This window comes from Haemorhous mexicanus, chromosome 3, assembly GCF_027477595.1.
Source record: "Haemorhous mexicanus isolate bHaeMex1 chromosome 3, bHaeMex1.pri, whole genome shotgun sequence".
Classification (NCBI taxonomy): domain Eukaryota; kingdom Metazoa; phylum Chordata; class Aves; order Passeriformes; family Fringillidae; genus Haemorhous; species Haemorhous mexicanus.
This window is the reverse complement of record NC_082343.1, coordinates 85,698,959-85,759,906: the sequence shown is the minus strand read 5'-3', so window position 1 is coordinate 85,759,906 and position 60,948 is coordinate 85,698,959. Positions and strand designations below refer to the sequence as shown.

At 41.0% G+C, this 60,948-nt stretch overlaps 1 protein-coding gene across 1 annotated transcript; it reads left to right on the top strand.

Moving 5' to 3' along the window:
- The first annotated feature begins 10,567 nt into the window (after nucleotides 1-10,567).
- Nucleotides 10,568-48,774, top strand: SH3BGRL2 (SH3 domain binding glutamate rich protein like 2). Its single transcript, XM_059842564.1, has 4 exons — nucleotides 10,568-10,776; nucleotides 31,285-31,470; nucleotides 43,360-43,440; nucleotides 44,524-48,774. Exons 1-4 carry the CDS (start codon nucleotides 10,732-10,734, stop codon nucleotides 44,536-44,538), a joined length of 327 nt encoding a protein of 108 aa, XP_059698547.1. The 5' UTR covers nucleotides 10,568-10,731; the 3' UTR covers nucleotides 44,539-48,774.
- The last annotated feature ends 12,174 nt before the right edge of the window (nucleotides 48,775-60,948 follow it).

Genomic DNA, 60,948 nt, shown 5'->3' with positions numbered 1-60,948 from the left:
CCTTTCTCCACAGTGGCTCCAAGTGTTCCTGGCACGGATGCATGCACTCCTTGGCTGTTCAGGGAGCTCCATCTGCAGCTCAGTGATCACAAGCTGGATTTTAACCAATAGATATAAATAGGTTTGATGGAGATGATGAATGTGATAGTCATCCCTAGACAGTCACTGCCAAGAAAACCACAGAATTATTAAAAAAAAAAAAATCCAAAATGTTTGCTTTTTTGGAGGGGCAGAATGGGGACAAACTGAGCTGGAAAGCAGCAGTTAAGGCAGATGTAGAACTTCAAAATAGTATTAACTGATATTCACGTTGACTAAATAGAATAAATACAGCACTGGCTAAAATACAGGTCTACCAATGTTGGTGGGTGACCCTGAACTAAGAACTGGTGAATACTGCTTGTGGTAGAAAAGTAGAATTGTGGTAGAAAAAGTTTCTGCTTTTTAATGTTGACATTTCTGTTCATTCTTTGCGTATTTTAAAACACAATCACAGCCCTCAGTTCATCAACTTTAAAAAAAGGCTGTTGCTCAGGTTTTTTCTCCTTATGAATTCTAAAATGACTATTTTAAGGGTATTGCATGTACTCCTTTTGGTGGAAAATTACATTTGACATTGAAGTTAAAGGTCATATGACCTCACACAAGTTGAGTGCCAGTGCTGAGAAAACTGAATAGAGTGGTACAATTTCCACAGGATTTAAAATTAACCTCATTGGATGATTGGCTTACATTTCTAATCCGATATATCAGGCTAAATATAGACTTTGAAGACAATTTCTTTCCATTCAAATAATCACTGCTGGCTAAAAATGAGTAAAAATTTAAATGAAGAGAGAAAAATACTAAATTAAATTATAGACAAACTACCATCTTGCTAGAATATTGACCTGAAACTGCACATGCAAAAGGTGCCTGCGAGGAAGAGAAGGCAAAAGGAGAAAAAAATAAAGAGCAAAATTATTATGTTTGTGTATATATATTTATAGAGGGAGAGTTTCTGATGCTGTCAGCAATTTCTGTCAAAGATCTGTCTTCAGAGGCATCACTGTTGACTTTCAAACATTTCATGTTTTATCACTGCATTTTAATAATTAACTATGAATGGTGTCCCTGAATGATCTGTAGGGGCAATGAATCATTCATTATTACTAAAACAAACGTGTTTTTTTTCCTTTTAAAAAAAATAGCCAGAGGACAGCAAAACCTTTAAAAAATAACTAATATTTTAGGAAATGCCACAAATCAATACTGCAAAAAACTCAAAGGTCACAGAAGGAAACAGAGAGCTGGGAGATGAGATTAAGACTGTATGCAGGGGTTTTTTTTTTGTTGTTGTTTTTTCCTCCTTTAGTCTTCTGAACTCCTGAAGAATATAAATATCAAAAAATATATTATCTAGGCAGATGTAACTTGAATTTGGTAAGTCCATACTAATATTCTGTAGATAAGAGAGATGCCATGTGACAGACAAAAAAATATTTGCTTCACTGACAAAGGTTCCTATCTCTGTTGGAATTCAGCAAGTTCCAGACATAGGAGAAATATTATAACCCAGTTTACTTGGTTTTATTTGTTAGTGTTACTTGTACCAAGAAATATAAATAGCCCTTAGTTCCTGGGGAAGCTCACAGCACTGTTTTTGATCAGTCTCATGAGAAATTTGTTCTGAATACGTAGAGGGTTTATTCTTAATACATGAATTCCAGCCTGTGAGAGAAACTCTGTCTTCAGCCATGATCTTCATTATAACTTGTCCCATAAAAATCATTCTCATTGGTTCATCATCTGTGTTGAACCAGATGCAATTCCAGACTAAGAGGTGATGCAGCCCACCCTTGGAAGTGGCAGCAACATGGAGACAGCATGAAGATCCCACAGATAAAGCTGAATCTGAGTAAGATGGAGATGTCTGGCTGTATGAAGACCATGTTTAGCATTTATTACTGCTTGTCATGCTTAATAGCTACATTGCAGAAAGTGACAAAATTGAAAGATCCTAAAAGAAATATTGCAAGAGAGACTATCTCTCAGAAGTTGCTTTCAAAAAGATATGCAGGATGCATATGATTCTCTGATTTTCTGCCTGCTGCACCTCGGTTGGCAGCTAAAATCAGAACCAAGCCAAATTACTCTAGGCCCGTGTCTCACCACTGGGTCATGCAATAGAAGGTTTGTAAGTCCCTTGCCAGTCACATTCTAAAAAGAAATCTGCTATTGCTTTAATGATGATTCACAGTTGTCTCCCAGCCTGAATCTGCAACCCATGTTGTGAAGTATCTGTCTTTCATGCAGATAGTCCCATTTATTTCACTGAATGCTGCTTGCGTGAGTGAGGTCTGCTCAATGGGAATAAGGACTGCAGCTGCAGACTTTAGTGATACAGTGGGCATTTGAAGTAAAAGATTTGAACTGGCTCTGTGGGTATATGAAACAATATTTTTCCCTTCTGTCAAGCCTCCCATGAGGTCTTTGCTGAACCCCTGCCAGTGTTTGAACTGCTGATGATGTGAGTAGGAACCCCTCACAGTGGCCTCCAGGGCAGCCTATTATGTAGTCCAAAAACTCTGAGAATGGGTCTGTTGCATGTCCTGTTATCTAGATTCCACTGAAAAATACTGCATCCACTTATGACACAATTGCGTTGAGTTCAATATTTCTCAGACTTTCCTAAACTTTAGTTATCATCACTAAAAAGTTAGTATTGAGTCAAAGTTATCTCCTGTTGTTTTAAACAGGACTGGTTGGGGGGTGGAGGGGGTTTACATGTTGCAAGTAGACATCACAGTAGACACTTAGGGTCTGATAGAGCTGTTATATCATATTTGTCAATTTGTGGACAAATTGTGGTCAAAAGACAACCTCCTGTATACAGAAAAAAGAAAATTTAGACAAGTAAGGTTTTTAAAATACTGTAGCTTCTTTTTCAGGATTTATCTGAGATGAGCCTATGCTGACCATGACTAAAATAGGTTATGACTGAGACAGGTATGCTGTCAAAATAGGTTTAGCAGCCTAGTTGCTTGGCCATACCTTCATTAGTTATTTTACATCTGCTATTCTGAAAGTAATTTTTGTTCAGTCTAGCTGCATTTAGAAAAAAATCAATGGCAGCTTTGACATGCTTACCCTTAGCATGCCATTAGCAGAGCAGCAGACTTGACCCTGCTGGCTGCATGATGTCTGTTGCTTAGTGAAACAGAAAGTATATCTTGAGAAGGTTCTGATGAATTGAAAAAATATTTCTTGCAGCAAGATTAATTTTGCTAGCCTCTCCTAGCTTCTCATTTTGATCAAGCCATGCTTGTTTTACAGATTTCCTATGAAGACCAGTTGTGTGTCTTTCATCATCCTCTTCTAGTTAAGTAAAAACCCCAAACAAATGGGGCTGTATTAGCTTTTTGTTCTTACCATCCAGCTCTGGCAGGTCTGGAAGCTGTCCTAGGCCGAGCCTTCACTGACAAAAGTCATACATACTTATTGTGTCAACCAGCAGTTCTCCTGGTGGAAAAACATGTATGCAAAGATCGTCATTCTTTTTCTGCAAAGAAGAGATGGTAAGATCAAATGTGGCCAGGGGTAACAGTACTGAGTTTTGTAGCTGACTTTTGGGAAGTGATAAATATTCCACTTAGCCTTTTTTACCACTTTACATTTTACAACCAAACAACAGTTGTAGGTTAATTAACCCCCTATGAAAAATACTACTTTCCAACCATTACCTCCCCAGTACCTTTATAACAAGGCAAAATAAATTTCAGGGAGCTCTGAGACAGAGTAGCAGCTGCACCAAAGATCTGACCAGGGAAAACTGTGCAGAACACAAGACATGGAAATGTAAAATGTAACCAACATTATTCTAAAAATCTAAAAGGAACAAACAAATATTAGCAATTCTTTTGGGTTACCCTACCAAAGAATACAAAATGTACATCTACCTTGACAGGCGGGTCCATGTTTAGTTCAAAACAGTTGGGTTGAGACTTGTGAGGCGATGCATGGAAGGACATGAATGATTTCTCTACCCATCACCTGACACACTGTTTGGTTTCTCATTTATTTTGCTGTCTTTTTGTTTGGCTTACATTGCCTCCTACATGTTCCTTTGTTCAGTGTATTGGTTGCACAGGCTCTATCTATGTTAACCTGATGGTGCCAGGCCAGACACCTGGTTTCCATTCTGTGTGCTCCTACTCTGAGTCCACATCTCTTTACTGCCCAGGCAGTAAAGGGTCATCTTGGTTCAAACAGCCTCTGACATTGCAATCACTTCCCATGTAGGTCAATACAGCCTGTCTGCAGCACAGGCCAAATTACTGCTGCCACTCTTTCCTTTGCTGCCTTCTCCCTCTACCAGCTTCAGCTCCCTCTTGCTAGTCCCCTCTCCAGACTGGGTCATCCCCTCTCCAGTGTGGGAAACAGAACCCCTGTGATTTCTCCACTCTCTCATTCTCCTTGGCCCCTGCCCAAGAAGACAACAATGCCCAATGTCAGGACATCACTCCCCTGGGCCAGAAGAATGCCAGCAGGTTGTCTGCAGTTGTCTGCACTGCTTCTATGGAGTTAAATTCATGATGCTTGTGCCTCCTGTCTGCGGGGAAGGGCTCTTCAGCTCTGTGTCATCTTCTGCAAAGAAATGGGCTACACCTGAGACAGGGTAGGGGCCCGCAGAGCACTACCGGCCACCCATGCTGCACATGGGAACATCCTTGGCCTCTGAGATGAAGAATAAAGGTGGACCAAAGATTTTTTTCTGATGGTTCCTAAAGATCATCTCAAAATTGTGACTGAGTACAGTTTTGTGTCCCTTCAGTGGGAGAGTGGTCTCCATCTGTGGGCTTGAAGCCATGCTTGAGCACACATAATCCTTATCCTCAAATTTACATCAGCTTTCAATGTTTGAGATGCTTTCCCATCTTTCTGTTCTGTGAAACATCTAAAAAACTCCTAAACACTATAAAAATAATAACTATTCTTATTTAATTTAGTGCATGCACTTCAGGAAAGTTGCCAAAATTCATGTAGTCAACTGCTCCTTATTCTCTTCAAGATTACTCTCTTTTTGTCCTTGCATGTGTAAATATTATTGCTGACCCACTTCTGCATCCTGCAAGAAATTAGTCTTCTAAAGTGCCCTGTCAGAGTGGAACTGAACAGATATGGGAAAACTGTTGAAAAAAAGCCAAAATGGATGTGGTCGTAGATTGTTTTTCTGAGGGCTTGGCAGAAGATCTCTCCCGGAAAGGACTGGCAGGAATGCAAGGCTCCATGGCTGCTCTTTGAGTGCACTTCACATCTTGAGCGCTTGCTAATTTAGGTTTCATTGGAATGGCAGATGGGGAAATGAGATTTGTGGGGGCTTTCATCCCTCATCCCTCTGCAGTAATGTAGATTACTAAATGTTGTTCAAATCAGCAGAAATACAAATGCAAACCTACTGGACTTGACATTGTTGGGCCTGATTTGCTTGCAGTATCTTGTGCTGAAAATGTAGACAAGGTAGAAGGCTTGACACTGACTAAAACCTGCCTGAATTCCTGTTTCTCAGTCAGAGCCATCACCTTCAGTAGCAGTGGATTGTTAGACACAAGTAGAAAATGAACTCTAGAACTTCTTACACAATGTAGCTGGAAGCTTAAGGAATGATGACTGATTTATAGAGAACATGAAAGATGTTTTAACCTCCAGATCCAGCTGACTGAGCAAGTCAGATGACTGACTTATATTAGATATGGAATTTCACAGGAAAATGTTTTTCTTTTCAAAGGTCCTTGATATTATGAATTCATGGAGAGAATCAAAGCAGCCACAGATACTAAAACTAGTAATGTTTTAACTAAAGAGCAGCAGATTGTGACTTCACCTAAAAAGCAGCCACTGAAAAGAATAGACTCATATAGGTTTTTAAGTATCTAAGTACATTTAGATTTAATGGCATGAAGGAAGGTTGACTTAAGATGTCTGGATTTTTTTAAAATTTTTTTTGTTTGTTTGGGTTTATTTTCTTCTGTCAGTTATAAAGAGATGGTACAGAAATAATTCTGAAATGAAGAACAGATGTACTTCTCTGCTCTCCTCAACATGCCTCAAATTTGTATATGCAAGAGTCAATAGCTTTCTCAAAATTGTTCCAGCTCTGTGTCTTCCCAAGAGCCTACTTTAACACATGGGCTTCATCGTAGCTTCAGAGTAATTCAGGTCAAAAGAGAAAGAGCTCCATCTTTGGATGTTATCTCTCAAATCTGACTGTGGGAAAAACTGAGAAATGCTCTGAATGTAAACTTCTGGCCACAGTGAAGGTTCTGGAAAGAACAGTCTTGGATGAAACTGAGTTTGTGATTGAGAAACATCAATGATTAATAAAACATCAAAAAAATTTTGCAAAGAATAGAATGATCTTGACTAGGAGCTGCTTGACCTGTTGTGTGTGTAGAGGAGGATTCATAAGAGTATGCACAGCCCACAGCTGCAGGCATTTAAGCACAATGGAGAAAATGTGCCCTGGAGGTTACTTCTGTGAACAAAATGATACCTTAAAAATACAGTGGCTTCTAGGATGTGTGCAGAGAGTTAGGCTCCAAGCAGCATTATCTCATGTGCTTTCAAGCTGTGTCTGGCCAAGACAGCTATCAGCCACCACACTGAGTGCCATTACTCACAAATGAAACAGTCCTGTACTTAACATTACATTATCTTGGCCATTTTATATGGTTTAGAGCCTTTCATTTACCTGGTGTTCTGCAGTGCAAGAGCAGCTGATGATACTCTGTTGAAGCTGGAGCACTGTGTCTTCTCTACCCTTTAACTTCATTTTCTACCAAAAAAGATTGATCTGAACAGTCAGAGCTTTTAATGGCATCCTAAATCTGTAATTTTCAATACGTTTTGATACTTGGAACTTTTAAAAAGTGATAAAGACCTCTTTAGAAATGTAAAGTATGCGGACTGTTGCAGAATCTATGAGACTTCACTGTTTCTTAGCAATATTTCACAGAGCCCAGAGAAATAATTGATTGGTACCAACAACTCACAGACCAGAAAACTTCTAAAATGCCTTGGACAGACTGCTTCTTTCAGGTGGAAATAAAGCCACCTTAATAATTTTTTCAGTCCCAAACATAATATTTTGTTTCTCCCGTATTTTTATTCTATGCCTGTTGCATCTTACTATACAATCACCTTTTATCATAACTAGAATGTTCTTTGTTCAAAGTTGTACTTTTATACTTCTGTTTTCACATACTCATGAGCTTTGGGTTTGTGTGTACTTCGTTACCTTAGCAGCAGTAAAGTTCTGTTTAATCTTCCATGAAGGTCTGGCATAACAATGAATCATTCTTACCACGAAATCTTTAGAAACTACCCCTGCGCCTATAAATTCTCATTGTCTACTTCAGTCTTTCTGTACCTCCTGTAAACATAGGAAACTGCTCATAAATCATTTTAGCAATGTTTTTAATTTATTACATTTCTTCTACTTAACTCAAAGTTTGTACCACTTTGTCTTCAAGTGTCCAGAACTGTACAGTAGAAATGGAGTTACGGGCGTGGCCTCAGGACATTTACCAGCAGCAGCTGCAGGACAAAGGGTGATGTCCAGTCTTACCCTGTACAACACTTGAAAATGCAAAACATCACAGGGTGATATCCAATAGATTTTACACACCACAGAGGAACAATTCTCTGCTTAGGAGCCATATAAAGTAAGATGCTGCTCTACAAGCTTTAAAATCTTCAGCTTCTCAGTGTCATATTTATTTTTCCTAACTTTCGGGATTACTTTCACAATGAACTAGCTTCATTATGTGTATGGAAAGACTGGCAAAAGAGAGACATGAGAAAGCGTCTGGATTTTCAATTCCCATGTTTCATCAAAGTTGTTACTGAAAAGTCCTAGGTGCAAAGTTTTTAGGCCAAAATATTATAAATATACTTAAAAATTGAGAAATACAAGAAAATTCATTGAAATACAGGCTGAGATTTTTCAAAATCAGTTCCAAAGAGTGTTTGAAAGGATCCTTTAATTAAGTTGTTGCATTAGTTATCAAGCTGAATGTGGGCAGGGAGCCCCCTACTCTTTGATGGTTTCTCTAAATATGTGTGGAATAAAGATGCTGAAGCTTTGGCTGAAGCTGTGCCAAGTGTGATAGAGGGAAGATCTTCATGAGCTCTGGTACTTTAGCTCCATTTGAGTTTATCAAGTCTGGCTATGAGTTTAGCTGCTCAGACTCTGTTTTGAAGTCCAAACTGTAGGAACCTACCAACCCAAGGGCTGCAGGGACAAAAGAGACACTCTAAAAACAATTAAAAAGAAATATGTGCAGTGTCTTGTCTGTCATTCTTTCCCGATAGCTTTTGAGGATTTATGCAGCTTATAAGCAGCTTCAAATGAACTGAAATGAAAGTTGTCTGTTTTCCACATGGGAGACTGTATCTGTGGCTTTTGGAGCTAACAAAACAGAAGATTCTTATATGAAGAGGAAACAATCTCAAAAAATACCTTAGTTACAGTTTTTACAGTCCCTTTAGAATTCTTAATTTTCTTATTTACAGCTCATGCTTTTTCCATATAATGTCATTGCCACATGCTTTCTCTGGGTTATTGGTCATGTGTCAAGGCTGTCTCTGAGATGTAGGAGCATTCTCTTCTATGTCCAGCACCCTTTGAATCTGTGTATCTTTTTTTTCTGCTTTGCAGAATTTATGAAATATATTAGTGAGCAGAACTTATTAATATTATAGTTTAAAGCTATGTATTAGTGCTGTGAGTGAATCATGTACAACCAACTGCAGTGAGTTGCCCTGATTTTGTTTCATAAAATGAGAGCATGGCCAAAACAGAATATTAAACCCAATATTTTCTAGTAGTGAGTAAATAGAGAAATAAGTAGGAAGTAAGTGCCTCCATCTTTTAAAGTAAAACTTTGAGAAATACAGGAAAATTTGTTGTCAGAAACAATCCTGCAGTGTGAAGGAAATTCACTAAGGTAATGGGAATTTTCCAGCAAATTCCTATAATTACTCACCTATCACAGAATTTTAACAAGTTGCTTGGTGTTGCCTTACAAACCAACATAAAAACAAGTTTGTCTCCTTTGCTGCTTTCCCTGGTCATTCAGCAGCAATTAAACAATAAACACTTGTCATTCACCAGTTTGTGGTTCCCATAGTAAAAGTTATGCTCAAGTGAAGACAGGAGCACTGAAGCCAGAAAGTCTTGAACTTTGAACCTAAGTGCACTCTAATGAAGTTTACTCTTTATTTTTTTTTTTTCAAAAAGCACTCTCATGAAAGCAAAGTAATGCATACATCTCTGCAAGACTGGTACTTGAATTCCCATTTTAGGACTTTATATTCCTGATATTAAGCTCCAGTCCAGAGGACAGTGAAATCAGTACAAAGCTTTCCAATGAATCCCACAAGATAAATCAAGCTGTAAGAGAGCACTGAGAGCTTTATGGCTCTTGCTCTTCCTTCCTCAAGAAATTCAGGATTTTAAAATAAATAATCAATATTAAAATGTTCAACAAGCTTTAAGGATATATTTAGCAGCAAGTCAAGGTCTGTGCTTTGTCTGAACAGTGGAAATTCACTGAGGGCAGTGGCAATGCAAAGGTGTGAAGGAGGATGACACAGCATACTTCATCATTGGGGTGAAACTGTATGAAGGGGAAATTTAGTCAGAGGGAATGAACAACCATCTGGCTGCAGAGAAGCAAGAGACTGGGGGTTACAACTGTAGTAACATGTATAAGGTTGTGAACTGCGTGGTTCTTGACTTTATTTAAAGGCAATCTGCATCCTCAGATGAAGACCGAGTTGCCCTTGGTCACTTGCAGATGAGCCGACTGATGAAGGGTTATTTGGGGTCATCTGCTTATCCTGATGATTAATAACATCTGTTCCACAGCTGACAATATTGGGAATTGTACATCCATACCAGGGAGTGAAAATGGGCAGCTCCTTTGGAATATATGGCATAGGACAGCCCTCTCACCCAGTGTCCTGCCTCTCCTGCGTTGTCCCTGTTGCTTGCCTTGACAGGATTGCCCATCCAGAACGGCTCATTTTCCACCCTTTTGCCGCAGTAAGCGGGGACCAAGGGGCCAGACCCGAACCCAGCGGATCAGATCTGGCGGCTCCGCATGGGGTAGGAGGAGCAGGAGCAGCCTGAGCTGGAGCGAGGAGCAGCCTACTGGCGGGGGGAGCAGTTTCAGGCGTTGTTCACCTCGACCTGCGGGCAGCGCACCTGGAGGGCGGCACAAGCCCCTCTCAGCCTCTCCCAGGCTGCAGCGAGCAGCCCCGGGCGCTGGGGCACGGCAGCTGGGCCGGGCAGGCTGCCGCATGCCTCCGTTTCCCCGGCAGCTGGGGGCGGGCAGGCTCCTTCCCGGCTCCCTCCTGGCTCCGTGCTACAGCTGTCCCCGCCGGGGGAGGACTACAGCGCCCGTCGGTCCCTGCGCGCCGCTCACACACCCCCGCCTCTCGCCGCTATCGCTGCCTCCTGCCAGCCGAGAGCCGGAGCCGGCTCGCCTGAGAGAGCGGGGCTGCGCGGGCAGGGCAGGGCAGGGCAGAGCAGGGGGCGCTGCGGGCGCTGCGGGCGGTGGCCACGCTCGGGGGCGGCGGTGAGGTGGAGCTGGGCGGCCCCGTCCCCGTCCCGTGCGGGGGAGCGGCTCATCGCATTCTCGCTGCCCCGTCCCGACCGTTGCTGTGGCCGCGGCTCATGAGGTGAAGATGGTGATCCGCGTCTTCGTCGCCTCCTCCTCGGGCTCGGTGGCGGTGAGTGGGGGCGAGCGGTGGGAGCAGGGAAAGGAGCGCGGCCGCCGCGGGCAGGGCTCAGCCTGCGGGGCCGGGGACTGCGCGGGGCTGGCGGCTCGTCCTCCCCGCGCTGCCCAGCCCGCCCTCGGCTCCGAGCCTGTCCCCGCACGCCGGCACGGAGCCGAGTCCGTCCGTGGGCTGCCCTGGGACGCGGGGCTGAATTTGCTGCGGTTGCGTGTGCGATGGGGGCGGAAAAGACAACTCTCCTCCGCCAGGCTGCCGAAGCTTAACTAGCTCGTAAATTGCCTTTGGCAAACCAAGCACCCCGAAACCTTTGTAGGAGACAAACCTTGGGTGTGTTTAACGGGTCTTAGAGGTCGTTAAGTGCGGCTAAACTTTCCCTTTTGGGAGGCGGCCAGCGCCGCGGTGCAGGGGAGAACATCCCGAGGGGAGCCGAGCCCGGGCAGGTGCGGTGCCTCAGTGCCTGCCGCCCACGGCAGGGTGGACAGATAAATAAATACAAAGAGAGCCGAGGGATAGGCTGCAGGCCACCAGCACCTCTCTGCGTTAAGAAATACTCTAGAATAGGTACAGCTCTTCTCAGACTTGCTTTTGAAGGGCATCACTGCCCTGCTCTGTTTAATTGAAGCTTATACATGATTCTCTTGTTTAATTAATTGTGCGTGTGACCTATGAATTTCCATATTTTCATATAAAGTGGCAGCTTTCTGTTAAGGAAATCTGGGCATAAATATGCTGCTGAATTTGTTCTTTAATAAGAAACATTGAAAGGATTTAGATATAATTGATATTCTTTATGCTTCAGCAGTGAGGCAGCAGCACTTTCTGTGTTGCAGAAGGATGTAGCACATTCCTGTCTGAAGGTTTATTGTGTATTCAGTTCCTTCAGCCTTTTACTATGTGGATCTAGTTTTCAGTTGAGTAATATGATGACAGGTATGTGTTCTGATATGATTTAGCATGAAGTGTTCAAAATTCTTAGTGGCTGCATTACAGCTAATAAAAACTAATTATCCGTTTCAGTAGCCAGCTGAGTAAACACAGCATCTTCAGAACTCTGTAATCCATGTCCATCAAGCATCCATAAGAGAAACATCATCTTCCCTGCATGGGCAGTTGGTACATGCTGTGGTAGTGCGCCATTGCTGGTTTTAGTTTCTGTTTCATGCCCCATGGGCTGAACAGTATACATAGTTTTTGTTTTTTAGTTTTAGTATTTTGTTTTTATTGGAGGGGTAGAAAAAGGCCACATAGGTCACTCACCCCCATCTCCAGTTTGCCAGGAGGTTACTGATAGGAGTTTTTGATTCTAGTGTCTCCTTACCCTGTCTGCTTGCAAGGTACATATGCAGTTAGCAGTGCAATATAATCCTTATAACTATCTATTAACCCAGCAAACCAAATCTGAGTTTAACAAACAATTTAAATTGCACATCAGTTCTCTTGCTGACTTTTTTTCTGGGTTGGACAACAAGAAGATGACAGAATATGGGTAGCAGTCCATGCTTGTGATAGTCAACTTTCTTCATCTAGTCAGTAGAACATCTGAGTGCAGCTTAGCCAGAGTAGAACAGGTGATTCAGTGATTGAAGGTACTGTTATAAAGGGCCAGAGCTCTGACATCTCTTTTCTCTCAGTTTTTTTTCATCTGTGTTATCACAGCATTTAAGAACCTTAATTATGGGCTAGGTTCCTGCTGTTCTCAGTGTCGCATCACAGAGGCTTTCCTTTTTTTCTGTAGGCTTTGCAGGGGGTGTCCTTAGATTCAGGCAAAGGATGGAGGAAAATGACAAAGAAAACACTATTATTAGCTAGTTATGTGGGAATCTGCATCTGGAGAAGAAGGTGGTTACTGTAGTTCATGTCTTTAACAGTTTTAAGGGAAGTTTTAAACTTATTAGCATCCTTCTAGAACTAAACATTTGTGAAAGGAAAGAAAAAGTGTTTGAGTCATACAATTGTCATCTCCTCCAGCCTTCAGCACTATATCAGCTATTTTTTGGGATCCTGTGCAATTCATGAGACAGAATTACTTCCCCATTGAGAAAAAATGAGTACCCCATATAGATCCTACTCTGTATCCTACTAAAAATGGTGTCATAATCCATGGTTTAATTTTTACCTCTAACTTGAGTCAAATTGTAGGCTAACTGCTTATAAGAGTGGGTGTTTCTCAGATTAGTATCTGACCTGCTGCAATTGACCAGAAACTTCTATATGTAATACTGACTGACAAAAAAAAGCAGTGTCATTGTGACGTAATTATTTTTCCAATCTCTCTAGAGATACTTTGTGAAATTAATCTTTATCTTAAAATGGAAAATCCATGTAGTCTCTAGAGTAAGCTTTTGTTTTGGCAAATATAAGGAGCTAAACACTTTGTGTATGACGCCTTTCGAAATCTTCAGAATACCCAGGTCAAATGATAGGCATTTGGATGAAACATTCCTGAGAAATACACTGACTGTATACTCAGAAGAGGCTTTAGTTTGCATAAATATAACTTTATCTAGAAACTACTAAAGTATTTTTTGATCTTGATATTTAGTGTAATTTGTTTTGGGCTCAAGAAGCTATATAAAAATATATAACTGTCACACATAATTCTAAGAGTCTAGTGCATGAAGTATTTTGAGGGTCATTCCAAAGAGTGAGAAAAGGAAGTCAGTGAAGTGAATGAGAAGGAGCCAAGAAAAATGTGAATTTTCCCTTCATTTGGTTTTGGAGTTCTCCCTGCAGCATCTTCCAAACACCTGAAAGTTCTTAGACCCCCAATAGGTTAATTGTAACTGCTTTTTGTTTGTTTAATAAAACTTGTGACTATAAATGCTTCACGAGCTTAAAATAACTCAGAGATCCCAAAAGGTAGTTGTTGCTGGAGTGGAAACATTGATCTTCAGTGTTTAGGGAAGCTGGACAGCAGGTTTAGCGTGTAGGGATGCTGCAGAGAAGTTTCTGAGACCTTCATGTGGGAAGGGCGCGGGAAGGCATTGTGCGTGCGGGTGCATTTCTAAATCACCTCCTGTTGTTCTAAGCATGCATTAGACAGATTCAGTCGAATCGCAATGTTAAGCCTCTGAATAGACACACAGGCATGCTTCTACAAGCCTTACTGTCTCCTGCTCTTTCTGACCTGAATTTCTACTTGTGTTAGTAAGCTGTGTCTCAAATTCCAAGCGCTTCTTTGTAGGGCTGGGGAGGCAGGCTTTGCTGCTCCTCCCTGATAAGGACAATCAATGTTCTTTTGTGCCCAAGAGAAAGGTTACTTTAAAAGTAGCCTTTGCTTTTCTCCCTCAGCAGTTCTGCTGTTTTCAGGAAATGGTTGATGGCCATGTTTTTCACCAGATCATTCCCAGATGACTGTCATTTTATCTGTTTCACTTTCTCCAGTCTGTCAATAAGAATTTACCCTTGTACTACTGTACTACGTGCAGACTCATAGTTAAATGGTTTTCAGTGTTTTAAAGTAGCTTTACCTTTGTCAGGAAGCTCGTAGTATGAGCTAAGTAACTTTAAGTTTGTAATTCCTGCAGTTATTTAGAAATGCCAAACCAGAGAAGACTTCAGTCTTGCAGTTAGAGGGCTGAAGATCAGGTAAGAGGAATATCACTGAAGAGCTGTTAAATAATAGAGAACCTTGAAACAGCGGCCTCACTTGTACCTTCTCCTTTGTGGTATCAATTTATTGAAGTTTCATCTGTTGAGCTGAACAGATAATATAGGGAAATCAGTGAAATAATGGCACAACAGGTACAATCTACTTTGACTAGTGAAATATGTGAAGTTTTCCATTGACATTTTTGTATGTTCACAAGATGAGAAAAACAGGTCACTGAAATGAATTCCTTTTAGCTCACAAAGATAAGTGCTGCTCAGCCACATTCTTCAGGAAAACGTGTTTGGGAGGACAGGAGAGTTTGGGGAGGAACAGCAACAGCCTGAAAAGAATAGACTATTTTAAATGACCAAAACTTGGACTTTGACTCTTGCAACTGAAGAGGATTATGGATTTTTTACTAGGAAGCTTGATAAGATAGGTGCAGTTACTGTTAAATTGTTTCTATAGCAAATATTGGCTTTATGAGACTAACGCTCTCTTTTTGATTAAGCGTATTATGGAGGTCAAATGAGTTGGATTTTTTGTTTCCTGGAATGACTTTAAATCACATTATAAAACTTTGGAATGTCAGAATAATTATAGTCATGTTTGTTTGGTTCACTTGTTGTTGGGTAATGTAGTGGAGACAAATACAGTGCTAGCATTCTTAAGGCTAAGTTGGTTTCTGATGGATGATGAATTTCAACTCCACCCTTGTTTGTAAAAAGTCATTGTAACTCAACATTTCTCATAGCTCTTCTCAGAAAGATTGTGCTTCTTGTTGGAGTTGTGGAATAAGTTAACTTAGAATATGTCACTTCTAGAATATCCACCATCTTAACTTTTTTTTTCTTTGCCTCTCTTCACCCCAAAAGCACAACAATCAAAACTGAAAGTGATTTTTTTTTTTGAGTGATACAAGTGCCTTTTGAGAAAACAGTATTAGTTATGGCGGTCATTTGGAGGGATTTACAACTTGTTGCAGGTGATTTATGCGAGTTCAACTAATAAATAATAAGCTTTGTAAATCTTAAATATTATAATGATTTTTTAATATTTGAATTTTGTAAAATCAGATCAGAGCAGAGGTAAGCTAGCTTTTCAGAAATGAGACAATAATCTTTACAGATGGAAGTGATCCTGCAATGTTTACATGGGAAATAGCAGTATTTTAAGTTAATCACAGTGTTGTCTACATCTGTCAGCATGCTGAGGATACACCTGTTGGATTTGATCCTCAAAGCCTGATTTATGAATCCCACATGAACATCATACTGTGTCACTTCACCTGTTCAAGGTGGTGGTGCTTTTGGCTGTGCACCTACAGAGCACTGCTGTAACCACAGCAGTGATACTGGAAGAAAAAAAGCTGGATCCTTGCTCAGTCACTGGACACATCATGTATCCACATCTTGGACATTAGCAATTATATTAGGTGCAGAGGAGAGATGTGGGGACTTTCTGGATCTAGTCCCTTGACTTCATTCTTCTTCAAGTTTCTTGTTATCAGGTCAGGTGACTGAAATTCATTTTGCTGGCTTCTGTCAGTCTTTTTTTGCAGGGTTGTGGCAGAGACAGCCTGTGAGCCTCACTGATGACTGTGAATTCTGTGGGGCAGGGAGGTATATGTTGAAGGCTTTAGCTGGTTTTCCCCTGAAGGACTCACTGTTTGCATCTAGGTTTCAGGTCTGTATTCCAAATTAGTCTAAACTCTAGTTCCGTTCTCCTGCCTTGTGATGGAGAGAACTGTGAGCCTGTGAACAGCAGTTCAGATCACTTCAGGAATGTGTTCAGGAGGGAGCTGAGTGTGAGCCCTAGTCACAAGGATGCCAGTTGAAATTTGTGTATGGTACTTAGTACCTAGCTGTTGCATCATTCCTGTATGCTCTAGTGCTTTTCAAATATTTACACTTCTTCTTGGCAGATAGATCATGTCAGAAATAATGCTACTTTAAAGAACACACTTTGGACTATACAGTGTCATGTGCAGAAAGTTTCTCACTGAACTTTGGTTACAGTCAGCTGTAATAAAACTTCAAAGGAGGTATTGTTCTGACTGAGGTTATGAAGACTTTTCTCCTTTGTTTTTCTATAGAGTACAAGTCCCCAAATGGACATACTTCACTGATGGTAACCTGTTCTCCTTAATCTTCCACCCAGATTGTTAAAGTCTAGAAATTTTTTTGCCTAATTCTGGTCATAAGGCCAGTGATTGCTGGATGTTGCATATAACTGAATTGGATTATAATAAATTAAAAAGAATATTGAAGTAAAAGTTAACTTGCATGCAATTTATTTGTACAAGTTACTTAGGAATGTTCAGAAATTGGGAGTTGTGGAAAAATAGCATTTAAGGAAATTCTTCGTTGTTCAATATCAGTATCACTTTTATGTTTATCAGTCTGAGTGCAACTTGAAGATAGAGAATTGTCACTGAGCTGGTAGCCCCGAGTGTTTCTCTTTGCTAGCAAGTACTCTAAGGACAACAGCTTCCTTACCTGCAGCCTCAAGTGTTGGCCCCCTAGGGGAGTCTGTCCAAAAGGAAATGCTGCTGTCTTTGCTTTTCCTTATAGTGTGGAAGCTTGCTAAGAAGAGTAATGAACACAGAAACACAGAACTCCATGGATTCTATTCCTAGTTGAAATCTACTGTATCCAAAAAAGCATGACCATGTTCAAGTATGTCAGTGTTTTTTAACAGCTTAATTTTTAATAAGTTTTCCAGAAGATAGTTAACATTTCACAAGTCCCTTAAGTTGGCAAATTTTCTTCCTTGGCAAGTGAGGGTAAATGTAGAGGTGGTGGTGGTAGTGTTTCTTACCTGTGACTATCAATGAAACTGGTCTGCAGATAGCTGCCAAAGCTCAGTAGAGCTTCTGAATGCCTCAGTAGCTGAGATACTGTTTCTGTTATCTTCTCGCCTGGGGTTGGTTTGTTGTTTAGTTGGCACCTGTTGGATGGGCAGATGGACTCAATTCAGAGATCTAAGTCACTGTTGCCTGTCATTTCTGAAAACATCAGATTTCAGTGGGTCTCATGTAGATGAGCAAAGGATGACCTGATCTTTCAAGGAATGACTCAAAAGTTGGTGACCTAGCAGAAGCAGTGACTGAGATACAAATATTGTATAGGCAATTCATTTAACATAGTTTGTCTTACTGCTAGAGAACACGGACACAAAATATCCTTTCTTGTCTTATGTGGGCTGTAGACGTTCATCTGTGAAGTATTTTGGGGTGAAATCTTTTAATTCTTCTGTTCAAAGCTGTGACAGTCTTTCCACTCAGGTATGCTACTTTACTGTAGGATATTTATCACCATTCTGAAGGGCCTGAGTCTAAAGCATGTGGGTATCCTCCTTTTGTGGTCATAAGAGCTACAGTGATGAGGAACCTACGCAAAACAAGTTATTTTTATCTCATTAGTGGAGAAAGGGAAAATCAATTTGATTTACATCAGTAAACAGGCTTATTTAGTCTAAATTTAATATTGTACTTCACTGTAATTGAATTTGGTAAAAGAAAAGGGAGTAACTGTCTTGCTGGCTGATTTCTGAAGAGGAGTTCTTAGGAGATGCAGGTTGTTCAGGGAGTCAAGTGAATCATCAGTGACAGCATGCCCTTCTGTTGCTGCCCATCTGCCTTGGGTAGGACAGACCTTGTCTTCACAGTTAAGAGTTCCAGGATTTGTTATTGTTGGTTTTTCTGTTCTATCCCTGGATAGCTAATACCCATCATTCCTACTAAGACAAAATGGGAAAACACAAGGTGTTTGTCATTGTACTGCAAGGAATAAACTTGCAGAAGTTAATGCCTGGGAGTGACATTTGCATATGTATCAACTTGTATTTTGTTTGAATATGCATAGGTAGATATGTACTTTTGCATGTACACATATATATGGAGAGATACAAATATCCATATATATATATGTGGATATGGATATATATGTTTATGTATACATACTTGAACCTTTGAATCACTGATGATAATTATCCCTCAGTAAAAATAAATCACTGATTTTAGCATTCCCAGAAGAGGAATAAAATCCTGATGCCTTTAGGATGCTCAAGATATGTCAGCATCTGTCAGGGCTGTGTCATAAGTGCCTGCTCCTTTATTGCAGCTGTGGATGTCTATCTTCGGTGTAAGCTAGAGAGCAGAAATTGTGGTGGTTGCTCACCTATCTCTATTATTCTCTGTTATTCCATGTGTCTGGTTTGTGCTTGAGAGCTTTATTTATGTACCTTACTTCAGCTGATGAGTTTTTTCCAGAATATCAGAATAGTTATACCAACATAAGATACACAGCAGGGTGCTGGCTAATGAGGACATACAGTGGAATAAAATAGTTCCCTTCCTGCCTAGGAAGAAGGTAACATGGGTGTAAACAGTGGTACAAAGAATTTTATCTGACTGCTCTGACAGGGATGGCAGGGGCATCGGAAGACCTTAGTGCTGATAACCTCAACGTTGCTCTTCTGCCTGTTTCAGAGCTCTTGGGCTGAACAGCTGGCTGTGTTCTGGCCAGTTGTTCTCTGCCTGTTTCAGAGCTCTTGGGCTGAACAGCTGGCTGTGTTCTGGCCAGTTGTTCTCTGCCTGTTTCAGAGCTCTTGGGCTGAACAGCTGGCTGTGTTCTGGCCTCATCCATCACAGCTGTGAGCATTTGCCTTCCTGGGTGCTGAGGTGGCCGAGTGATACATTGGCCCATGGAGCCCAGCATCTGCAGCACCAGGCCATGCCTAGTTGTGCCCCTGTCACAGGGGCAATGATAGCTTATGGCAAACTTCTGCTTCTGGCAAAGCCCAGAACAGCCACAGTTTCTGGCTTTCTGAATGTCCCATTTCATGGGATTGTTCTGTTGCAAACTCTGCCAGCAGGGTTACCCTCAGAGCTTTTGTTTGTGAGAAGAGGCCTGAAACCATGAACCTGAACTTCATATGAAATGCAAATCAAAACATGATTTGGTATGTTCCATTCACACATGCTAACATGTTTTCCCATTGGCTTTTGGATTTTTATGCTGTTACAAAAGGGCAGAATATTGTTTAGCTTCACATGTTGGGAGATAATGGCCTGTTGTGATTCTTTTCACCAGTCTATGTGGCACAGGTTCTCTGAATTCACTGGATAAGTCCCACTTGAAGCAAGAGAAAGTGACTCAGAAAAAAATTCATCAGAATTTAACAGTGGAAATTCTATTAAAACTTTCACAAGTTTGTTTTGTTTCCTGGCATTTCCATATGCTGCGGAGAATCATATTGGGTATTACCAGTGCTATTAAAACGTTTGAGTGATTATTTGGAACAATTTAGTAGTAACATTACAAATCAATTAAAGACTGGTTTCTTAATCTGTGTTTTTCAGAGAAAATCAAGTGAGTTTTTGTGTGCCTTCATTTGAAAGGAAGCTTCCTTTGATCTGATGAACAACAGATCATCAGCAACTGAAAACTGTCATTAAATTGCTGCAGGGTTAGTGAAATTATCATCCCTGTCCAATCTAAAGAAATGCAATTCAAGTATGCTTTAAACCTTTGATCTGGATCTGCATCTCCTAAGGTCAGATAGTCTTTCTGAAACATCTTTAATTGAGTGATCTGATAGGTGTATGTAGAAACAGAGACAGGAGTGGCATTTGAAGGGTGTAGATACCATCACATTCTTTAGTAGGAACCAGCTAGGAAGCTAAAATTAGTTAGAAAAGAGATACAAAATTAGTCTTTGATCAAAGAAGACAGCTGCTATGATGGCCCTGATGTGCAAGCAGTCCCTTCCTGCTCAGTCTAACTGGCTTGCCTGCAGCAAGGTCTGTTTTCTAATAAAGGTTCCCAGCATCAGGCCCCAGGGAAGCCTGGAAGTCAGTGGGTTTATGCAGTGTGGTGTTCAGCAATACCTTTGGCTATGTGGAGGTGGCTCCTCTTGACCATACAGGAGATGTGTCTGCAGTTTATGGGATAATAATCAGATGGCTGCTGTGTTTGGGGATGCACCTTGTCACTAAGAAATGGGTCTGCAGGAGTATGAAAAAAAAGAGAATTTACAGATACAGAGCTATGAAACCGCACAAGCAACACAGATAATAGTTGCATTTGTTGAAAGAGGAATAATGTTGACATTTATTAATAAGGTTAGAAACCTTGTTCTGCTCAGTTGAGTCAAAGATAATTCTGTTACTGATCTGAATAATAGCAGTGGCAGTCAGCTCTGGTTTAGAAAAATCCCTCCTCCTAGCCTTACAAAAACATGAGAAAATGTTGCAGTAATACAGTCCAGTTTTATCTGAAATATGACATTTGTCTCAAGCCACAATGCATTCTTCTGTTGCCGCTTCATATAGTGCTGAGAACACCTGTAAATATCTGCAAAAACGTAGCACAACTAAATCTGGATGGCTTGCACTGCTGTTGCTGCTGGTTTTTTAAAGTGCATTGTCAGGGGTGTGTGTATCTGTAGCTGGCAGAATGACACATCTGTGCTGTGTGGATAGTAACTGTCAGGGGAAAATAGCAGAAGCATTGACAACGTTATTTTACAAACTTATGTTTGAAATTCTTGGGAGCGTGTTGAAATCATAGTGTCTCTGCTCCTTTAAGGGGAGAGAACAAATAAATGCCAGCATAATCCTCAAGGAAAGGCTAGATGTTTTTTCCAAGTGGTCAAGTGCACTTATCATTTCCCCAGATTGATGGAGGAGGATTAGTACCTGTATGAGAACAATACGGCTGTGACCCTGTGTTTATGTAGGAACAGGATTCTGGATTAAACCCAGCGTGCCACTGCTGGGCTAGACAGTACTGCAGTCCTCAAGCGTGCCTTGCTGTGCCTTAAACCCTGTGCCTTGCTCTCAGGAGACTGCTGCACCTGGCATCTTATGGATCACATTCTGCATCCACTGGCTCTGGTTTCAGAAGTAGCTGGAGCTCAGTTGGGTGTACCTGGGTGTTGGGCTAGGGGCCCTGAGTGAGAAAATCTAAAGGGTTCAGCTCGTGGTTAGGGCAGGAGACGGCCAGAAGAGCTTGTATCTTGAGCTGACAGAACTAAGACTCCACCCAGATGAAACAAGGCTAATTGCTTGTTACATCTCCTGGTGACACACTGCTAGGTGTTTTTATCCATTCTGGTAGATAAATATTCCTGTGCCACCGGGTTTTGCTGCTTAAATTTAATGAGAAGGAAGAAACATGACCTACTTTTTTTTGGTGCTGAAAATTTTCTTTTATATCTCATTTGCAATAAATACAGAAAATACAGCTGGGAATGCTTTATTCATTGTGACAAAACAATGTGACTGATAAATACAGAGAACTAGTTCAAACACTTTCTGTGTTCTGCTGACTCACCTCATCACAAAAAAATCAATTCTGTGTTTTCATCTTAAAAGTTCAGGTGGTAAACAGGTTACATAATCGGAAATGTGCGTGAATCTCTTGTTAGGGGGACTTTTTGTTTTTAAACTTTTTTTTTTTTTTGCAGAATTTAGAGTAGAATAGAATATTTCAGTTGGAAGCAACCTACAGAGATCATCTAATCCAACTGCTTGACTACATCAGGGCTCACCAGATGTTAATTAAAGCTTTTTATTAATGATATTGTCTAAATGTGTCTTAAACAATTGCAAGCTAGGAAGCCTGCTCCAGTGTTTGACTACCTGTGAAGAAAGGCTTCCTTATGACAAGTCTGAACCTCTCTTGACAAAAGTATTACACATCCCATCACTGGATACCAGGGAGAAGAGATCAGCACCTCCCATTCCACGTCCTCTCCTCAGCAAACTTTAGGGAGCCATGAAATCACCCCTCAGCCTCCCTTTCTCCAGACTAGACAAGCCCAGGGCCCTGAGGGGCTCCTTACAGGTCCTTCCTTCCAGCCCCACCACCAGCTTTGCTGCCTTCCTCTGGATGCATGAAGGACCTTCACATTCTTCCTAAACTGTGGGGCCCAGAACTGCTCACGGGACTCGAGGTGAGGCAGCACCAAGGCTGGATGCAGTGGGATAATCGCCCCTCTGGATCGGCTGCTGATGCTGTGCCTGGTGAACCCAAGGCTATGGGTTGCCCTCTTGGCTGCCAGGGCACACTGCTGAGTATTAGAGCATTTGCTTACTTTCCAAAACCTACTTTAAAAAAAAAACTGCCCTCTTTGGTGCTGTTTCAGTGAACTTTAATCAATTAGCAAATATTTAATGTTTTAGGAAAATAAAGAAACAAAATGGATTAATCATGTTTTATTTCCCAAAATCATAATTCCACCAAGCAGGCTGATGCACACAACAAAGCAACGTCTCTTAATCCCTGCGGATTTTTAGCTGTAGCAGTTTTGGACACCCATGTGCAAGATACCAAACTATTCCTCGCTCTGCTTACTCTGCAGAACTGTGAGACCGAAAGATCAACTTTCTGTTAATCTGTGCAGGACTGAGTTTCCAATAGTTTAGACTTGACAGTTCTCACCTACCTGACTGAACTGGAACTTTGCTGGGGAGCAACAAATCAAATAAGAAGAATAGCATGGAGATCAGAGAACAACTTGCATTTAGTTAGTAGGTACTGAAAAGTAATTGAAATAATAAGGGTTGCAGTTATCATACTTGTATTTATGTGTATGTATTTTGAAAAGGAAGATAGGTATTGCTTGTTGAAAGGATTTATTTTGTGATGCAAAATACTTGCTATAAATATGCCACTTTGACAAAAGGGAGTAGTATGAGGAGGAGTTAAATGTAGAATACCAAACAGGAGATTTAAATTATTCTCTGGCATCTTTGAAAGGTTTCTGCTGGAAAAATGCATGAAAATAACACTTTCTTTTTAATCATGCTCTTGAACTACTGAAACATATGGTAAATTGCAAACAAAAACATCTATCTATTGAAAGAAGTTAGCTGCCAGCTAAGATTTGAATTGTTAGCCTTTTGAAGCAATAGTCTAGCCCTGCAGGATGGTTCCATCAAGAGAAGTTCTTGATAGCTGAGGATATGTTTTATGAATCCCTGAGCTCTTCCAAGCTGGTCAAAGTTTCTCCTGTCTTTTGTGCTAGCCACTAAGATTTGTTGAAAAGGAAAAAAAAAGGTCCTAACACATAATTCTAATAATTTTGACTTTTTGGCTCACTGTTGGCTGAGATATTTTTAAAATCAGATGAAGTTATGGGCAAGCTCTGGTAACCTGCCCTCTGTTGTAGTTACAGGGGAAGAACCATTGAAGAACCAACATGCTTTCCCAGTGTCCTCACAAGAAAATACCTATGACTAGGAATGATCCTTTATCTGTATTTTTGCTACAGTTTCAAGCATGCATTTTGTCAATTAGAAATGTTTTCAGGATAGTGTAATTCCACAGATTTTTCTCATGGGTTATAATCCAAACTGGCAGTAGGCTTTGCAAGCTCCCCTACTAGAACAACCAGCTTTGCATCCTGTCCTTTTATCTAGCAGTCACCTGCTGCTTGCTGGGCTGGGCAGGGAATCTTCTGGCTGTGTTACTCAGTCTGCATGGAGTCCTTTGGCTCTTAGTCTGTCTCACTAATTTGGAGCTGCCTGTACCCTCAGTGAGACTTCCAGGTTCTGATTCAATTCCTGCTGTGCAGTCTTCAAGTTTCACCTTGTTTTAGCCATTTTTTATTTCCACAGCAGTGCTGTATTTTTTAGTTTCACACTGATGCAATAGAAGAAAATTCACACCATTAATTAGAGGGCAGATCCAGCATCAGTGGCATTCTTATTCTTTTGGTGAGGAAGAAATGAGCCAAATTTTGGGGTTTATAGCATCTGTTTTCCTACAGTCCATCAGAGACTCCTGTGTAAATGGATTTTCAGTGCTGTAAGAACACATTGTTCCTACTGCAAGAAGAAAATTATAGAATCACTTACTTTATTTGTGTACATTGGTGGGAAGTCTTGTTTCTCAAAATACAGAAGAATTCAAAAGACGTAGACTTGGGTTTGACTTCAGAGGCTTTTCCAGCTGCACAGATCTCAAAGGCACCCTGTGTGGCACTGTCTCTAGGTGATTTTTCTGTAGAACATTGTCTTTTTCTGTTCTTGGTGTTTCCCCTTTTTCTGTTTCTTACATTTTTGTCTCTCCTTTTCGCTTTGTGCTTATTGAAACAATACCTAGTAAACCTGTGGGCAAATTCCTGTCATCTCTTGTTTTTAGCAGTGATAGTTGTATTTATACTTGCTAAAGACCCCTTTGTGTTTCAGAATGTTACTCTGTTACTTGCACAGAGAGCAATGATTTCAGACAAACTGCCTTAAAAAATAAACTTTTTCCCTCACCTTTTGATAGACATATGTGTACACAGAGAAATAGATTTAAATGCATTTATCAGCATGCAACATCTGGCTAGGAAAATATATGGCTAGCAGGCTTTGGGCATGGAGCAGTTAAACTGTCTTTGAAGCTCTATAGAAAATATTTTCTTCTGCTGACTGCTTGTGATGAAAAATCTCTTAAAAACCAAACCTGTCTCAAATTTTAATTGCGTTTCTTAAATAGTGGGTTCTTTTCAAAGTCACCATACAAACATTGCACAGAGGCAGAGGTGTGCAGAGTCCTTGGTTAAGCAGTATCTCAGCAGCTCCCAGGGACCTGCTGACTGATTTTGCATAAGGCTGAGCAGATTGCCCTCCCAGTTTAATCGTGTTTCATATTGTGTGCCCTTAATTATGTCTCTGTGTGCAAGCAGAAGGTTGATGCTAGCAGGAGACCAGGGCAGTGCTGGCTGCATGTGGCCTCTGTTCACATACTGTTCTGTTCTTCTTCAGGTGGAAAACTTCTGTGGTTAGTTTTTAGGGTATTGAAACACTGATTTTTTTTGAGGATGAAGCAATTCAGGTGCTATTTGGAGGCCTGTTATGAGAAGACAGTGTTTTCCTTCTGTCAGATGCAATGTGGTATTTGTTACAGTGGAGAGCCACTCACTTTACTTTTGGAAATAGTTATGCAATGCTGATTTTTATTTATTTTTATTTTAAATTTTTTTTCTCTGTTAACCTTCTTCTCTTCATCAGAGCCTCTCATCCTTTTTTATATGTACATAGCTGAGTTGTATTTTCCTGCCAAGAACAATAAATTAATCATATGAACCTTTGTAAAGTTCTGTCACAGTACTACCATTTCACTGCAATAAAAATTGCCAGGGGTCAGTTATGCTCTCCTTTCCTAAGTCAGGCAAAGAAAAGAGAAATTTGGCAGAAAATCTCTGTCACTACAAGTCTCAAATGTAACAGGACCATGAGGATTTGCATTTCAAGCTTATGAATGCATGGGATAGTTTTTAATTGCTTCTTTATGGGAGCAGAAACATAGTGAAAACATAAGAAAAGAATGTTTCAACACAGTTTAAAATTATGTTCCTTTACCGTGTTTAGGGCTTGTATTGGTTTGTTAGAGCATAGTATTTCCTTTTTATCTGTGAGTATATGTTAAGCCACATCTGTGTGAGAATTGAAGATAAGTAATCCTCTGCAGTAGCTATATTACATCTGCATTTTACACTGCAACAGTCCCTTTGGTTTTGTTTGCAAGACTTGTAAAGGCAGAGGCTCACATATAATATTTTCAGTTGTGGGAGTGAGTTGAGCTTGTGTTTATGTAACACAGATACTGCTTATGCAGTTCATATTTCAGATACCTGTATCTTTAGCCACTGCTGAGCCATTTTCTGCGGATGCAGTTTTGTTCCTGATACAAACTGATGAGATTGTGGTGCTGACGTTATTGGTGCTCCTTCCCTTGTTCCCCTGGTTCCTGCATTATGCTTGTGTTAGGAAAGCTGCAGGAGCTACTTGGCAGGAGGGAGGAACATTGTGTCATCTCAGTGACAGCCAGCAGTGAGATCTGCTGAGTTGTATCATCAAACTGCACCATAAAGGTGCCCCTGCCAAATGCAATACATTCAGTTTTTGGCTGAGTCAGTGGATGGATAACATGGCTGATGCAGTTCTGAGTGAGGGCAGGTGTGTGGAAGGAGTAACCAAATTTAAAAAGAAGGAAGAAAACTAGCAGGACCATCCCTGTCTTTAGAGGCACAGGTGTGGCAGGCTGTGAAAGAAGTATTTGAGATGAACTTAGACATGCATTCAATTTTTGCTTTTTAAATGTCAGGCTTCTAAAATGTACTTGTGGTTTGACAAGCCAGCTGAGAAGATAACCTCATAAGGCCTTGTTCTCACTCACCATGTGTGGTCTGAATATTTTTTGGGGTGGGATTTTGTGTTAGTAAGATGGTCATTTGTTCTTGGGATCTGACTGGAAGGAGTGGACAGTTCAGGCTAGGCTGTCAGTTCCTTCAATTCCAGGAGGATGAGACTGTAAAACAGAGAGTGCTGCACATCTCAGTCACCAGCCAATTAATGGAGGGGACCTGCTGTCATTCCCTCCACTTGCAGGCAGGAGGATGGAAACCCAGGGGGTACCTTATCTCCAGAAGGTGAGGGGTAGAGTCTACAGCAGAAAACCAACCTTCCACATCCACTTTGTGAGAACCAGACACTCAGCAACATTCCTCCTCTTGACACTGGGAAGAAATTTGAATCTGAGAATGGGTCTGCTTTGTCCTATTTATATTAATTGGGCTAATGAAAAAAGGCAGAGAAGGTCTCTTTCATCCTGGCACAGTTCTATTAGTATTGTGACTCAAGTCATCTTGCCTATAGTAGAGTAGAAGTAATATTCATTTATCTTTTCTGAGTTATAGAAATCCTGGACTAAGATTTTTGCAAGATATTGAATATCTTGGTTAAAATAGTATAGAATGATGAGGTGCAGCTGATTTTAGTAATGAAGAGACCACATGCTGTGCTTCTCTGGTTCAGCAGGTGTCAGTAGGGAAGCCTGTCTAGGACAGGAGAACTTCTGAAAACAGGTTCAGGAAGCACAGACAGGGCAAGAAAGAAGAAAACTTTTACTTGTTGGAAGTGATGAGAAGCTTCCAGGGAACTTTGGATAGAGGATGTAATCTGATTTTTCTAAATTTCTGCTCCAACCCTGAGCAGAATGGATTTATAATGGTAACATCCTCATTTTTTCATTCTGCTACTGAATGAGCAGTAAGATTTCTCTTGCTAACAGAGATCTGTGTTCAGCTCAGCTGGGGGATCTGATGTTAGTTGTGTGGGAAACAGAAATCTTAGAACATAACCCTTTTTAGTCTGAGCGAAGATGTGAAAAGTGAGGTGGCTGAAGTGAGGTGGATTCTGAACAGATGCAAGCAAATATTTCAAGTAAAGGCAGTCAGTTAACTGTGGGAACAAATTTCAAAGACCAGCTCTCTGTTACTATCAGTTCAGGAATGGAGCTCAGAGGGGAAAAGAATTCTGAAGAAACCCTTTACTCCTAAGGGGAATTAATTCAGGGTTGCTGAAAGTCAGAACAGATAATCCCAGTGGTCCCACCTGGACTGGCCTGAGTATGTCTTCGAAATATTTCTCCAAAGCAGTTTGAAAATGTATCCTCCTGTTACCTGTTGCAAATCAGTATACAGACATGAAAACTAGGACAGAAGGACAGAATACTTTAGTTACAATAGACTTCCTTTATAAATTGGGTTACTGATCAAGTGATTAGCTCATTTTAGCAGTTTTGTGTATCACAATGGACATCCTATTTTTGATGCTTTTTAATCCTAATAAAGATACCAGTTCTGAATACAAGGTTATAATTGAGTGGTCTCTGGGGACTTTTTTCCTGTCTTAGTTTTGTGAATAGAAATGTAGATTAACACTAAAACCAAACCCAGATAAATGATGTTCAGAAAAGAATTACCCTCCTAAAAATAGGGGAGGCAAACACTGGCCTACAATAGCAGACCATTAACTCCATCAGAGTTTTCTCACTGCATTTAAAGATAGATTAGGATCATATTGCATGAAGACTTTCCTCTGAACCTTCACAGTGGATATATGTTTTGAAGGTGTATTTTGCAGTGTCTTCTGGTGTGCTGAAAGATATTAAACCCAGAATATATTGATGCTGAAGTAGTCTGTCGTGTAAGACTACAAACACTTTGCCCAGTTGGTGTATGAATAGCCACAAACCAAATTTTTCTGAACATGGAACCTCTGACAATGGGATTCTTTTTCCAGGTTCCTTTCAGTGGCATCAAATGCAAGAAACCTTGGAAGCAGCAAGATACTTTACAGAGATTATTATCCACCTCTAGTTTGTCAAATGAGGATGCATTTTTCTCCACTGGGCTCCTGACAGGACAGGCTGGTGAGGAAGCAGGGACTGACACTGCTCCTTGTGCCATGCTGCCTTTGCTCTGTGTTTCCTGTGGCCAAACTCTGGCAGCTTTTAGGGCTCCAGATGAGAGCTGCAGGCAGGACTGTGAGGCTGACGCATTTCTGAGGCACAGATCCAGTTGTAGACAGAGACAAAGGTCCTGTGGTTTTCTTGGGGAATAATCAGCTGGCTTCTGTTGTGACACATGTTCTGAGCATCCCTCTTAAACAACAAGGCGTAATTTAATAGGATTTTAAATACAACTAATGCTCTTGTTTCAGTTTATAGGCCTGAATCAAATAAATTGGGGAGGAGAAAATGCTAGTTTTTTGGCTTGAAATTTTCAGGCTATTTTGTTTAGGTTTATGCAGCTGGTACATCCACAGCTGATAACTCATACAGATGTCATATGGAGAATTGTAAGGCTTATGGCTAAAAAAACCAAAAACCCCAATTTACTTCACTTCAACATCTTAATTAGTTTTATAAAAATAAAATGAGGCATTAGGAAATTTGTGCTTGTGGGAGAATTCTAATGGTGTGAACTGTAAAATGATAGGGATCTGACTAAATCTAAGTTGCTCAGTTTACAGGAAGACAGTGGGTGAAATGGGTCCATGTGGATACACCTGTACTGGTGCATGGCCTGGCTCTGAGAATGGAGCACTCTGGTACTCTGGAACTGTTTGAAGAATGCTTGCTGGCACAGTCAGCTTTGGCCAAGGCTAACTTAGAGTCTCACAAGCAGCCCGTGGCCATGATTTAGATGTTACAATGTGCCAAGGATCGTTCCCAGTGTGCAGTTTGTGAGCAGCAGCTTTGAGAGGCTGAAGGTTTAATAGCTTTGGCCAGAGGATGCCAATTGGCCTTGGGGACAGAGGGCTGGCCCTGCCACTCTGGAGTTTGCTCATTGCTCTGAGCAGTGCAGGAGGGATTTCATGTGAGTTTTGGTAGCGCTCACCATAAGGAAGTGACCTCTCCCACAGATCATTTTAGACATCTCTTTTCTGTTTAACCAGATATTTAATATTTGTATTAAGAATATCTCTGTCTCTTTTGTGTTCTTTTGCAGCTTCTTGTTGAAAGACAGAGGAAAATGTTTTTGTCTTTCACTTCTACACTTTGAGTTTCCAGGGATGCAGTAAAAGGCATGTTGCCTTTGGTATCACTAGTGATGATGATGCAGTAATTTTGCTGTTGTTGACAATGCATTACTTGCATGCAAGTTTAGGAGCTGCCTTCTCTATGAAAAAGATTCTTTTGCATATGCCTAATAAACTGTACCAGTGTTTGCAAATAAAGGAGAAAGAATACGACACTGCAACACAAATTTACTGTGCAATCCACTTCTTAAGAAAGATGGCAATTGTTTCAAAGCTTGGTATTTGTAGTTTCTTGGGATGGCTGCCTTACTTCAAGGAAATAAGAATTCCATCAGTATTGCTTCAAAAATTATGTATTTTTGTGGTGCATTTAGATAGGTATACTTGGTTGTGTGACAGGAGCAACTAAGCACATGTATTTTGAAAGTTCTCTGATTTCCAAATGGTATCTAGGTCGTATGATACCCACAGGCATGATTCATCCACCTGGGCTTTATGCCAGCCAGCAACTGCATGGATATGACACTCCAGGAATACTGTAAAATTATTAAAGCTGAATTTTTTTTCAAATAACACTGTGTTGATAGCTGTAAAAATATGGCACATAATTTATAGTTCCTTTCTGAAAATATTAATTTCATCAAGTTGATGAAAAAAGTACACAGACTTTCATTTCAAAGGTTGCTGTCTTGATATAAAGTCCTGTTTGAGGCAGAGGTTGTTTTTACCTGACTGTATCTTCTTGAAGCCCAGCTAGCTCTTAAGGGCTGATCTTAAGGTTGGAAAAGACCTCTAAGTTCATTGGGTCCAACCAATCTTAATTACAGTGTGATAAAAACTGCCAGTGTTCTGCCTCTTTGTATAAAGATGATCTCTTTGAGGGGCAGAAACCTCATACATTGAATACAAACCTTGTGCTTTTTTTTTTTTTTTTCTTTTTTCAGAAAAGTTCATTTTCAAGAGATGACATCATGCTTACTTTCAGGCATGTGTATTATGCTGACAGACACTCTTAGCTAAATATTCAACAAGCCTTGCTCAGGAAACTGTTGAGCTGTATTTTAAAAAATGTGTAGGTGTCTAGAAAAACAAAAATGTGTGTGGCTGGGGTGGGTTTTTTTCAGATGTACTGATGTGTTCATCTCAATGAACACTTTCAGGAGTAAATTCTTCTGAGACTTGCCAGGTTATTTATCTTGCATTTTTAGGTGCCTGTATACTTTAAAAATGTAGCCCCTAAAGTCTTTGAAAACTGACTGCATCTTGTAACTTCTGCTTCTGAAGAGACCTTTACAGTTTGCTTTTTAAAAATATATTTAGGTGCTAAAGGCTGAAATTACCAAAGCTGAACAAGTGAGGTGAAGAAGTATAACCTTTGCCAACATGTAAATAAACAGCAATGCTTAACTTTTATGAATTTAAAACTGAAAAAAAATATTTCTCCTTTGTCTTTCTGAGTTTGTGACTTCCCATCCTATAAAAGTGGGATGGGATAGGAGGAATGTTCTCAGGTTTGTAAGCATGTCTGTTATGGAGGACTTGCTCTGACTCCAGGTTTTTTATTTTTCTTTCTTCCATCTAGATAAAGAAGAGGCAGCAGGATGTGGTGAGGTTTCTAGAAGCCAACCGTATAGAGTTCGAAGAAGTGGATATCACCATGTCAGAGGAGAAGAGACAATGGATGTATAAAAATATTCCTGAGGATAGGCAGCCTGCACAAGGCAATCCACTGCCACCACAGATATTCAGTGATGATCGGTACTGTGGGGTAAGCAGCTCTTGTGTTTCTCAATATATTAGTACATATATTATAGTACATACAGTATATTAGTATGTTACATATAATATATTAGTACAATCGGGTGGCCATTTAAACATGGAACTTGCTGTTGAGCTTTTTCTAGTAGAATCTGAATTAATGGGGCAATAGGATCAGGTAATGATCATACAGGGAAAATTCAGGTCATTTTTCTGTAAATCCTAGGGCTGTCTAGGGGACTCCCTCCAGGAATGTAAAAAACCAGAAATGTTACAAGCTTCATGTACAACCTGTTGATGGTAAAGTGCCTGGTGAGACCACTGTAAGCTGGGAATTTGTGGTATTCTTGCTGCTTGGGTCTAGTCCAAGCACAAAAATTCAGTAGGAAGTCTGTCTTTGGCACAGTAAATGAGAACACTGGCTAGATTGAATTTTATTGTTATTGTAATTAAGCTCCTTCTCTGCTGCTGCCATTTTTGCTCAGAGCGTCTTTATGCAATCAGTGTTTAGGATAAATGAGCACTATTTGCTGTAAATCTGACAACAGGTTGATGGGTGGGCTGTTTTCTTGGTGTAATCTTCTCCATCCACCAGTGCAAGATGAAGCAGAAGCCTTCGATATGTACATCCAAAGAGGTTCTGACTTAGTCCCTGCCAAATTCAACTGTGCTGCTCAGATCTGTTGAGACCCTGTTGACTGCAGTGCAATTGTTTGCTTAATGCAGGAAGGAAATAAAAAATGATTTAGGATCCTCTGCAACAAAGAGATTGGATATGATGCAGCAGCTAACTGGTTTCTCAAAGCAAAGTATTTAACATCCTTCCCATGGGCTTTGTATTGGCCTTCCTTGTTTACCTCAGCAGTGTAACTCTTATCTTCTTATTTCCAGGTAAGGTAAGTCAATCAAAGAAATGTATCTGGGACGTGGAGCGGATTATTACCCTTGCTTATGGATCAGCCCCTCACTTACTAATAACAACCTTTGCATTCTTCTGTGTCATTGTAGTTTGCTTGGGAAACACAACATTTTAAAGCTGTTGTATCTTACCCTTTTAGATTGCTTTTATAGAGTGTTTTAACCTAGTCTTAGAAGTTGCTATTTGGAATTAGCAGGGCAGAAGATGTCATGCAACATGTGAGATGATCTCATTAATCTGTCTGCTGAGCTGATAGCCATTTTGGTTGAGCAGAGTTAATCCTATTACTAGACTTCACTGTCTGCATGAACATCTTTAAAGAGCAAACATGCTTTGAAAGAAACAGTATTTTCTAGGATGAAGGAGAAAGTATGTGCAGGATCTCCAACACTGATGAGTTAGCCTGCTGCATTAGTTAATGAAGTTCTTTGGTGTGGAGGCGAAACATTGTGCAGAAGGCAAAGGAGGTCAGTGCTGGAAGGGGAGATAAAATATTACAATTAGATAGAAGTCAGCAAACCTTGCACATCTTGTCTCTGCCATTTCCATATTGAGTGTTTTCATGTGTTTATGTTGACATAAATAATTAAAGCATAATCTCTATTAATTAACTTAAACTGAAAAAATACTGAGTTTTCTGTTAGTTGAGTTAGTGAAATTTGTAGCTTATAATTTCTGATTTGTGTCCAGGCAATTTTTAATCCAGTTTTATCTATTAAAAAAATCCTGTCTGTTTTTCTGCATTCTACAGTCTTATCAGGAGACTTTCTATGTACTTATTCTGTTTTATGCATTGTTGCTGACAGTTCACACTTATGATACAAACTGGTCAGGCCCATTGCTGTTCCTCTAAAGGTATGAGGGCTAGACAGAGCAAAGCAAAATAGGTACACTTTTTATTTTTGTCATGTTATTTCTGTAGAAGTTCACGAGCATATAATGTCCATGACTTGATGTTATGTTCATAGCTATACTGGTTTTTCTATGTTAGTATCAGCATTAATAGTTTTGGAATATTTTTTCTCACTGTTTACTCCTTAATAAAAAACCTCAGCAATGTGCACAAGGGGTTTATCTAAGACTAGATTTTCCTGGCTAGGACATCACCGTTTGAAATAATCACTTTTCAAGATGTACCTGCAGGCTAGAGGAACTTTGTCTTTCATCGTTTCAGTGAGTGTCCAAAATTAATTTATGTCAACCATTTGAACATGTGACAGCTCATGTAGGAGGGCTGAAAGGTGCCAAAAGATGATCAATGTTTACTGGTTCACAGAGTGTCTTGTACCACAGGGGGAGGGATTCTTCTGGTACCAAGAGACAAACTCCATGTTTTGAAGTGTGAGCAAGACCTTGTGGTGTTTCTGAGTTGATGTAGTTGCAGTTACAATCATTAATCATTAATCTGTCTTCTTCTTTTCTCAGTCTTCTGAGATGCACTCCCAATTTTTCAGTAACAAGTTATGCTAATAGATTTTGAAATAAAGTACTTGGCAAGAACAATTTTTATTTCCTGAGAACAAGATAAGAGCTGCAAGCACACAAGAACACAAATGATTTTACTGATAATTAAGTGCTATGTTAGAGCACCAACAATATGATAATTTTCATATTTTCATGACTTTACAGTCTGTTGTTTCATCTTAGTGACATTGCTATAAAATCGTGTGTGAGAACAGAGTCTACCTTTCAGACAAATCAGACACATGATCCTGGTTTTCAAACTTGCAGTAGTGTAAATCTGAAATTAGTATAGTTATCTTGCTCTAGTTAGTGCTCCGTTAGAGTGGGGAGATGTTAATGTCTCGTGCATGTTTCTGGAGAAAACTCATGCACTTTGCTTAAAGATTAGTAAAGTGGGGTTAATTTGGAGTAGAGCCTTAATCAGATCTGGTAGGTTGTGTTGTGTTGCTGGGCACAGGAATCAGTTTTGTCTTGCACTGTTTCTTACAGAGCTCATCTTCAGTTAGATTTAATAGATCCTGCTGTAGCACTTTGACCTACAGCTAAGAAATGCCACTCAAATTGTGGATTATATTCACCCAGGAAAATAATCCCATACTGTCTTTCCCAGCCACTGTTCTCCCCAGCAGAGGGGCTTTACCCACCTGACTTGTTTGATCATGGCAGATATTTCACACTCATGGATAACCTGTTCAGTGACTTCACTGGTCACGTCCCTCCCTTGATCATGAGCCTGTCTCTACACTGCATCTCCTCCTAGGTGTCCTGCTGTGTCACAGGCCCACTGAGCTGTGGTCAGCTTGCCCTTACATTCCCAATCCAGGCCCACTGCAGCCATTTCAGTTCTGGCAGCCTGATCTGCCTGTTCTTGTTTCCATGTTCTTCAGTGACATGGCTCTTGGGTATGGGAGTATCTACATAACATCCATTTAAAAGGTTCTCTACCCAGGCAGCAGTGCCCTGCAGCAGCCCAGAAATTTAAGCAGAAAGCCAGAAATGCTGGAAAACTGAATATCTGAAATTAGGCCTGTGCCTCACACCTCCCTCTTCTTGAATTCTCCACAGCTGAGTACACAACTTTTCTTAGACTAGAAGTGATTCCTGAATCTTTCAGAAGACTGGAAATAGCCACTTCCCAGTGAAACTGCACTCTTGTGAAGCTGCAAGTTAGCACTTTGAACAGTGACAGTTTTATATGCAGAAATCTGCCACTGAAGGGAGATTGCCTGAAATTTAGGCCAACCAAAATTAAAAGGAAATCTATTGCCAGGTGGGAATTTGAGCCAAAGGGAAAATATTTACATAGCAGGCAGACTCTTTTTTTTTTCCCTTTGAAGCTGTTCATATGGTTTAGGGTGTTATGGTAATGATACTCCTATGGTAATGCACTCCTGACAGAGTGCCTAGTGGGCAGCAGTAGAGACAGAGATATGTGATATTTATTGTCCTCCCCGGAAATGTAATATATGGGTGTCAACTCCAACAAAACAGCAAAGGCATATAGACAAGAAAGAAATGAAATAGGCTGCTGAAAGAGGTGCAGTGTTCTTGGGAAACTATTCAGTGCACAGACAATTATTGTAGCCCTGATTTCTTTGCACTGTTACGTGTCATTCTGTTCTGGGTTTTTTTAAGATCATGAAAAGATGCATGCATGTTTCTTTTTCATCCTTTTTTATAGGTTTCACATTACAACTAAGTAACTGCTCGCTGATAAAAGAAAGAGAATTTAACAAAACTGGCTAGAGCCACCTCAGATGTTCTGCCCTGACCTGTCATTGGAGATTTTGTTATTATCTTGTGCCTACAGGTACAGAGAGCTTGAACTCTGCCTCTAGATACTCAAACAATGTGGCAATTCACCTTAGCATGCCTGCTGTAGTTGTTCACTTCAGGAGCTAGAGTAGTTGTGAGGCTAATTTGGTATCCAGCAAGTCTACATTTGATTCTCTGCACCCTTGGAGATGCCTTATCTGATTCATTTAGCTTCTTTTTTGGTCCAGGTCTGCTTTTAGAAGAGGGATAATTTTGCTAGATAAAAGTTAATGTGAATTGCTCTGAGATCATGTAACATTTGTTAATGGTTAATGATGCTAAAACTTTCTTGACTAATTTTTTTTGCCATCAGAAGTAGAGTTTCCTGTATGGCAAATTTAAGCTCTGTGTGAAATTGTTCTTAATTACCTTTTGCAGTTGTATTGCAGCAGCTTTTGGCTCACAGGCACCCACAAACCCTAGGCTGAATGTGACTTGAGGCCAGTGACATGCACTCTTTATCATCCTGATTAAGGCTTTGTCTCAAGCAAGGAATACAGAAGGCAGAGCTGGTGTTGGAAAGCAACCCCTGCCCAAGAGTCTTCTCCATGTTGGGAGGATTCTGCTCAGATCATTCACAAGGCCTACTTATGACTTTCAGACAATGCCTAGGCTTTTGCCATCCACTTCTCCATTGCTTTTCTGTGTCCTTAGGAAAAGAGCTTTGGTTCTGTGTAATATGTACTTTATAAAGGGAAATGTGGTACCAGAGGCAAAGTATAGAGTAGCCAACTTGCTCAGTGTCACAGCTTCAAAAATAGAAGTTCAGCAACTAAGTAAAAATAAAATAATCCAAGAATTGTGTTTTCCTAAGAGAAGTCAGGACTCATTTCAGTAATGTATAATAATGTTGCTGCTTACCCTGTAGTGGAGAGAGTACAATCCTGTTGAGCACCACAGTTTTTATTTGGACTAAATAAACTTCATTTATAGCTGTTTCAAAGTGAAGTAGCAGGTATTTTGTAAACGATCCCTTCACATAAACATGATAGGCATCAAAGACATATCTGGAGATACTTGCTCTGTTTGCAGACTTTTTATTTCCTAAATATAATAATGTAGGGTGTTCATGTATTTTAGAACACTTAAAAGGCACTGGTGCACACTTAGGATTGTTATTTTTACGGGATATAGTAGAAAACACTGCACATTTATTTTTAATTTTTATATTTATTACACTGATATTCTGCAAAACTTATCAGCAAGTGTGACATAATTATTAAAAATTTTGTTTGGGATCCTAATTCTCCTTTCCATGGAAGAGAAACTTCCTATTGTGCCATGCTTTCTTGAAAAAACAGGTTTATTATTGAAGATGTTGGACTACTTTAACTAAAGTCTTTTTACAAGGCAAGTTGTAAAATAGAGGATAAATGATATATGAGGAATGGCTAAGAAATCTTAATAAATGGCAGTAATTCTTTGAAGTCACATAGTATTGCTCAGAATACAGATGAATGAGTATTTTGGAACAATATCTAGAAAAGGCCATGGCTGTTGTCAGAGAACAGCCAGGATGAAATAAGTAATTCAGTCCACTACTGTTCCACTTGGGACCAAGTTAAAATGTGTGCATGCAGAGCTACTGTGCAACATGGTAATTTTGTGTCATTTAGTCATTACCTCATGCAACAGGCTGACTACCTTAGTTAACTCCCTGATATTTCCATCTCTCCCTTTCTCAAATTCCTGTCATGGTCTGATTTGATAATATTCTTATCCAAACAATTTGTAAAATGACACAGTGAGCTGGAAGGTGCACCAAAGGTGGAGGTGACAGCCCTTACCATCCACAGTACTTAGGGATTCTGCCATTAACTCCCCTGATTATTCCCCTACCCCAGGTGGGCACTGGGCACTGAATTTGAGGTCTTCAGTGCTTGTCTGAGGGAAGCCCTGCCGCATTTGGACTCCCTGCATTGGAGGTGAGGGATATCAGTTCTTAGACAGCTGATGTCTGTGTACCCTGGCACCGTTGCTGCATGAATGGCAAACATCACATCAGCCGGAGGTTGTCCTGTACTGTCCAAACAATAGAGCTGTGGCTGACATCTGCTCCCTTTGATTAAAGCCTTTGTTGCTGGAAGGCTACAACTAGACAGATTACCAAAACAAACATCTGGCCTTTAGTAGAGGAGTAACAAGTTGCTTTGTAGAGTCAATTCTATAAGCTCTTTAAAAATCTTGTGCAGAGATCTTATCGGAAGGTTAGGTAATGAAAACTGTCATGTTTAGCTTGTTCTGTGTTGTACAGACAAGATCTTCTTTTATTTGTATATTTATATAATATTAGAAGAGACTCACACATGCACACACGTTCTCCAAGGAGAGCTGTGCTGCGTAAGAGTTTTCCATTGTAATCCTAATCAGATCAGTAAATGAATGTCACCTGTTCTGGAGAACTGAACTGCCCTTTTCAGGGAGGATGTTAACAGCTCATTCTCAATGGCATACAGCATTAACTCAGTCAGTAGCAAAGTGCTCATTCAATGTGTTTCAATTATGAGTTCCTCACTATTACTTGCCCCTTTTATAAGAACAGAGAGATCATAATCTTACATTAAAAATATTGACAAAGAGAAATAAATTTGAACAGCATGCCAATAGAGTAATCTGTAAGTGTTGTCCAGTAATCAATGCACCTTAAAAATCTTTAGGAAAAGCTATGCAAGCTACATTTGGGTGGGTTTCTCGTTTTTCTGCTTCTTGGTGTGGTAAGCAATAAAGATTTGTCTGAGATGTTTAACAAGCTCACTCTTGTTTCCAACTGAAAGCAAACAGCAACAAAACCAACTTGCTTGTTTAAAAAACTCACTGGAAACAATTTTATTCACAGTTGCTGTCTTTGAAAGTTCATTAGATGTAATGTTCTTCTAATTTCAGTGCATTAGTGGAGCTAAAATTGCTAACTGTAAATCTACTTTGTGTTAATGTTTTACTTTGATCCAATGCCTTCATGTTTCTGCTATGTTCCTTGAAGCCCAAATAATTATTTATGCTGATCTGCAGTACGGCCAGTTTTAACTTTGGTGTGCAGTAAATAGTTTCTCCCAGCAGTGACAGTGTTTATTTAAACAATCATGAGTATACCTGCTTAACAAAATCCTGAGCCAAATTAATTATAGCAGTGTCTGTAATTACATCACTGCAGTGATCTGGTTTCCAGGAATACATCACACTTAAGGTCTAGTGATCATCACAGCTGGGGTACAGCTGATGCTGTGCCAGCTTGAGCTTTGTGAACTTGACCATTGCTGTTGAGAGAAAAACCTACCCTGGAAGTGGGATTCCTAAAGAGGTGAGAGTTCCCAAGGACCAATGGTTTTCCTACTGGAGTAAATTACCATAAAACCCGCATGAAGGCTGGAAGAACCTAAGACATTTGTGTCAGATTTCCTGAATGCTCATCCAGTGTCTCAAAGACTAAGCTGATGTTACTTTTCTGTAGCATTTGGGCAGTAGATGGTCTTTGGGATTACTGCATAAGGTAGACATTAACAAAGTTCTCCTGTCCTTGATTAATCTGGTTTTAAAGAGGTGCAAAACAGCTGCAGCATCTTATATTTCCAGGATAAGCTGCAAAGATTCAAATTTTAGAAACAAAGCTGTGGAAGTGTGAGGCTTGGAGGCTTGAGTTGTTTTGTGTTTTAGTTTCTTTTTTTTCCCTTTACCATTTACTTAACAGACAACATTACATGGCCTTGCTGATTATTGGGGGCTGGAACTAGATGGTCTTTGAGGTCTCTTGCAGCCCAAGTAATTTTCTGATTTTATGATAATTTTAAAACTTTGTGTATGATACACCTTAAGATCAGCATAAATGGTCTTACATTTATGAGACTGAAAGTCCATCAAGCCCAGTTTTGTCCCAACAGTGGCCATAAGCCTAGGAAAGACCACAAATAAGTCAAGATATAAAATGGTCGAGTAGTTTCCTTGTCTCTAGTTATTTTTCTGAAATAAATGTCACTTTAACATATTTAGTAATTCTTACTACATTTTTCTTTCATGAATTTGAACCTTCTGTTGGAAACCTTTAGCATCTTCAGTATGCCCTAGAAGTATATTCCACGTGTCCACAGATACATCTAGTACCTAGCATCCTGCTGCCACAGTGAGCTTCACAGCCTTCTTAGCCTTCCTCCCCTTACCTTCTGGGCTAACTTTGGTCCTGAAGAGCTTTGCAGCCACAGTTTGTCTCTCTATCCCAGTTTAGAGTCACTTCCCCAGCTTTCCAGGGGGCTGGGAAAGCAAAGCAGAGTTTTAGGCCACAGAAGGCCAACAAGATTTTGCTTGTTTATAGGTGAGCTACAGGCAAGCAGCTCACCTGCAGTGGCTTCAGTTTATTTTCAACAAAGCAAGAGCTTATTAGGTCAACTAATCCTCTCCCTAGCAGCTCATTGAGTGCATTGAATGCTGTAACTGTTGTGGTGTTCAGAGAGGCTGTGTCCTGCTCAGGTTATGTGGTGGGTGATGGATCTGCCACCAACTTCAAGCCTGAGGAACCATACCTAAAGCAGTCAGCTAGTTGTTATCCTGATGAAAAACCCTTTCTGCCTTGAAATAGCTTTTTACTTACCTTCTTTGTACTCCTGTCCCTTCTTTATCCCTTTAAACCATCCTGAGATATATTTTTTCCTCCTAACTGGCATTTGTCTTTCTTGGTAACATTTCATACCTTCAGTTATGGGATTTATCATCTGTATTTTTGGCTTTTCAACTTCTCCAGAGGGATTGAGCATCTCTGCATTGCTGATGATTCATGTGCACTGTCTCCATGTCCTACTAGTTTTAGTACTCAGTTTTTAGTTTTGATCAGCTACTGATGTTGCCAGAATTCTTTACATTAATGAAGTAAAGATTAGTGGCTCTGGAAAGCACCAAGTTCCATAATTTAAAATGCTCCAGTCAAAATTATATTTCTACACATAGTTGCCTTTTGAAGTGGGGCAGTGGGTAGCAGTTTGTTGTACTTGTATATTTTTAGGTTAACTGCTGCTGTCTGAGTGCCTCCCATTGACAATGGGAGCCACTTCCTTGCACAGGGGCAGGACAGCACTGTTCCACTGATCCCAGCAAAGCCACAGCACTCCCTGGGCAGAGCTGCTTGAGACAGTCCCAACAGGGTTGTAGTAACTTGCTGCTGGTGGTGAAGCGTGCTGCAGAAAGAGGGAACTTCTGCCTTGCCAAAACCAGTGAATAGTGGTGTCCTTCCTCTGTGGGGGGCAGAATGTCCACAGAGTTTTCCCAAATGGAACCCATTGGATCACCAGAGTTAGGCTCCTGCCTGGGTATGAAATTCTCATTTTCACTGAGTTTGCATGGTTTTATTCTTCATCCTCTGCATCTGCTGCTGGTAGCAGTGTGATGTCCTTTATTGAGATTAGAATTTTTTATGTCCTCACCTATGGATTTAGTGTCTTTACACGTGGCCCAAATCTGCAGACTTCCTCTCCTTCTAATGGTAAGATCAAAGGCAGGGTGTTTTTGGAGCATCCTTTATCTCATCTGTGTTACAGGAAAAGCCAGGGATGCCCACTTTGAACTCCTACCACCCATGACACAAGTGTCATTGAGATCATACTTCTCAATAATCTCTTAGGAAACTACTGTGCTAAAGTGATTTCTTAAAAATTTTATAGCACTATTATGTTTTTTTGTAACATTTTTTGTTTCACATTTGAATGTTTTGAGATCATAGATTGTAATTGCAGACATCACTAGGAAAATTCTCCTATTTAAAATTTGCTTCTACTTTATCTGAAAGCATGAATCTTCTTCTCCCCCACCGCCCATGAAAGTAAGTGTCAATAGGATTTAAATACGTTTTGCAATGCAGATATTTCAAAACATCAGGGAGATTGCTTCTGGTGGATAATCTCTTGTGGTTCTTAAATATTCAGGTCCTTTTAAAATGAATCAATCCACTGGGTTTTGTGCTCTTTCAAACATAGACTTAGCTCACTGTTTAACTGTCACAGTTTTTTCAGTAACTGAATCCAGGTTTGTTAATGAGTAAAAATGTGGAAAAAAAAAAGTCAGGACCTAATAATTCTGAAAGCAAAATGATAACTAGTACTTGAAGACAGCTTTTTATTATTAAGTGTTAAATTACTTTGCAGAGGTTAGGTTAAAAAGAGGGTGTTGGTGGATTAGCTGAGAGTCAGTCATTGTCAGAGCCACAAGTGCAGGCTTTTTTCTTAAGACATTATTTTCAGTTTCTGAGTCCTTCTCTGCTCTGTTTTTCTTACCAGTTTATTAACAAAGAGTGAAAAAAACCCGTGGTCTTACAGTGGTGATACTTCTAGAGCTAATTGAAGTACTGGGATTAAGAATCTTCAGGAGAATACCAGCATTTGAAAACGGTGTTGAGAGATAATGACTCACCTGAACAAACACAGAACCTTCCTTGGACAAACTGTTGAGACAAAGAAGTGTCTGGGGGTTAGTGAAGGCTGCCTGTGGTGCTTAGGAGGGAGAGTATTCCTGGCAGAGACCCGCAAAGGTGTCTGCCACAACAGCTGCCTGCCTGCAGGTTGGCTGCTGGTGGTTTACAGGGCTGTAATGAGCATCTTCAGGCATTTTAGACCTGCCCTGATGTTAAAGGGCTGTGGGCTGTACTCATCCAGTGCTGCCCTACCTTCAGCTCCAGAGAGTGTGACTCACTTGTCAATGGGCCCCATGGAGCAAGTGAAGGTTATTTCTCAGGTAGATCACAGGCTGTCTTCTTGTGTGTTGCTTATATAGCCTGTGTCCCTCATGGGTTTTTATCTGCCTTAGAAGAGTCAGAACAGACCTTTTTAAGGTTTAATATGTCCATGCAGCTTTTGAAGTCTCATCCTTAGAGGTCAAGGGCTTAATAAAACATCCTTCTGCAGAGCTTCAGCGTTACTTATTACTCCTGTAGGTGTTAAGTGATTACATTGTTCCTTTTTAATCCATGGCACAGTTGGGAATCCTTTCAGTAATCTTTCAGTTTACACCATGGCTTAGTTGATTTGCTGCTTTTACTTGGATTTACTTTCTGGCAATTAGTTGCAAATTTTTTTTAATTCCTAAGTTAGCTTATGCCGTGTTTTATGAAGAAAACAACAAAAAGTCATTTTAAGAAGGTTTACTCCTTCTAATTATGTCAGCTAATATATCTGAGGCCTGAGGACCATTATACACTCCTGCTGGCCTTTTGGTGTCTTTCACAGGTGCTTTTAGTATAGAGGATCAGGCTGAGAAACTGCCCTTGTGCAGCCATGGTTGTGGTTTTGGGGAGGCTGAGGCTGTTTGAATAATTATGCAACTGCACACTATCCCAGTTCACACTGATATAGCAGTATATCATTGCTCAAATGCTGGTAAAGTGTCTTCATCTAGAGCATCATAAAGGTTTTAGGAGAAATTCTGCGCTTAAATACCTTTAAAATATACACACAATAGAGTTTCTTTTGATGCCTATACTTTCCTGTCAAAGTAGTGAGAGATGTTGAAGTTAGAGAATTTATGTGTTTTTCTTTGCCCCTGTAGTTTATAGTTTATGATATCATTGCAGTTTAGGTTTCAGGTTTGGGGGGAGAATAGGGGTAAGTATCAATATTTTTCTGAGCATTACTACATGTCACTCTTTATTCTAATACAAGGTGTGGTAATATCAATAAGGAAAATAGGAATACAAATGTTGACTCATCTTTTCTTCTTTTAATTCTCTAGGATTATGATGGCTTTTTTGAATCAAAGGAGAGCAACACTGTATTCTCATTTCTTGGACTGAAACCTACTTTGGCATCAAAGGTCAGTGTAGTATTGCAGACTTTTCATGGAATTCTTGAGATGTTGAGATTGAATTTTCTTTGATCCCAGTGTGGGATGGAGCTCTGTGTTTGGACACATCCCTTCTGTGAGCCATACTTTGTTCATATCACCCTAGTGCTAATGAAGTAATCAAGATGGTTGTAAGGAAAAGTAAAGCATTTTGAATGAAAACAAGCATATACATGGGAGTAATTTGGGACAGCAGATAAATTAAAGATTACATTCTCATTCACATTATCATTCTAAATTGTAAGCAATTGGCTTAATTATAACAGGAGACAGAACCTTAATCACTGGACTTTCTGAAGTCTGGCATAATGGTTCAGCATTTATTCATTAGGCATTAATTAATTTAATGCTGAAATGCTGGAGTAGTCAGAACTTATATTAACTTTTTTGAATTCGGTTTCAGCAAACACATATCTGGAGGTCAAAACACAAAGTCAAGTAACATCTTTCTGTTGAGGGCAGTATAGCAGAGGAAATGTTATTGCCATATGGAGGTCTGGACACTTGTTTGAACAGACACCTTTTGCCAGTAGATCAGACACAGAGGGGCGGATTCTTCTTTCCTTGGATACTGTAGATATAGATGTACTTGGTACTAGTACTGTTTCAGGCCTGGGTGGTAGCTCTTGGGTATCTATAGAGCTCTTCTTCTGGCAGGAATTCGTTTATTTCTGGACCCCTTGAGGGACAGCGGTAGGAAGCAACCTCAGCAGAGATCCACAGAAGCAGGTTATTTTGGCAGCCTGCCTCACTTTGTAGTTTGGAGAGCTTGTCCTAGGAAAAAGATGATGTTCTGACGCAATCTGAAATAGCAGCTTCTGTGCAGCTCTGTTCCTAGAAAATATGGTGTTGAAGGCTGGGAGAGGTCTCCCTATAAACTTCCTGCTTCAGTCTGGTGGTACTTCAGAGAGATGCATCCTCAGCTCCTAGGTGGTCTGGGGTTAGGGTCACCTTATATGCCAGGGTCACAGGTATGGGAGATGACAATGTATTCATAACATTAATATTTTGTTAATAATAATTAATAACTCTCTTTTTTTCTCTTTTCAATAGGAGTCAGAACCCTAGAAAGCCCGTGTGAAGTACCAACAAGCACATTCCTGAATGAGTGACTCTATTCTTCAGCACATAACAGCTTCCCTAATGGATCACTGTGATAGAGCAAACATGTGTCAGTAGTAGTAGTCTGCTTGCCATGAGATGGTGCTCTCCAATAATGTGGAGCTAATAACATGCATATGAAGTAAGATTAAGGCTGGGCTACTCATCTTCCTTTGTAAAAATGCTCACTATTGATGTTTTGACTTTTCTCTTTTGATTGCTTTTGCAACTGGCCCTGATATTCCAACAGGCACGTGTGTTTGAGAATAAGGAGTGAAAATGTAGGGCTTGTATCATTCATGGGTATTCCTATATAGTCATATTCCTTACTTTTTTTAATTCCTCCCATTACTGTAATTCAAATGAGCTCATCATGATAGTTGAAGTGCTGCTGGTTATTATGATGTTTGTGCTGGCTGTGATCCGGAAAGTAAAAAGCATCAATCTTGAGATCTCAGTCTAAGCCAATAACTGCCATATTTTTGCTCTACATTTATTTATTGCAATGTTTATTCTAGATCATGGTTATTTTAAGAGACATGGGCTGCTAATCTTGTTAATGGAGACTTGATTTGTCTAATGATGCACATCGCAACTGACTGTTTAAAACAAGTGGCTATCATGAAGGAGGTGCCAAAGTGAAATATTTTGACGTGTTTCCACATGCAGGTGAAATGTTCAGTAAAACACGTGGTGGAAATACTGGAGAGTCCAAAAGAACTAAAGGGCTTTCATAGCTAATGATAATATGAAGTTATCTCTTAAATGAGGAAGTCGTAACACCCAAGGTTGGACTGTCTTAAAATGAAATTTTGCCAAAACTTCAGTTTACCTTCAGTAGCACACAGCTTCACCATAAGCCACATGAGAGACTGGGGGATACTTTGAGAGCCAGATTTCACTCCCATGATGGTTAAACACTCCACCATGGTCCAAGAGCATGCCTAATTTGCCTACCTGTTGTCCTGGTTATATCCCCAGATGTGGTGATGTGGGGGTGCCTCGAAGACAGTGAGAAAGCTGAGTGTGTGCTTTGGCAAATGAGGCCAGGGAGGTTGTTCAGCTGAGGAACAAGTGAAGGAAGTGGAGATTATTCCAGTGAGACTGCACTGATGCACAAAGCAGAACTTAGGCCCATGACTTGTCAATAATTATTATGCATGCTAGACAGACGTAAAATTGCATCATGCATTTTGAATCAAATCTGGATACATAAATAACAGCTATGCTGTGATGTAGCTTTTACTACAGTCATTTCATACTGGCAAGGTAGTGCCACCACAGTGAATGTCCTTGTGTCTTTGGGTAAATAGGAGACAACCACTGTGTAGAAAAGCTACTTTGCAATTACAGCATCACTCAGACTGTGTGGTTTGAAGGAAGCCAGACTTGTAAAAAGTGCCAGAAAGCAGCACTATCACAACAAAAGCAGCACTGTGAAACAAATCACGTGTTCTGTTGACATCAGTAATCATGGCATACCGGACATGTCAGCTGGAGAAGACAGCTGAAGGTCATCTGGTGCAGCACTGTCAAAATCAGGCCAAAGAACCACACTAGCTTGAAATAGATCTGGGTTTGTCTAGCAGAGCATTAAGAATATCCAGAGATGAAGGTCTCATAACTATCTAGGTGACCTGTGACATTGCTGCAGTGCTTTCCTGCAGTGAAAATTTTATCTTTATAAGTTGAGCTTTGACTCCTAGGCTTTAGTTTGAAGCTTCTGCCTTTGCTGTGTCTTTTTGGCACTCCCAATAAGAGATTGGCACCATTTTTTTTTTAGTGGCCCTCAAGATAGTTGTAGGCTGCCATTGGGTCACCTCTTAGCCTTCTTCTTACCAGACTGAACAAACCTGGCTGCTCAGCTGAGCTAAAGAGCTAGATGGAGCAAGAGCACACACAGATATGAAGTCTGTGGCAGTATTTACTGGTCAAAATCTTTGCCAGAGTACCTTCTCTAGAGGAATCCTGAATGGGCATTGATGTATGTACATACATTTTTAAGAATTATGTTGTCTGTGTCAAGGTACTGTGACATTCTTGTAACCAATCCCATATTTTCATGAGACTTGAACCTCACTATAGGAAGGGAATATGACATGAGGTGGAGCTGTACATTGTTAACTTCACCACATTCAATAGAACTATTTCTACAAAGAAGGTAAAATATTTAACTTTGTAAATGAATAGAGATATAAATGTATGTAATTTTGCAGTTGATTACAGAGAAGCCATCCTGGATTTATCATGTACTTGATACGTTGTAAACTTTGAGAACTGCCTGAAGTCCCAGGTCTGAAAAATTTACCTAAGTGTGTAGGCATATACACATGAGTAATCCTGGATGAAATCCCAGGCTTACTAATGTGAAAGGAAAAACCACACGGATTTCTCCAGGGATGAAATCAATTTCACAAAGCTCAATTTGAATTTTGATAATTGTAGAATAGAAGGCTCTCATTTAGTGGAGAGTTAGTCTTGTTTCAGCTGTTAAGTAAACCCAGCTTATTTCAGAGCATGTGTGTGGGCTTAGTCAGTTGTATGGAGGACAGCACTAGCTCCAAAGATATCCTGCCTGCTTGCATGGATTGGCAGTGTAAGTCCCTTAGAAGGTGTGCTTTTGAATTATAAATAGCTAGTTTAAAAAAAAAAAAAGTATCTATGTTTGGATGTGAATTTTGTCTGTTGAACGACAGCCTTATTTTTGTAATTAAAGCAAGTAGACTTCTAGTTTGTTACATAAGATGATCAGGAATTTTTTTAATCAGTTTTGTAGTAATGAAATGTAGCTATCAGATAACTGAAAAGGTCTGGAGAATCTAGAGACATTTACTGAAAGAAATAGGAAATTCTTTTTTTAAGATTTTGGCATATAAAGTTATGCTTAAGAACCAAATGATCCCAGTTTCTAGCTAATCCTTATAACTACCCCACTTCCTAAAATGGAGAGCAGTGTGAGTGAAACTTAATCTTTGTCCCTAGCTAAGGTTGCTGTGTGGGCTGACGTGCACGTGCACATTCACTGTATCAGTGGCTTTGATAGAGGTGTTTTTGTTTGTGCCACACACTACTGGATAGTGCCTTGCCAGAAAGAGGACTGTTTCTGTGGGGTCTTCTTGGATGTGCTTAAGCTTTGAACTGAGAAAGGCGTAGTTTCTAGATTGCTATTTTTTAATGATACAGTAAATTTATTTTGATGCCTGAGTCAAAAGGCACATGCTTTGTAAGACTGAAACAGTTTTTGATGAGTCTTCTGAGCTCTTGATTTTTCCTAGGTGACTTTGTTTTTTGATTTTCTTTTCCTTTTTGTTGACTGTCTAGAATCAAACTTTCCAAGGGAAGTGAACCTGGAGTAAAGCCCATAAATTCATGTTTACACTTTCTTTAAAATAGTGTCTGATTCTAATGTTTGGCAGCCCAAGTGCTATCACTGAAAGGAAGAGGAGCTGCCAAGCTCTCAGTGGATTTCTTGGTTGTCCCTCCGTGTCCTTTTCCACTATCAGGCCATTTATTTCAGGTGTCCTTTCAGGCAATACCACGACTCAGAAGTAGGACCCTGAAATTGCCTTGTGGCCCTTCATGGGAGTGCAAGAGTGGGCTGATCACCAGGGAAATGCCAAATTTCATTAGTTTTTAGTAACTTATTCATGATTTCACTACACCTTGGCATGCACAGTGGGTGAAGGATGGAGTCCCATATGTTCACCCTTCACAGAGAGCCCGAGTGGAGGACCCAGGGCAGAGTGGCCCACAGCTGGCTCTGGCACCCTGAGCAGTGGTTCTCACAGGGGCCCTTGGCTGGCAGTGCCACATGGGACACCATACACCACTGCTTTCCACAGGACTCCAGCTGCATTATGGCCTATGCTTCACCCTCCTGCTCCCTAAGGAATTTGGGAGGGAAAACAGAGAACATCTTCTTGAGAGCAGTCCTTCAGCCAGGGCAGATCCAGCTTACTCCCTTCTTCCTGGTCTTCACCTCTTCCTCACGTGTGTAATCCTGTCTTGTGTAGACCTACCTGTGTGCAAAGCTTCCACTCCCAGCCATCTGTAACATCCCTGTGGGGTCACAAACGTGGTGTTCCCCTTCACAGTGTCAGTGTTCTGTAACTCGGGAGGGGAGGGAGCATGTTGCATCCTAGGTTGTGTACACATTATGTATTAAACTGTGTTCATCTAATAAACTGCAATTCTAAAAAGAAATTTGCACTGTATTGTATGTGCTAAAATAAACAATGAAAAAAAAAGAATTTATTCTTGCTGTGGCTTGCTCTGGTGGCAGCCTGGTACTTTGGTTTGGGCAGCTTCTGCAGGTGGAAGCACTGCAGAACTTTTCACCTGGGATGGGTGAGCCTGATTCTGTAAGATGTTAATTGCCTTTGAACGCCAGTGGCTGCATGGGAATTGCAATGTATTCAGAATACTTGCTGGTTTGGGGTCTCCCCAGATAAATAGTAGTAAAGAAAAAAGGAGGATGATGTATTGTCTTCCATTTCTTATACTTGGGTTACCTGGAAATAAAGGACAGATCCTTTGGGGTGGCTTGGACACTGGGGCAGGAAGTTTTCACACAACGAAGTTTTGTTCCTAGGGTTAAAACCTTCACTGCTTTTTACATCTCGAATGTGAGTTCCTGGTCTGCCTATCCACTTTACCAATCCATAGAAGGCAATTTAATACATTTTATCAGTTAAGTGGCTAACCAAAGGTACAGGTTGCATAATTACAGTTTTCCCTTGATTCTCAGTCTAGTAAATAGTTTTTAATACCTTTTCATTCCTGTCTAAAACTTGCCCAGTCTATTGTGGTTGCTGCCATGAAAACTCCATTTGTGACTTTTGCTGCACCCTGGAGCAAGGTTCTGAGCCATCTGCTTTAGGCAGGATGCATAAAAGAGGTACAGATGGAATTGGCAAGTCTGAAATGCCTGCAGTGAGATCCTGAGCTGCTGTAGGATCAGCAGCACTGCTCTGAAGTGAGTGGAGCTGTAGTAGCTCAGCTCTTATGTCATGGTGGGTAAATCAGACAGATTTTGCTGCATGGGTGTGCAGGGTCTCCTTGATTTGCAGAGGAAACGATGTTCTGTGGTGTTGTCATCTTATGCAGGGGTTCCATACTGTTTTCTCCTTATCACAGAAGTTTCATACCTTGGTGTCTCATGTGGGCAGCTCCTCAGAGCACTGACTCTTCCTCACAAGATAGCCAGCTGACTCCAGTTCCCTTCTTAACCTGCCCACCCACTCTTTTATAGCACTCTTCTTCCCATTGGTTACAGCTGTGGCCTGTTAAAGTCAGGCCTGTTCCTAATCTTTGATAATTGGCCCAGCTGCAACTCCTTAGGGGTAAGATTACTTTCTACACTACCTTTATTTTCTTATATTCTATCCCCCTACACTGTGTCACCTTGCTGGTGTTGCATCACGGCCTGCACTCTGTGTGAAAACCAGTGGCACTGCCATTCCTCCTACCTGGCTGCTGGGGACCACACTGAGAGCAGAAAGCAGACAAAGGTCACCCAGTGTGGCATGCCTTGCCACTGGCTGTCATTCTTCTGTGCATCCCAGCTCTGCCTCTGCTCCCTGTGCCAGGGCAGTGTCAGTGCAAAAAAAGCGCTTGGAAGTCATCACTGTGTTTGTACAGTAATGTTTGTGCCAGTCTGTCTGCATCTCTTTCTTACCCCAGGGCAGCCAGTCTGGGCTGTTACAAGGTCCTACTGAACTCTCATTTGCTTGACTTGCTTTTCAGGTGCCAGAATTGCCTAATTCATCCCCTAGACTTCAACCAAGCTGTCACTGAAGCTACCTTGATGGTCTCATCTGAAGTAGCCTCCTCAGGCTGCATGGTGCAGCACAGGCAAACATTTTGGGTACAAGTCCTCTGTATGATTTCTTTAAAGGTGATCATTGCATGTAATTCAGTCCCCTGGTAAATCTGGGAAACAGAAAATGACAGATTTAAGGAATTAGCGCTCTGAAGAAAAGCTGGAGCCTTGAAAGATTGTGTTTAGAAGACAAGAAAGAAATTGTTACATTCTGCTTTGGAAACAGGGAGTTAAGAAGCAGAGACCTTGAGAAATGTGTGCCAGTCTCTAGCTGCTTGGTTTCCCCATCCAGTTTAGCTGTCCACAGGACATACATTTAGTTCCAGAGAGGAACCTCACCCTCCAGGGAAAGCACACACTTCCAGATCCAGGGGTTCTATCTCCTTCAACCATGCCACACAGCAACCTGTGCTTATCTTTCCTTTGTTCCTCTTTGAAGATCAAGATCAATTCCACTACAATCAATGACTATCAAGATGTGAAAATATGAGCTGAGGCAACATCTCACTGCATTACAGCACCTTCCACAAATAAACCTGGCAGATCGGATTACTCTGCTGGGAACCCAAAGAAAAAAAATAGCTTAAAAAATAGCTTGTTTTTTGCCTTATTTCCTTGGGTGAGGCACTTCTGGTATCAGCAGGATTTTGCCAACACTGTGAAGTGCCAGAGTTGAGGGTGTAGAGGACTTCTAGCCCCAGATGCCAAGCACAAGACATGACTGCTTTTCTGACTCCCAAAGGGACCAGACCACCCCTGCACCTAGGCATGAGGGATTTGTTTCACCAGTGTGTGACTGAAGGAGTGAGGAGCAGATCAGTGCTGGCATGGAGACAAACCTGCAGAAGGTGATCAGGAGCCCAGGGGCAAGGCCAGGTGAATAATAAGGAGCTCTAGCAGGTGAAGTTTGCTCAGGTTTGTCCCATTCTGCTTCTCCAGCTGCTGCTACCCCATTACTCCTCTTCATTAAATATTTCTAGTTCACACCTTCCCAACAGGAATTATCAGATTCGATGGTTTCTGCGTGCATGTCCAAGATAGCCTCAGCCAATTTTCCTTCTTTCCTGCCAATCTGTGTGTCAACTTCTCTTTCATAGGGCAAAGCTGTAAGGAAAGCACACACAGTGCTGGATATATGGATACGTGCCGTGGGTGCTGCTGCTGCTGTGGGGCTCCAGTCTGCAGCACATAAGCACCAGCCCATCCTTCATTTGCAAAATCCAAACTTGGAACTTGGAACTTGATGTTCAGGCTAACAGCTCTTCCCTTCTTTTTTCTTTAGATTCTCTGAATGTCACAGTTTTATATGCTTAATGAAGGGAGGTGGGAAGAATGTGGGTGTGAAGAGGTCAGCCTTTCAGGTGTGAGAATTAAGAAACCTGAATCACTCTCGAGCATGATACGAGCAGCACACTAATATGTTCAGATACATAACATTTAGCATTTAATTGTGGATTTTCTAATTAAAGCTGTGTCTGGATGGGGCTCCAGCTTTTCTGCTGGACCTCCTTTGCCCACACACCCATATTGTCCTCTTTCAGCTATTGCCTAAAGGCTGTCTGCTGGGAATAGCCCTTGCAGAGTCCTTTGGTGATACGGCCTGCCTGGAGCAGTGACAGAGCCATGAGCCATCTCCAAAAGGCAGGAACGCTGCTTGCTGAGATGGCTGTGGTCCCACAAGCACTGCCTCTGCCTCTGCTGCAGAGTCTGGTCATCCTGCTGCTGCCCTAGCACACTGCACCTGGTGATGTCTGTTTAATGGCTTTCACTGCTGAACCCAGTGTAATGGTCTTCTTGCATGAAACTTCTGTAATCACTAGCACTCATGGTATAATTTTCCTTCAGCACATTTTAATCTCTGTGTTTTCATAGCTTCAAATCCTCTGGTTTTTCTGTTTTTCTTCCTGGTTTCAATGGATATGCTTTTTTTTTTTTTTTTTTTTTAAAGATGTAGTCTGTGAGCATAAATTTGAGCTAAAGCCACTAAAGGGCTTTTAGGTCAGAAGAGCTATCCAGCATTGCTGTGAAATATGCTCTTGAGTCATTAAGGTAAATTGCTGTAGCATCAGTGCTGCTCCAGCTGGACTATTATACTTAAGCCCTAAGTGGCCATTTCATGTCCTCTGGAACATTCTTGCTCTGAGCAAAGTGTGATTATCCATCAAACCCATTTATACCTACTGAAACCTGCAGAGGGGATGGCATTCCAATGCAACAGATTTCATGGTCTGCATTAAATCAGCCTAGGGGAGATTCTTGGGTTACAGAGACAAGTCCTCTGCTGTTTCTGTTGCACAGAGACTATTTCATAAAACTACTCAACTCCAGCTAAAAGCACAACATTGGGTCTGGGTTGATATTTGTTCCCTGTGGTTTTTTGGCTCTGCTGTGCTAGTTGGAAGGTCTCAAAATCCTGCTTCTCTTGCAGCAAAAAAGAAACTCTTTCAAATTCCAGCTGAAGTTTCTTCATGGCTGGCTTGTCTTCATTGTCCTGGTTGTTCTTTCATCTGAATAAGTCTCCCTTGCAGGAATTACCTGTCATATGAGTTGGTTTCTTCTGCCTTAGCTATGCATTTGTCAGGTAGAAGAAGTGGCTGAGTCAGTGCAGAGTCCAGTTCTTCTAATGACAACACTGACATCCAGGGCCAATTGAGATCCCCAGGATGAGGAGATTCCCACTAGTCAATAGCATGGAGTAGCTTCATGAAGCAAGTCTAGAGTGGGCTCTTTAATTACTTCAGCTAGCAGAATTTGTAATTAGAGATGAACCTGATACTTGCTCTCAGTGTCTTGGCAGAAGTGTTGCCGTTTAACAGTTTCTCATTTTAGCCCTGATTGAGCTATTGCTCCAATTTAGCATATTTCCTGGCATATTGTGTGGGCAGATGAAAGAACTGTGCTTGCTAAATACATGAATTAAACATTCTCTTGACAGACTTTAACCTTCATTTAATTCAAAGGTGTCAGAAAAATCGATGGCCAGGGATGTGCTCTTTGAACTTACAGCAGCTGCAGGAGTGAAATATAGAGCTGGAAAAGACTATGGGTAGCCAGCCATCTTTTAAAACTTTAAAAATTTTATTTCAGTTGACTAGATAGACATATATTTTAGAAATGTGTGTAAAGCAAGGAACATGACTATCCTTGGAGACAGCAGCAACTCCAGCATGAGATCCTGAATGCGAGGGGCCTGAGATCTGTTGTGCTCATGGCTCTGTTTGTGAGCTCTGGTGAGCAAGACAAGGGCAGTGGCCACTTTTCCCCAAGCATGTACACAGTCTGTCTCCTTCCCTTCAGCAGCTGAATGCTGCCTGCTGGTTCTGCACAGGGCTAAGGCTCTCCCCCTTTCCCCTTCTCTGACAGTTCTTGCTGCTGCTTCTCATTCACCCACAGCACATGCTGCTGCCTGGATTTCCTAATGTCAAAGCAAAATCACTGCATTTGTCCCAGAAAAATCACTCTTGTGGTGTTTGCTCCAACCTGCTTCCTGCACTCATCTCTCAGTGGGCTCCTACTACTAAATCCCACACCTCTTGTTGTACCATCCTACCTAGACTTCCAACACATTTGCCACAGTAATTTCCAGTTTTCTCTCCTTGCTTTACACCTTTTTGTACCTTCAAATGCAATCTCTGGGCCATTGTGTCTTCTCTTTGCCACCACTCCCAGCTTCACATCAGTCTCCCTGCCTTGTGTCACCAGCTGAGAGGTTATGAAGACGAATGAGAAGCTTTGAGATATTTTATAAGGGGACATGTAATAAACATACTGATTATCTTCTTTCCCAGGGTAATCAATTGCCATTGCAATGCACCACTCACCAGAAAACACCTCTCACTGTGGCAGCCTAAAGCCCCCCGAACAGGTGCATTAAGATGCTGCTGTGGAATTCATGCTCTCCAAATCCCAATGAGACACATGCTCTTATGTTTAATAATAGTAATAGAAATAAAAACACTGTTGCAGATGTCCTAAAGCCATGGAGAATGAAATATGAAATGGTGACTGCTTCAGCAGCTCTTCCCAGCTAAAGACTGGGGGGAGTTTTGATCACTGTAACTTTAGAGGAGCTTCTTTAGGATGATGACCTGCTCAACATCCTCTCAGGGCTAGGAGAACCTAAAATTTGTATTAATCTGTCTTCAGGGATGTTAATAGTTAAATCTAGAAAAACATTTCAGGTTTTCTTAGCTTCCTCTATCCCACCCAACTATATTACAGTATCTTAGCAATATCTTCAACCAGTCAGCAGAAGTTATTATAAAAGATGCTCTTACAGACTTAGCTCTAGAGGGGATCAATAAAGGCAAACTATATAATTGTTGTACCTTTCTGAAGACCTTTTTCACATCCTGGGGAATAAAAAGGGAGGTGGAGGGCTGAAAAAAGGTGAAGTTAGAGAATGAGGTCTGTAGTGAATATGGGCTTCACACTGTGCTGACTGAAGATCTTTACATTAGGGATGTTTAGAAAAATGTCACTCACTTTCCTTGTAGAATGAAGAGATGGAAAACAAGCCAATGAAATAATTGTTTTTTGCATTTCTCTTGAAAGATAGAAGCCCCAAAGAGAGCAGGTAGTTTGACATTTTTTTATGTGCACTTTCAATCACCTCATTTTTCATCAAGAAAGGCTTTGATGGAAAACTATTTTACCAGCAGTTCCATTATTAACAAGTTCACTTCATATAAGCTAGCACAGGAAGTTGTTGAATTCTCTTGTCTTTCTCCTGCACCTCCTTAGCTATCTGTTGTTGGAAGATCCTGCTGTAACACCCCGGTGCACATCGTGGCGTGGTGTTCCCCATCTCCATCAGGGATCACCTGACCACCTCTGAGGAGAGCACAGCTGCTTTGGGAAAGCACAGCCCTGTTCTCTTGGCCATCAGGGATCACCTGATCACCTCTGAGGAGAGCACAGCTGCTTTGGGAAAGCACAGCCCCGTTCTCTTGGCCATTGGGATGGTGCACCAGAGCATAGTGAGGTACCATGTTACCAAGGAATGGTAACCTGTGGGAAAACTGGAAACTGGCCTTTTCAAAAAATGGAAGTCATGGATTTGCATCTGGGCTTGCTTAGGAGGACGAATTCCTTTGGTGCGGCCACAAAGTGTCAGTCCTGTGTCAGAGGCAATGAAGCCAGGGAAAGGGAAGGAGGGCAGAGCCTGGCAGGGTGTGGATGGAAGCAGGGAGTGGGATGTGCTGTCACTGACATCTAGAGGACAGCACAGACAGACTGTACATTGTGAAACATGAGGTAACCAAACCCCGAGTGTGGTGAGCCTTCCCTGGCCCGGCATCACTCACAGCCACAGAGATACTTGCAGCTGAAACTTGCTGGCTTTCCATACTCATGCCATCTTTGAGTATTTTACCCAGTTTGAACACTAGCATGGCATCTTTTGTTGTCTGTGAGGCACCAGCTGTCTTCTGTGGGTGCCTTCTTCTTCCTCTCCCCAGCAAACACAAAATTTGAGACTGACCAAAGCAGCTCACAGCAGCAGAAGTTCCATCACGGGCAGCACGCTGGCAGAGCCACCACCCCCTGTGGCTGTGAAGCCCGTGGGCTTTGCTCAGCCAGGTGAGGGAGGCCAGGGGCTGGCAGAGCCCTCTGTCTCTAATCCCGGGGTCCATGGGCACCTGCTTGGCACCCTGTGCTGACTGCAGGGTCAGCAGGGGGCTGTGGGGTGCTGTAGGGTACAAGCCCTACCACAAGGTGTGTTTCCTGCCCCACTGGACTCTGGCTGGGGGCTGGATGGGATCCATCTGCTTGGAGGAGCATCCATTGTGTGATCCCGTTGTCATCCATTTGCATTACGGGCACTTTATGCCTGCCTATAAAGAACATGTTGTTCAAGCCTCTGTTAATGCGAGATAAGGCAGCTTTTAAAATTAAAGAAAATAAGTGGGGGTGCTCCTGATAAATTAGCTTCAATTTTAGAGATGTATTTTCACAATAGGCTCCTTTTTCTGGCACAGCTGAAGAGAAAGAAAATAAAAGTTATTACAGACGGATCACCTTCTCTGTGTCTTTCTGCCAACACCATGTTTTTGCAGATGTAGAAAACAACAGAAAAGGCTCAAACAACCATTCCTACCATTTCCAGGAAGCTTTAGAGGGATTATTTTTATCTGTTTGCTGCTCTTTGGGCTAGGGTCAATTCTTTTGCCCCAGGAGATGGTCAGTAACCACTTCAAGCCAAGGACCTGCTTCTGCATCAACAAGAGCAGCATCAACTATGATAAAGGAGTCATCATCTCACTTGTGAGGCCACACTTGGAGTGCTGTGCTCAGTTTTGGTCTCCATTAGACAAAAAGAGACGTGGACAGGCTGGAGAAGATCTGGAGAAGGGCCACAAAGATAATTTAAGTACTAGAAAGACTCCACATGGGAAAAAGGGTTTGTTCAACCTTGAGAAGAGATGGGAGACACTATTACCGTGCTCTAGTATTTACAGGATGACTATAAAGAAGATGGAGACTCCCTTTTTACAAGAAGTCACATTGAAAATACTAGGGGTAAGGAGTAAAAGTTGATCCTGGGGAGATTCTGATTAGAAATGTGAGGAAAATTTTTCACAATGAGAAAATAAGTCATTGGAAAAATCTCTCAGGGCAATTGTGGATTGCCCAGCATTAGACAGTTTAAAGATTTGGCTGGACAGTGTCCTGGGCCATCTTGCCTAGACCAGGTTTTTGTCAAGAAAGGCTGAACCAGATTGTCCATGAGGTCCCTTCCAACCCAATATTCTCTGGTTGTGTGATTCCTCTCAGGGTGGCTCAGCATGCAGGCAGCAGCTCAGCACTCTGTTTAGACCACATCAAACTGGCACATACAGGGTTAATTTAACAGGCTCACAGATTACGCTGCACCTTGGTTTTTCAACTCCCCTGATCAGTCAGTCCTCATAAAGAAACTGAGAAGAGTAGTAAAAGGATGAGTAAACTGCTTTGCACAAAACCAATAAAAATTTTTAGAGGGATTTTAATTGAGTGCTGCATTTAATTAGCTTTTCCCATGCTTTCAGCTTTGCTCTCAGGATTTATAAGGCTGAGCTCAGTGAGAGCAGGTAAGGCACTATGTGTAACCTGTGCCACTGCTTCCCAGCAGCTCTGGTCAGCCATCCCCACTGCTGCCTGCTTCCCTGCTGGGGAGGCTCCTGCACGTTTGCTTTTGCCAGCATTGGATCCCAGTGGTTGACATTTGCAGGCACTTATTTTATTTCATTAGATTAATGAAATATCTTCAGTAAAAAGGAGTCAACAGTGAGCATGGTCCTCATGCCTGTGGTGATAGAAATGGCATTTCTGCTCCTCCTGCACACCGTGTCAGGAAAAGCAGACAAACGCAACAACAACAAAGTAGGAAAACCTGCTCATCTGCAGTGGAAGCTTGTTATGTGTGGAAAATAAATGGGGCAGTGGACACCTGATGGTGCTTCAGTAGAGCTGAATGACATGGGGACTGACTTCTTCACAAAGCTTTAAAACTGAAAAGTTGTGCCTGTTATGCCCTGGATAAAAACTTCCGAATATTTATTGTTTCATGTTATAAACCAGTCAGCAGCCACTATCAAGGAAATTTCTTCAGGGGGTGGAGAAAGGTTACTTTATTCCTCCTTCCTGTTCCCCCAAACAGTGAGGCTGTCATTTGCTGTTTCAGCACAGACCCTAGTGAAGGAGGTGTATGGAGGAGGTAGAAATGGCCCTAGCTTAGGTGACATCACGCCCCTGGGACAGGAGCCACCTCTTTGGAGCACTCCTGCGTGAGAACGATGCTTTGGGGTCTGTTTTGCACCATCTGAGACAGCTGGTGGGGAGGGCAGTGCCTCCATGGCCAGGGAAGACTGATGGAGACAAGTCCAGGGGCTCAGCTCAGTGCCACACAGGGACACCCCAGCAATCAAGCCAGTTGCTAAAGGAAATCAATTTTAAAAGCAGATGTTTTAATTAGAGCACTAAGCTCCATCGTTGTAATGCTATGTCTCCAGATAGTTTTACTGTTTTATTAACAAGTCTCTTGTACTTATTTCTTTCCTGTTGACAGATGCTTTCATCAGGGTTATAAAAAGTCCTGTTTTCATCCCTACTTTGCCTAGAAATAGATTAAAGAAAAGCTGAAATACAGATTAATGCTTATATGCAGAGTGAAATATTATCCACATGCATTTTTCAGGTAAAAAAAAGGCAATTTTAAGCCAATTGCCTTATTGCTCCACAGCAGTATGTGCTTGCCTAGGAGTGGTTTCTCCAGGGAAGCAGCTGTTTTGCTGAGGCTGACAGGAGCTCTGTGCTGCTGGGGGAGAGGCAGAGTGAAATGCCTCTCCTTGCACAGGCACACAGAAATGGGAAAATTCCCCTCAGAGAATTTCAGTGCTGCTGCTGTCAAGTCAGAAAATTAGGCTGCAATTAGACAGGCCCCTGTGAATCTCTGTTGCTTCTCCTGCACACTTTACTGAGCAGCCAGACTGAAATTATGTAGGAAGGCACAAATTCACCAAAATTCCTGGAGTAAAGGTAGCCCTCCTCATTGCTGGGTTCAAAGATGCACTCGCAGGAAGCAGAAGCTTGCCATCAATGGTGTTCCTGTGTGCTTGCTTGGCTGTGTAGGCAGAAGGACCAACAGATGGACAGATACATCTTGAAAACAGCAGTGTGCTTTCTCACAGCCCAAAGCCCCTGAAGCACAAGCTCTGTTAAAGCAAACCATGGTCAGAGCAGCCACAAGACATAAACAGCACTGCTCTCAATTGTTTAAATGTTGGTTATGACCCTTCAACGTTAAGGATTCCATCATGATCATAGCAACTCTATAGATGCCCCCACCTCATCAGTGGTGTTACCACTGGAAAAATGCATCATCATTCTGTGGACATTAGCTGCAGTCCAAAAGCTAAATTTTCCCTTTAGCCTTTTATTCAGTTTAGAAAACATACTAATGTAGTTAGCTCAGTTTAAGATGCAATGGATGGATGTAGCTTAGCTCAGTTTAAGATAAGTAAATGAATGTTCTTATGTGCACAAGGTATCAAAGTTCTCATTACCTCAAACGGACGACTGCAGAAGGCTGCTTGAATGCAGGCATTTGGCTATCTAATGCTGGACCCAAATCCTGTCTTCTGTGGAAAAGATAAGAGATCTCCATATTTTATCCCATATCGATCTCCAATGCACCAGTGTCACAGCTCCCAGACCTCCAGGGACACACTTTCTTTTTGCTTGTTCTACTACAATTGCCCAAAACTTTGCTGTAGTCACAGTGAGGCAAGATTTTGGGGATGGAGGAAAATTAGAAAAAGTCTGCTTAGAGTAATTTTAGAAGTTCCACCTTTTAGTAAAAAACCCTAATTTATGCATAAAATGAAAGGCCAGTTGAAGAAATTTGGTCTTACAAGAACTTTGAAGGTCTCAGCTGTGCTTAAGATTTTCTCCAAACCCGTATGTTTGCATTGCATTTCTTTTTGACTGAAACTGCTCTTAGTGCTAATAAGATACTAACCTGGTTGTGCCTGATTTCACATATAAAAAAAAAGAGCAGAACATCCTTGAATTCTTCTTCAGGGAAGGACAAAACAGGTCAGGAAATGGGACGATCTCAACATTCCCTAATAAATTGCTTTTCACAAACTGCATTAAATAAACAATAAGCACAATATGTTGCAGGCTCTGTGGTTTAACTAAAAGAGGCCGTAACCCTCTGGAGTTTACAAGTGCTTTGTATGAACTAAAATAGTTTGGCTGATATCTGCTTTTGCAGCAGATTTCCCATAGCATCCAGCTATTCCAGTTTATTCATAATTAAATCACAACAGAGACATCTGCTTTAAAAGTGAAAGTAAATCTTCCAAAGCAGTTACAGCTGCATGGTCTTGATATCTTTTTTTTAGAGCAATGGGACCATCTTCCTTTCAAAATGGCCTTTAATTAATCTCCTTCTTCCAACTACCTCTATAAATACTTCCATTGTCTATGGTTTGTTGCCACAGTAGATTACTGAACTAGAAACAACACAGAAGGACCTTTTAGATAAGATTACAGGGAATGCAGCTGTGGCAGCAAAGGAAGGAGCAGGAGTGGCATAGAGCTTAGCAGAAATGTCACTGACACGAGCAATGATAACCTTTAAAAATGTTTCCTATGAAGCAGAGATCAGGAAACAATATAATCAGATCTTTACTGATATATAATCAGGTCTTTATTGATATCAGATAATACAAAAAACTCTCTTACATGGAAAATGTTTACTCAGGCTTTTCTGCTCAACTGGCATTTCATCTAGTTTAGGTGTTGGGAAGGAAGATCAATCAATGGAGCAAGTGACTCTTTTCACACTGGCCAGCTGTCTTCATAAAATGTTTTATAAATTATAAAAGTAAAAGCAAAATCCTGTTCATCTATGCTTTTGACGTATACCATCGCTCCCCATTTTTAATTGTTGCACTTCTGTGTCAAAGGAAGCCCAGATTTCTTCTGTATTTCCCTTTACCCTTTCATCAGGTGTCCTGATTATCACATCCTATTTTTGTGTTCACAAAATTGCTTGTCTTGAATTTGCA

Excerpts from the sequence above, each read along its gene's own strand:
- SH3BGRL2 (XM_059842564.1), top strand. The coding sequence starts at position 10,732 with ATGGTGATCCGCGTCTTCGTCGCCTCCTCCTCGGGCTCGGTGGCG. Across the intron at positions 10,777-31,284 it reads CCTCCTCGGGCTCGGTGGCG|ATAAAGAAGAGGCAGCAGGA; the intron begins GTGAGTGGGGGC and ends TCTTCCATCTAG. Across the intron at positions 31,471-43,359 it reads GTGATGATCGGTACTGTGGG|GATTATGATGGCTTTTTTGA; the intron begins GTAAGCAGCTCT and ends TTAATTCTCTAG.